Source organism: Spermophilus citellus (assembly GCF_964194105.1).
Source record: "Spermophilus citellus genome assembly, contig: SCAFFOLD_58, whole genome shotgun sequence".
Taxonomy (NCBI): domain Eukaryota; kingdom Metazoa; phylum Chordata; class Mammalia; order Rodentia; family Sciuridae; genus Spermophilus; species Spermophilus citellus.
Genome location: NW_027672891.1, coordinates 1,148,258 through 1,216,724, shown reverse-complemented (window position 1 = coordinate 1,216,724; position 68,467 = coordinate 1,148,258).

Genomic DNA, 68,467 nt, shown 5'->3' with positions numbered 1-68,467 from the left:
AGCAGGCGGGGGAGGTGAGAGGGACAGCTCAGGCTCACCTCCACCTCTGCGTGCTAGAGCAGCCGGGGCGGGGGTGGTGAGAGAGACTGCTCAGCCTCACCTCCACCTCTGTGTCCTGAGAGCAGCCTGGGGGAAGTGAGTGGGACTGCTCAGCCTCACCTCCACCTCTGTGTCCTGAGAGCAGCTGGGGGAAGTGAGTGGGACTGCTCAGCCTCACCTCCAACTCTGTGTCCTGAGAGCAGCTGGGGGAGGTGAGAGGGACTGCTCAGCCTCACCTCCACCTCTGTGTCCTTAGCAGCCTGAAGGAGGTGAGAGGGCCTGCTCAGCCTCACCTCCACCTCTGTGTCCTGAGAGCAGCTGGGGGAGGTGAGAGGGACTGCTCAGCCTCACCTCCACCTCTGTGTCCTGAGAGCAGCTGGGAGAAGTGAGTGGGACTGCTCTGCCTCACCTTCACCTCTGTGTCCTGAGAGCAGCTGCGAAAGGTGAGTGAGGGACTGCTCAGCTTCATCTCCACCTCTGTGTCCTGAGAGCAGCCTGGGGGAGGTGAGAGGGACTGCTCAGCATCACCTCCATCTCTGTGTCCTGAGAGCAGCTGGGGGAAGTGAGTGGGACTGCTCAGCCTCACCTCCACCTCAGTGTCCTGAGAGTAGCTGGGGGAGGTGAGTGAGGGACTGCTCAGCTTCACCTCCACCTCTGCATCCTGAGAGCAGCCTGGGGGAGGTGAGAGGGACTGCTCAGCCTCACCTCCACCTCTGCGTCCTGAGAGCACATGGGGGAGGTGATAGGGACTGCTCAGCCTCACCTCGACCTCTGTGTCCTGAGAGCAGCTGGGGCAGGTGAGAGGGGCTGCTCAGCCTCACGTCCACCTCTATGTCCTGAGAGCAGCTGTGGGAGGTGAGTGGGACTGCTCAGCCTCACCTCCACCTCTGTGTCCTGAGAGCACTGGGGGAAGTGAGTGGGACTGCTAAGCCTCACCTCCACCTCTGTGTCCTGAGAGCAGCTGGGGGAGGTGAGTGGGACTGCTCAGCCTCACCTCCACCTCTGTGTCCTGAGAAGAGCTGGGGGAGGTGGGTGGGACTGCTCAGCCTCACCTCCACCTCTGTGTCCTGAGAGGAGCTGGGGAAGGTGGGTGGAAGTGCTCAGCCTCACCTCCACCTCTGTGTCCTGAGAGCAGCTGGGGGAGGTGGGTGGAACTGCTCAGCCTCTCCTCCACCTCTGTGTCCTGAGAGCAGCCTGGGGGAGGTGAGAGGGACTGCTCAGCCTCACCTCCAAATCTGTGTCCTGAGAGCAGCTGGGGGAGGTGAGTGGGACTGCTCAGCCTCACCTCCACCTCTGTGTCCTGAGAGCAGCTGGGGCAGGTGAGAGGGGCTGCTCAGCCTCACCTCCACCTCTGTGTCCTGAGAGCAGCTGGGGGAGGTGAGTGGGTCTGCTCAGCCTCACATCCACCTCTGTGTCCTGAGAGCACTGGGGGAAGTGTGTGGAACTGCTCAGCCTCACCTCCACCACTGTGTCCTGAGAGCAGCCTGGGGGAGGTGAGAGGGACTGCTCAGCCTCACCTCCACCTCTGTGTAATGAGAGCAGCTGGGGGAAGTGAGTGGGACTGCTCAGCCTCACCTCCAACTCTGTGTCCTGAGAGCAGCTGGGGGAGGTGAGAGGGACTGCTCAGCCTCACCTCCACCTCTGTGTCCTGAGCAGCCTGAAGGAGGTGAGAGGGCCTGCTCAGCCTCACCTCCACCTCTGTGTCCTGAGAGCAGCTGGGGGAGGTGAGAGGGACTGCTCAGCCTCACCTCCACCTCTGTGTCCTGAGAGCAGCTGGGAGAAGTGAGTGGGACTGCTCTGCCTCACCTTCACCTCTGTGTCCTGAGAGCAGCTGCGAAAGGTGAGTGAGGGACTGCTCAGCTTCATCTCCACCTCTGTGTCCTGAGAGCAGCCTGGGGGAGGTGAGAGGGACTGCTCAGCATCACCTCCATCTCTGTGTCCTGAGAGCAGCTGGGGGAAGTGAGTGGGACTGCTCAGCCTCACCTCCACCTCAGTGTCCTGAGAGTAGCTGGGGGAGGTGAGTGAGGGACTGCTCAGCTTCACCTCCACCTCTGCATCCTGAGAGCAGCCTGGGGGAGGTGAGAGGGACTGCTCAGCCTCACCTCCACCTCTGCGTCCTGAGAGCACATGGGGGAGGTGATAGGGACTGCTCAGCCTCACCTCGACATCTGTGTCCTGAGAGCAGCTGGGGCAGGTGAGAGGGGCTGCTCAGCCTCACGTCCACCTCTATGTCCTGAGAGCAGCTGTGAGAGGTGAGTGGGACTGCTCAGCCTCACCTCCACCTCTGTGTCCTGAGAGCACTGGGGGAAGTGAGTGGGACTGCTAAGCCTCACCTCCACCTCTGTGTCCTGAGAGCAGCTGGGGGTGGTGAGTGGGACTGCTCAGCCTCACCTCCACCTCTGTGTCCTGAGAAGAGCTGGGGGAGGTGGGTGGGACTGCTCAGCCTCACCTCCACCTCTGTGTCCTGAGAGGAGCTGGGGAAGGTGGGTGGAAGTGCTCAGCCTCACCTCCACCTCTGTGTCCTGAGAGCAGCTGGGGGAGGTGGGTGGAACTGCTCAGCCTCTCCTCCACCTCTGTGTCCTGAGAGCAGCCTGGGGGAGGTGAGAGGGACTGCTCAGCCTCACCTCCAAATCTGTGTCCTGAGAGCAGCTGGGGGAGGTGAGTGGGACTGCTAAGCCTCACCTCCACCTCTGTGTCCTGAGAGCAGCTGGGGCAGGTGAGAGGGGCTGCTCAGCCTCACCTCCACCTCTGTGTCCTGAGAGCAGCTGGGGGAGGTGAGTGGGTCTGCTCAGCCTCACCTCCACCTCTGTGTCCTGAGAGCACTGGGGGAAGTGTGTGGAACTGCTCAGCCTCACCTCCACCACTGTGTCCTGAGAGCAGCCTGGGGGAGGTGAGAGGGACTGCTCAGCCTCACCTCCACCTCTGTGTAATGAGAGCAGCTGGGGGAAGTGAGTGGGACTGCTCAGACTCACCTCCACCTCTGTGTCCTGAGAGCAGCTGGGGGAGGTGAGTGACGGACTGCTCAGCTTCATCTCCACCTGTGCGTCCTGAGAGCAGCCTGGGGGAGGTGAGAGGGATGGCTAAGCCTCACCTTCACCTCTGTGTCCTGAGAGCAGCTGGGGGATGTGAGTGGAACTGCTCAGCCTCGTCTCCACTTCTGTGTCCTGAGAGCAGCTGGGGGAGTTGAGAGGGACTGCTCAGCCTCACCTCCACCTCTGTGTCCCGAGAGAGCTGGGGGAATTGAGAGGGACTGCTCAGCCTCACCTCCACCTCTGTGTCCTGAGAGCAGCTGGGGGAGGTGAGAGGACTGCTCAGCCTCACCTCCACCTCTGTGTCCTGAGAGCAGTTGGGGGAGGTGAGTGAGGGACTGCTCAGCCTCACCTCCACCTCTGCATCCTGAAAGCAGCTGGGGGAAGTGAGTGGGACTGCTCAGCCTCACCTCCACCTCTGTGTCCTGAGAGCAGCTGGGGGAGGTGAGAGGGACTGCTCAGCCTCACCTCCACCTCTGTGTCCTGAGAGCAGCTGGGGCAGGTGAGAGGGGCTGCTCAGGCTCACCTCCACCTCTGTGTCCTGAGAGCAGCTGGGGCAGGTGAGAGGGGTTGCTCAGCCTCACCTCCACCTCTGTGTCCTGAGGGCAGCTGGGGGAGGTGAGTGGGACTGCTCAGTCTCACCTCCACCTCTGTGTCCTGAGAGCACTGGGGGAAGTGAGTGGGACTGCTCAGCCTCACCTCCACGTCTGTGTCCTGAGAGCAGCCTGGAGTAGGTGAGAGGGACTGCTCAGCCTCACCACCACCTCTGTGTCCTGAGAGCAGCTGGGGGAAGTGAGTGGGACTGCTCAGCCTCACCTCCCCCTCTGTGTCCTGAGAGCAGCTCGGGGAGGTGAGTGAGGGACTGCTCAGCTTCATCTCCACCTCTGCATCCTGAGTGCAGCCTGGGGGAGGTGAGAGGGACTGCTCAGCCTCACCTCCACCTCTGTGTCCTGAGAGCAGCTGGGGGAAGTGAGTGGGACTGCTCAGCCTCACCTCTTCTTCTGTGTCCTGAAAGCAGCTGGGGGAGGTGAGTGGGACTGCTCAGCCTCACCTCCACCTCTGTGTCCTGAGAAGAGCTGGGGGAGGTGGGTAGGACTGCTCAGCCTCACCTCCAACTCTGTGTCCTGAGAGCAGCTGGGGAAGGTGGGTGGAAGTGCTCAGCCTCACCTCCACCTCTGTGTCCTGAGAGCAGCTGGGGGAGGTGGGTGGAACTGCTCAGCCTCTCCTCCACCTCTGTGTCCTGAGAGCAGCCTGGGGGAGGTGAGAAGGACTGCTCAGCCTCACCTCCAAATCTGTGTCCTGAGAGCAGCTGGGGGAGGTGAGTGGGACTGCTCAGCCTCACCTCCACCTCTGTGTCCTGAGAGCAGCTGGGGCAGGTGAGAGGGGCTGCTCAGCCTCACCTCCACCTCTGTGTCCTGAGAGCAGCTGGGGGAGGTGAGTGGGTCTGCTCAGCCTCACCTCCACCTCTGTGTCCTGAGAGCACTGGGGGAAGTGTGTGGAACTGCTCAGCCTCACCTCCACCACTGTGTCCTGAGAGCAGCCTGGGGGAGGTGAGAGGGACTGCTCAGCCTCACCTTCACCTCTGTGTAATGAGAGCAGCTGGGGGAAGTGAGTGGGACTGCTCAGACTCACCTCCACCTCTGGGTCCTGAGAGCAGCTGGGGGAGGTGCGAGGGACTGCTCAGCCTCACCATCACCTCTGTGTCCTGAGAGAAGGTGGGGGAGGTGAGAGGGACTGCTCAGCCTCATCTCCACCTTTGCGTATTGAGAGCTTCTGGGGGAGGTGAGTGGGACTGCTCAGCCTCACCTCCACCTCTGTGTCCTGAGAGCAACTGGGGGAAGTGAGTGGGACTGCTCAGCCTCACCTCCACCTCTGTGTCCTGAGAGCAGCTGGGGGAGTTGAGAGGGACTGCTCAGCCTCCCCTCCACCTCTGTGTCCTGAGAGCAGCTGGGGGAGTTGAGTTATACTGCTCAGCCTCACCTCCACCTCTGTGTCCTGAGAGCAGCTCGGGGAGGTGAGAGGGACTGCTCAGCCTCACCTCCACCTTTGTGTCCTGACAGCTGCTGGGGGAGGTGAGAGGGACTGCTCAGCCTCACCTCCACCTCTGTGTCCTGAGAGCAGCTGGGGGAGGTGAGTGAGGGACTGCTCAGCTTCATCGACACCTCTGAAACCTGAGAGCAGCCTGGGGGAGGTGAGAGGGACTGCTCAGCCTCACCTCCGCCTGTGTGTCCTGAGAGAGGCTGGGGGAATTGAGTGGGACTACTCAGCCTCACATCCACCTCTGTGTCTTAAGAGCAGCTGGGGGAGGTGAGTGAGGGACTGCTCAGCTTCACCTCCACCTCTGCGTCCTGAGAGCAGAAGGGGGAGTTGATAGGGACTGCTCAGTCTCACCTCCACCTCTGTGTCCTGAGAGCAGCTGGGGGATGTGAGTGGGACTGCTCAGCCTCACCTCCACCTCTGTGTCCTGAAAGCAGCTGGGGAGGTGAGAGGCACTGCTCAGCCTCACCTCCACCTCTGTGTAGTGAGAGCAGCTGGGGGAGGTGAGAGGGACTGCTCAGCCTCACCTCCTACTCTGTGTCCTGAGAGCAGCTGGGGGCAGTGAGTGGGACTGCTCAGCCTCACCTCCACCTCTGTGTCCTGAAAGCAGCTCGGGGAGGTGAGAGGGACTACTCAGCCTCACCTCCACCTTTGTGTCCTGACACCTGCTGGGGGAGGTGAGAGGGATTGCTGAGCCTCACTTCCACCTCTGCATCCTGAGAGCAGCTGGGGGAGGTGAGTGAGGGACTGCTCAGCCTCACCTCCACCTCTGCATCCTGAAAGCAGCTGGTGGAGGTGAGAGGGACTGCTCTGCCTCACCTCCAAATCTGTGTCCTCAGAGCAGCTGGAGGAGGTGAGTGGGACTGCTCAGCCTCACCTCCACCTCTGTGTCCTGAGAGCAGCTGGGGCAGGTGAGAGGGGCTGCTCAGCCTCACCTCCACCTCTGTGTCCTGAGAGCACTGGGGGAAGTGTGTGGAACTGCTCAGCCTCACCTCCACCTATGTGTCCTGAAAGCAGCTGGGGGAGGTGAGAGGGACTGCTCAGCCTCACCTCCAAATCTGTGTCCTGAGAGCAGGTGGGGGAGGTGAGAGGGACAGCTCAGCCTCACCTCCACCTCTGCGTGCTAGAGCAGCCGGGGCGGGGGTGGTGAGAGAGACTGCTCAGCCTCACCTCCACCTCTGTGTCCTGAGAGCAGCCTGGGGGAAGTGAGTGGGACTGCTCAGCCTCACCTCCACCTCTGTGTCCTGAGAGCAGCTGGGGGAAGTGAGTGGGACTGCTCAGCCTCACCTCCAACTCTGTGTCCTGAGAGCAGCTGGGGGAGGTGAGAGGGACTGCTCAGCCTCACCTACACCTCTGTGTCCTTAGCAGCCTGAAGGAGGTGAGAGGGCCTGCTCAGCCTCACCTCCACCTCTGTGTCCTGAGAGCAGCTGGGGGAGGTGAGAGGGACTGCTCAGCCTCACCTCCACCTCTGTGTCCTGAGAGCAGCTGGGAGAAGTGAGTGGGACTGCTCTGCCTCACCTTCACCTCTGTGTCCTGAGAGCAGCTGCGAAAGGTGAGTGAGGGACTGCTCAGCTTCATCTCCACCTCTGTGTCCTGAGAGCAGCCTGGGGGAGGTGAGAGGGACTGCTCAGCATCACCTCCATCTCTGTGTCCTGAGAGCAGCTGGGGGAAGTGAGTGGGACTGCTCAGCCTCACCTCCACCTCAGTGTCCTGAGAGTAGCTGGGGGAGGTGAGTGAGGGACTGCTCAGCTTCACCTCCACCTCTGCATCCTGAGAGCAGCCTGGGGGAGGTGAGAGGGACTGCTCAGCCTCACCTCCACCTCTGCGTCCTGAGAGCACATGGGGGAGGTGATAGGGACTGCTCAGCCTCACCTCGACCTCTGTGTCCTGAGAGCAGCTGGGGCAGGTGAGAGGGGCTGCTCAGCCTCACGTCCACCTCTATGTCCTGAGAGCAGCTGTGGGAGGTGAGTGGGACTGCTCAGCCTCACCTCCACCTCTGTGTCCTGAGAGCACTGGGGGAAGTGAGTGGGACTGCTAAGCCTCACCTCCACCTCTGTGTCCTGAGAGCAGCTGGGGGAGGTGAGTGGGACTGCTCAGCCTCACCTCCACCTCTGTGTCCTGAGAAGAGCTGGGGGAGGTGGGTGGGACTGCTCAGCCTCACCTCCACCTCTGTGTCCTGAGAGGAGCTGGGGAAGGTGGGTGGAAGTGCTCAGCCTCACCTCCACCTCTGTGTCCTGAGAGCAGCTGGGGGAGGTGGGTGGAACTGCTCAGCCTCTCCTCCACCTCTGTGTCCTGAGAGCAGCCTGGGGGAGGTGAGAGGGACTGCTCAGCCTCACCTCCAAATCTGTGTCCTGAGAGCAGCTGGGGGAGGTGAGTGGGACTGCTCAGCCTCACCTCCACCTCTGTGTCCTGAGAGCAGCTGGGGCAGGTGAGAGGGGCTGCTCAGCCTCACCTCCACCTCTGTGTCCTGAGAGCAGCTGGGGGAGGTGAGTGGGTCTGCTCAGCCTCACCTCCACCTCTGTGTCCTGAGAGCACTGGGGGAAGTGTGTGGAACTGCTCAGCCTCACCTCCACCACTGTGTCCTGAGAGCAGCCTGGGGGAGGTGAGAGGGACTGCTCAGCCTCACCTCCACCTCTGTGTAATGAGAGCAGCTGGGGGAAGTGAGTGGGACTGCTCAGCCTCACCTCCAACTCTGTGTCCTGAGAGCAGCTGGGGGAGGTGAGAGGGACTGCTCAGCCTCACCTCCACCTCTGTGTCCTGAGCAGCCTGAAGGAGGTGAGAGGGCCTGCTCAGCCTCACCTCCACCTCTGTGTCCTGAGAGCAGCTGGGGGAGGTGAGAGGGACTGCTCAGCCTCACCTCCACCTCTGTGTCCTGAGAGCAGCTGGGAGAAGTGAGTGGGACTGCTCTGCCTCACCTTCACCTCTGTGTCCTGAGAGCAGCTGCGAAAGGTGAGTGAGGGACTGCTCAGCTTCATCTCCACCTCTGTGTCCTGAGAGCAGCCTGGGGGAGGTGAGAGGGACTGCTCAGCATCACCTCCATCTCTGTGTCCTGAGAGCAGCTGGGGGAAGTGAGTGGGACTGCTCAGCCTCACCTCCACCTCAGTGTCCTGAGAGTAGCTGGGGGAGGTGAGTGAGGGACTGCTCAGCTTCACCTCCACCTCTGCATCCTGAGAGCAGCCTGGGGGAGGTGAGAGGGACTGCTCAGCCTCACCTCCACCTCTGCGTCCTGAGAGCACATGGGGGAGGTGATAGGGACTGCTCAGCCTCACCTCGACCTCTGTGTCCTGAGAGCAGCTGGGGCAGGTGAGAGGGGCTGCTCAGCCTCACGTCCACCTCTATGTCCTGAGAGCAGCTGTGAGAGGTGAGTGGGACTGCTCAGCCTCACCTCCACCTCTGTGTCCTGAGAGCACTGGGGGAAGTGAGTGGGACTGCTAAGCCTCACCTCCACCTCTGTGTCCTGAGAGCAGCTGGGGGTGGTGAGTGGGACTGCTCAGCCTCACCTCCACCTCTGTGTCCTGAGAAGAGCTGGGGGAGGTGGGTGGGACTGCTCAGCCTCACCTCCACCTCTGTGTCCTGAGAGGAGCTGGGGAAGGTGGGTGGAAGTGCTCAGCCTCACCTCCACCTCTGTGTCCTGAGAGCAGCTGGGGGAGGTGGGTGGAACTGCTCAGCCTCTCCTCCACCTTTGTGTCCTGAGAGCAGCCTGGGGGAGGTGAGAGGGACTGCTCAGCCTCACCTCCAAATCTGTGTCCTGAGAGCAGCTGGGGGAGGTGAGTGGGACTGCTAAGCCTCACCTCCACCTCTGTGTCCTGAGAGCAGCTGGGGCAGGTGAGAGGGGCTGCTCAGCCTCACCTCCACCTCTGTGTCCTGAGAGCAGCTGGGGGAGGTGAGTGGGTCTGCTCAGCCTCACCTCCACCTCTGTGTCCTGAGAGCACTGGGGGAAGTGTGTGGAACTGCTCAGCCTCACCTCCACCACTGTGTCCTGAGAGCAGCCTGGGGGAGGTGAGAGGGACTGCTCAGCCTCACCTCCACCTCTGTGTAATGAGAGCAGCTGGGGGAAGTGAGTGGGACTGCTCAGACTCACCTCCACCTCTGTGTCCTGAGAGCAGCTGGGGGAGGTGAGTGACGGACTGCTCAGCTTCATCTCCACCTGTGCGTCCTGAGAGCAGCCTGGGGGAGGTGAGAGGGATGGCTAAGCCTCACCTTCACCTCTGTGTCCTGAGAGCAGCTGGGGGATGTGAGTGGAACTGCTCAGCCTCGTCTCCACTTCTGTGTCCTGAGAGCAGCTGGTGGAGTTGAGAGGGACTGCTCAGCCTCACCTCCACCTCTGTGTCCCGAGAGAGCTGGGGGAATTGAGAGGGACTGCTCAGCCTCACCTCCACCTCTGTGTCCTGAGAGCAGCTGGGGGAGGTGAGAGGACTGCTCAGCCTCACCTCCACCTCTGTGTCCTGAGAGCAGTTGGGGGAGGTGAGTGAGGGACTGCTCAGCCTCACCTCCACCTCTGCATCCTGAAAGCAGCTGGGGGAAGTGAGTGGGACTGCTCAGCCTCACCTCCACCTCTGTGTCCTGAGAGCAGCTGGGGGAGGTGAGAGGGACTGCTCAGCCTCACCTCCACCTCTGTGTCCTGAGAGCAGCTGGGGCAGGTGAGAGGGGCTGCTCAGGCTCACCTCCACCTCTGTGTCCTGAGAGCAGCTGGGGCAGGTGAGAGGGGTTGCTCAGCCTCACCTCCACCTCTGTGTCCTGAGAGCAGCTGGGGGAGGTGAGTGGGACTGCTCAGTCTCACCTCCACCTCTGTGTCCTGAGAGCACTGGGGGAAGTGAGTGGGACTGCTCAGCCTCACCTCCACGTCTGTGTCCTGAGAGCAGCCTGGAGTAGGTGAGAGGGACTGCTCAGCCTCACCACCACCTCTGTGTCCTGAGAGCAGCTGGGGGAAGTGAGTGGGACTGCTCAGCCTCACCTCCCCCTCTGTGTCCTGAGAGCAGCTCGGGGAGGTGAGTGAGGGACTGCTCAGCTTCATCTCCACCTCTGCATCCTGAGTGCAGCCTGGGGGAGGTGAGAGGGACTGCTCAGCCTCACCTCCACCTCTGTGTCCTGAGAGCAGCTGGGGGAAGTGAGTGGGACTGCTCAGCCTCACCTCTTCTTCTGTGTCCTGAAAGCAGCTGGGGGAGGTGAGTGGGACTGCTCAGCCTCACCTCCACCTCTGTGTCCTGAGAAGAGCTGGGGGAGGTGGGTAGGACTGCTCAGCCTCACCTCCAACTCTGTGTCCTGAGAGCAGCTGGGGAAGGTGGGTGGAAGTGCTCAGCCTCACCTCCACCTCTGTGTCCTGAGAGCAGCTGGGGGAGGTGGGTGGAACTGCTCAGCCTCTCCTCCACCTCTGTGTCCTGAGAGCAGCCTGGGGGAGGTGAGAAGGACTGCTCAGCCTCACCTCCAAATCTGTGTCCTGAGAGCAGCTGGGGGAGTTGAGTGGGACTGCTCAGCCTCACCTCCACCTCTGTGTCCTGAGAGCAGCTGGGGCAGGTGAGAGGGGCTGCTCAGCCTCACCTCCACCTCTGTGTCCTGAGAGCAGCTGGGGGAGGTGAGTGGGTCTGCTCAGCCTCACCTCCACCTCTGTGTCCTGAGAGCACTGGGGGAAGTGTGTGGAACTGCTCAGCCTCACCTCCACCACTGTGTCCTGAGAGCAGCCTGGGGGAGGTGAGAGGGACTGCTCAGCCTCACCTTCACCTCTGTGTAATGAGAGCAGCTGGGGGAAGTGAGTGGGACTGCTCAGACTCACCTCCACCTCTGGGTCCTGAGAGCAGCTGGGGGAGGTGCGAGGGACTGCTCAGCCTCACCATCACCTCTGTGTCCTGAGAGAAGGTGGGGGAGGTGAGAGGGACTGCTCAGCCTCATCTCCACCTTTGCGTATTGAGAGCTTCTGGGGGAGGTGAGTGGGACTGCTCAGCCTCACCTCCACCTCTGTGTCCTGAGAGCAACTGGGGGAAGTGAGTGGGACTGCTCAGCCTCACCTCCACCTCTGTGTCCTGAGAGCAGCTGGGGGAGTTGAGAGGGACTGCTCAGCCTCCCCTCCACCTCTGTGTCCTGAGAGCAGCTGGGGGAGTTGAGTTATACTGCTCAGCCTCACCTCCACCTCTGTGTCCTGAGAGCAGCTCGGGGAGGTGAGAGGGACTGCTCAGCCTCACCTCCACCTTTGTGTCCTGACAGCTGCTGGGGGAGGTGAGAGGGACTGCTCAGCCTCACCTCCACCTCTGTGTCCTGAGAGCAGCTGGGGGAGGTGAGTGAGGGACTGCTCAGCTTCATCGACACCTCTGAAACCTGAGAGCAGCCTGGGGGAGGTGAGAGGGACTGCTCAGCCTCACCTCCGCCTGTGTGTCCTGAGAGAGGCTGGGGGAATTGAGTGGGACTACTCAGCCTCACATCCACCTCTGTGTCTTAAGAGCAGCTGGGGGAGGTGAGTGAGGGACTGCTCAGCTTCACCTCCACCTCTGCGTCCTGAGAGCAGAAGGGGGAGTTGATAGGGACTGCTCAGTCTCACCTCCACCTCTGTGTCCTGAGAGCAGCTGGGGGATGTGAGTGGGACTGCTCAGCCTCACCTCCACCTCTGTGTCCTGAAAGCAGCTGGGGAGGTGAGAGGCACTGCTCAGCCTCACCTCCACCTCTGTGTAGTGAGAGCAGCTGGGGGAGGTGAGAGGGACTGCTCAGCCTCACCTCCTACTCTGTGTCCTGAGAGCAGCTGGGGGCAGTGAGTGGGACTGCTCAGCCTCACCTCCACCTCTGTGTCCTGAAAGCAGCTCGGGGAGGTGAGAGGGACTACTCAGCCTCACCTCCACCTTTGTGTCCTGACACCTGCTGGGGGAGGTGAGAGGGATTGCTGAGCCTCACTTCCACCTCTGCATCCTGAGAGCAGCTGGGGGAGGTGAGTGAGGGACTGCTCAGCCTCACCTCCACCTCTGCATCCTGAAAGCAGCTGGTGGAGGTGAGAGGGACTGCTCTGCCTCACCTCCAAATCTGTGTCCTCAGAGCAGCTGGAGGAGGTGAGTGGGACTGCTCAGCCTCACCTCCACCTCTGTGTCCTGAGAGCAGCTGGGGCAGGTGAGAGGGGCTGCTCAGCCTCACCTCCACCTCTGTGTCCTGAGAGCACTGGGGGAAGTGTGTGGAACTGCTCAGCCTCACCTCCACCTATGTGTCCTGAAAGCAGCTGGGGGAGGTGAGAGGGACTGCTCAGCCTCACCTCCACCTCTGTGTCCTGAGAGCAGGTGGGGGAGGTGAGAGGGACAGCTCAGCCTCACCTCCACCTCTGCGTGCTAGAGCAGCCGGGGCGGGGGTGGTGAGAGAGACTGCTCAGCCTCACCTCCACCTCTGTGTCCTGAGAGCAGCCTGGGGGAAGTGAGTGGGACTGCTCAGCCTCACCTCCACCTCTGTGTCCTGAGAGCAGCTGGGGGAAGTGAGTGGGACTGCTCAGCCTCACCTCCAACTCTGTGTCCTGAGAGCAGCTGGGGGAGGTGAGAGGGACTGCTCAGCCTCACCTCCACCTCTGTGTCCTTAGCAGCCTGAAGGAGGTGAGAGGGCCTGCTCAGCCTCACCTCCACCTCTGTGTCCTGAGAGCAGCTGGGGGAGGTGAGAGGGACTGCTCAGCCTCACCTCCACCTCTGTGTCCTGAGAGCAGCTGGGAGAAGTGAGTGGGACTGCTCTGCCTCACCTTCACCTCTGTGTCCTGAGAGCAGCTGCGAAAGGTGAGTGAGGGACTGCTCAGCTTCATCTCCACCTCTGTGTCCTGAGAGCAGCCTGGGGGAGGTGAGAGGGACTGCTCAGCATCACCTCCATCTCTGTGTCCTGAGAGCAGCTGGGGGAAGTGAGTGGGACTGCTCAGCCTCACCTCCACCTCAGTGTCCTGAGAGTAGCTGGGGGAGGTGAGTGAGGGACTGCTCAGCTTCACCTCCACCTCTGCATCCTGAGAGCAGCCTGGGGGAGGTGAGAGGGACTGCTCAGCCTCACCTCCACCTCTGCGTCCTGAGAGCACATGGGGGAGGTGATAGGGACTGCTCAGCCTCACCTCGACCTCTGTGTCCTGAGAGCAGCTGGGGCAGGTGAGAGGGGCTGCTCAGCCTCACGTCCACCTCTATGTCCTGAGAGCAGCTGTGGGAGGTGAGTGGGACTGCTCAGCCTCACCTCCACCTCTGTGTCCTGAGAGCACTGGGGGAAGTGAGTGGGACTGCTAAGCCTCACCTCCACCTCTGTGTCCTGAGAGCAGCTGGGGGAGGTGAGTGGGACTGCTCAGCCTCACCTCCACCTCTGTGTCCTGAGAAGAGCTGGGGGAGGTGGGTGGGACTGCTCAGCCTCACCTCCACCTCTGTGTCCTGAGAGGAGCTGGGGAAGGTGGGTGGAAGTGCTCAGCCTCACCTCCACCTCTGTGTCCTGAGAGCAGCTGGGGGAGGTGGGTGGAACTGCTCAGCCTCTCCTCCACCTCTGTGTCCTGAGAGCAGCCTGGGGGAGGTGAGAGGGACTGCTCAGCCTCACCTCCAAATCTGTGTCCTGAGAGCAGCTGGGGGAGGTGAGTGGGACTGCTCAGCCTCACCTCCACCTCTGTGTCCTGAGAGCAGCTGGGGCAGGTGAGAGGGGCTGCTCAGCCTCACCTCCACCTCTGTGTCCTGAGAGCAGCTGGGGGAGGTGAGTGGGTCTGCTCAGCCTCACCTCCACCTCTGTGTCCTGAGAGCACTGGGGGAAGTGTGTGGAACTGCTCAGCCTCACCTCCACCACTGTGTCCTGAGAGCAGCCTGGGGGAGGTGAGAGGGACTGCTCAGCCTCACCTCCACCTCTGTGTAATGAGAGCAGCTGGGGGAAGTGAGTGGGACTGCTCAGCCTCACCTCCAACTCTGTGTCCTGAGAGCAGCTGGGGGAGGTGAGAGGGACTGCTCAGCCTCACCTCCACCTCTGTGTCCTGAGCAGCCTGAAGGAGGTGAGAGGGCCTGCTCAGCCTCACCTCCACCTCTGTGTCCTGAGAGCAGCTGGGGGAGGTGAGAGGGACTGCTCAGCCTCACCTCCACCTCTGTGTCCTGAGAGCAGCTGGGAGAAGTGAGTGGGACTGCTCTGCCTCACCTTCACCTCTGTGTCCTGAGAGCAGCTGCGAAAGGTGAGTGAGGGACTGCTCAGCTTCATCTCCACCTCTGTGTCCTGAGAGCAGCCTGGGGGAGGTGAGAGGGACTGCTCAGCATCACCTCCATCTCTGTGTCCTGAGAGCAGCTGGGGGAAGTGAGTGGGACTGCTCAGCCTCACCTCCACCTCAGTGTCCTGAGAGTAGCTGGGGGAGGTGAGTGAGGGACTGCTCAGCTTCACCTCCACCTCTGCATCCTGAGAGCAGCCTGGGGGAGGTGAGAGGGACTGCTCAGCCTCACCTCCACCTCTGCGTCCTGAGAGCACATGGGGGAGGTGATAGGGACTGCTCAGCCTCACCTCGACCTCTGTGTCCTGAGAGCAGCTGGGGCAGGTGAGAGGGGCTGCTCAGCCTCACGTCCACCTCTATGTCCTGAGAGCAGCTGTGAGAGGTGAGTGGGACTGCTCAGCCTCACCTCCACCTCTGTGTCCTGAGAGCACTGGGGGAAGTGAGTGGGACTGCTAAGCCTCACCTCCACCTCTGTGTCCTGAGAGCAGCTGGGGGTGGTGAGTGGGACTGCTCAGCCTCACCTCCACCTCTGTGTCCTGAGAAGAGCTGGGGGAGGTGGGTGGGACTGCTCAGCCTCACCTCCACCTCTGTGTCCTGAGAGGAGCTGGGGAAGGTGGGTGGAAGTGCTCAGCCTCACCTCCACCTCTGTGTCCTGAGAGCAGCTGGGGGAGGTGGGTGGAACTGCTCAGCCTCTCCTCCACCTCTGTGTCCTGAGAGCAGCCTGGGGGAGGTGAGAGGGACTGCTCAGCCTCACCTCCAAATCTGTGTCCTGAGAGCAGCTGGGGGAGGTGAGTGGGACTGCTAAGCCTCACCTCCACCTCTGTGTCCTGAGAGCAGCTGGGGCAGGTGAGAGGGGCTGCTCAGCCTCACCTCCACCTCTGTGTCCTGAGAGCAGCTGGGGGAGGTGAGTGGGTCTGCTCAGCCTCACCTCCACCTCTGTGTCCTGAGAGCACTGGGGGAAGTGTGTGGAACTGCTCAGCCTCACCTCCACCACTGTGTCCTGAGAGCAGCCTGGGGGAGGTGAAAGGGACTGCTCAGCCTCACCTCCACCTCTGTGTAATGAGAGCAGCTGGGGGAAGTGAGTTTTACTGCTCAGACTCACCTCCACCTCTGTGTCCTGAGAGCAGCTGGGGGAGGTGAGTGACGGACTGCTCAGCTTCATCTCCACCTGTGCGTCCTGAGAGCAGCCTGGGGGAGGTGAGAGGGATGGCTAAGCCTCACCTTCACCTCTGTGTAATGAGAGCAGCTGGGGGATGTGAGTGGAACTGCTCAGCCTCGTCTCCACTTCTGTGTCCTGAGAGCAGCTGGGGGAGTTGAGAGGGACTGCTCAGCCTCACCTCCACCTCTGTGTCCCGAGAGAGCTGGGGGAATTGAGAGGGACTGCTCAGCCTCACCTCCACCTCTGTGTCCTGAGAGCAGCTGGGGGAGGTGAGAGGACTGCTCAGCCTCACCTCCACCTCTGTGTCCTGAGAGCAGCTGGGGGAGGTGAGTGAGGGACTGCTCAGCCTCACCTCCACCTCTGCATCCTGAAAGCAGCTGGGGGAAGTGAGTGGGACTGCTCAGCCTCACCTCCACCTCTGTGTCCTGAGAGCAGCTGGGGGAGGTGAGAGGGACTGCTCAGCCTCACCTCCACCTCTGTGTCCTGAGAGCAGCTGGGGCAGGTGAGAGGGGCTGCTCAGGCTCACCTCCACCTCTGTGTCCTGAGAGCAGCTGGGGCAGGTGAGAGGGGTTGCTCAGCCTCACCTCCACCTCTGTGTCCTGAGAGCAGCTGGGGGAGGTGAGTGGGACTGCTCAGTCTCACCTCCACCTCTGTGTCCTGAGAGCACTGGGGGAAGTGAGTGGGACTGCTCAGCCTCACCTCCACGTCTGTGTCCTGAGAGCAGCCTGGAGTAGGTGAGAGGGACTGCTCAGCCTCACCACCACCACTGTGTCCTGAGAGCAGCTGGGGGAAGTGAGTGGGACTGCTCAGCCTCACCTCCCCCTCTGTGTCCTGAGAGCAGCTCGGGGAGGTGAGTGAGGGACTGCTCAGCTTCATCTCCACCTCTGCATCCTGAGTGCAGCCTGGGGGAGGAGAGAGGGACTGCTCAGCCTCACCTCCACCTCTGTGTCCTGAGAGCAGCTGGGGGAATTGAGTGGGACTGCTCAGCCTCACCTCTTCTTCTGTGTCCTGAAAGCAGCTGGGGGAGGTGAGTGGGACTGCTCAGCCTCACCTCCACCTCTGTGTCCTGAGAAGAGCTGGGGGAGGTGGGTAGGACTGCTCAGCCTCACCTCCAACTCTGTGTCCTGAGAGCAGCTGGGGAAGGTGGGTGGAAGTGCTCAGCCTCACCTCCACCTCTGTGTCCTGAGAGCAGCTGGGGGAGGTCGGTGGAACTGCTCAGCCTCTCCTCCACCTCTGTGTCCTGAGAGCAGCCTGGGGGAGGTGAGAAGGACTGCTCAGCCTCACCTCCAAATCTGTGTCCTGAGAGCAGCTGGGGGAGGTGAGTGGGACTGCTCAGCCTCACCTCCACCTCTGTGTCCTGAGAGCAGCTGGGGCAGGTGCGAGGGGCTGCTCAGCCTCACCTCCACCTCTGTGTCCTGAGAGCAGCTGGGGGAGGTGAGTGGGTCTGCTCAGCCTCACCTCCACCTCTGTGTCCTGAGAGCACTGGGGGAAGTGTGTGGAACTGCTCAGCCTCACCTCCACCACTGTGTCCTGAGAGCAGCCTGGGGGATGTGAGAGGGACTGCTCAGCCTCACCTTCACCTCTGTGTAATGAGAGCAGCTGGGGGAAGTGAGTGGGACTGCTCAGACTCACCTCCACCTCTGGGTCCTGAGAGCAGCTGGGGGAGGTGAGTGACGGACTGCTCAGCTTCATCTCCACCTGTGCGTCCTGAGAGCAGCCTGGGGGAGGTGAGAGGGACGGACTGCTCAGCTTCATCTCCACCTGTGCGTCCTGAGAGCAGCCTGGGGGAGGTGAGAGGGACGGCTAAGCCTCACCTTCACCTCTGTGTCCTGAGAGCAGCTGGGGGATGTGAGTGGAACTGCTCAGACTCGTCTCCACCTCTGTGTCCTGAGAGCAGCTGGGGGAGTTGAGAGGGACTGCTCAGCCTCACCTCCACCTCTGTGTCCCGAGAGAGCTGGGGGAGGTGAGAGGGACTGCTCAGCCTCACTTCCACCTCTGCATCCTGAGAGCAGCTGGGGGAGGTGAGTGAGGGACTGCTCAGCCTCACCTCCACCTCTGCATCCTGAAAGCAGCTGGTGGAGGTGAGAGGGACTGCTCAGCCTCACCTCCACCTCTGTGTCCGGAGAGCAGCTGGGGGAGTTGAGAGGGACTGCTCAGCCTCACCTCCACCTCTGTGTCCCGAGAGAGCTGGGGGAGGTGAGTGGGACTGCTCAGGCTCACCTCCACGTCTGTGTCCTGAGAGCAGCTGGGGGAGGTGAGTGGAACTGCTCAGCCTCACCTCTACCTCTGTGTCCTGAGAGCACCTGGGGGAGGTGAGAGGGACTGCTCAGCCTCATCTCCACCTTTGCGTATTGAGAGCTGCTGGGGGAGGTGAGTGGGACTGCTCAGACTCACCTCCACCTCTGTGTCCTGAGAGCAGCTGGGAGAAGTGAGTGGGACTGCTCAGCCTCACCTCCACCTCTGTGTCCTGAGAGCAGCTGGGGGAGGTGAGAGGGACTGCTCAGCCTCACCTCCACCTCTGTGTCCTGAGAGCAGCTGGGGCAGGTGCGAGGGGCTGCTCAGCCTCACCTCCACCTCTGTGTCCTGAGAGCAGCTGGGGCAGGTGAGAGGGGTTGCTCAGCCTCACCTCCACCTCTGTGTCCTGAGAGCAGCTGGGGGAGGTGAGTGGGACTGCTCAGTCTCACCTCCACCTCTGTGTCCTGAGAGCACTGGGTGAAGTGAGTGGGACTGCTCAGCCTCACCTCCACCTCTGTGTCCTGAGAGCAGCCTGGGGTAGGTGAGAGGGACTGTTCAGCCTGACCACCACATCTGTGTCCTGAGAGCAGCTGGGGGAAGTGAGTGGGACTGCTCAGCCTCACCTCCACCTCTATGTCCTGAGAGCAGCTGGGGGAGGTGAGTGAGGGACTGCTCAGCTTCATCTCCACCTGTGCGTCCTGAGAGCAGCCTGGGGGAGGTGAGAGGGACTGCTAAGCCTCACCTTCACCGCTGTGTCCTGAGAGCAGCTGGGGGATGTGAGTGGAACTGCTCAGCCTCACCTCCACCTATGTGTCCTGAAAGCAGCTGGGGGAGGTTTGAGGGACTGCTCAGACTCACCTCCACCTCTGTGTCCTGAGAGCAGCTGGGCTAGGTGAGTGAGGGACTGCTCAGCTTCACCTCCACCTCTGCATCGTGAGTGCAGCCTGGGGGAGGTGAGAGGGACTGCTCAGCCTCACCTCCACCTCTGTGTCCTGAGAGCAGCCTGGGGGAGGTGAGAGGGACTGCTCAGCCTCACCTTCACCTCTGTGTCCTGAGAGCACCTGGGGGATGTGAGTGGAACTGCTCAGCCGCACCTTCACCTATGTGTCCTGAAAGCAGCTGGGGGAGGTGAGAGGGACTGCTCAGCCTCACCATCACCTCTGTGTCCTGAGAGAAGGTGGGGGAGGTGAGAGGGACTGCTCAGCCTCATCTCCACCTTTGCGTATTGAGAGCTGCTGGGGGAGGTGAGTGGGACTGCTCAGCCTCACCTCCACCTCTGTGTCCTGAGAGCACCTGGGGGAAGTGAGTGGGACTGCTCAGCCTCACCTCCACCTCTGTGTCCTGAGAGCACTGGGGGAAGTGAGTGGGACTGCTCAGCCTCACCTCCACCTCTGTGTCCTGAGAGCAGCTGGGGGAGGTGAGTGCGACTGCTCAGCCTCACCTCCACCTCTGCGTCCTGAGATCAGCCTGGGGGAGGTGAGAGGGACTGCTCAGCCTCACCTCCACCTCTGTGTCCTGAGAGCAGCTGGGGGAGTTGAGAGGGACTGCTCAGCCTCCCCTCCACCTCTGTGTCCTGAGAGCAGCTGGGGGAGTTGAGTTATACTGCTCAGCCTCACCTCCACCTCTGTGTCCTGAGAGCAGCTCGGGGAGGTGAGAGGGACTGCTCAGCCTCACCTCCACCTTTGTGTCCTGACAGCTGCTGGGGGAGGTGAGAGGGACTGCTCAGCCTCACCTCCACCTCTGTGTCCTGAGAGCAGCTGGGGGAGGTGAGTGAGGGACTGCTCAGCTTCATCTACACCTCTGAAACCTGAGAGCAGCCTGGGGGAGGTGAGAGGGACTGCTCAGCCTCACCTCCGCCTCTGTGTCCTGAGAGAGGCTGGGGGAATTGATTGGGACTACTCAGCCTCACCTCCACCTCTGTGTCTTAAGAGCAGCTGGGGGAGGTGAGTGAGGGACTGCTCAGCTTCACCTCCACCTCTGTGTCCTGAGAGCAGAAGGGGGAGTTGATAGGGACTGCTCAGTCTCACCTCCACCTCTGTGTCCTGAGAGCAGCTGGGGGATGTGAGTGGGACTGCTCAGCCTCACCTCCACCTCTGTGTCCTGAATGCAGCTGGGGAGGTGAGAGGGACTGCTCAGCCTCACCTCCACCTCTGTGTAGTGAGAGCAGCTGGGGGAGGTGAGAGGGACTGCTCAGCCTCACCTCCTACTCTGTGTCCTGAGAGGAGCTGGGGGCAGTGAGTGGGACTGCTCAGCCTCACCTCCACCTCTGTGTCCTGAAAGCAGCTCGGGGAGGTGAGAGGGACTACTCAGCCTCACCTCCACCTTTGTGTCCTGACACCTGCTGGGGGAGGTGAGAGGGATTGCTCAGCCTCACTTCCACCTCTGCATCCTGAGAGCAGCTGGGGGAGGTGAGTGAGGGACTGCTCAGCCTCACCTCCACCTCTGCATCCTGAAAGCAGCTGGTGGAGGTGAGAGGGACTGCTCAGCCTCACCTCCACCTCTGTGTCCTGAGAGCAGCTGGGGGATGTGAGTGGAACTGCTCAGCCTCGTCTCCACCTCTGTGTCCTGAGAGCAGCTGGGGGAGTTGAGAGGGACTGCTCAGCCTCACCTCCACCTCTGTGTCCCGAGAGAGCTGGGGGAGGTGAGTGGGACTGCTCAGCCTCACCTCCACTTCTGTGTCCTGATAGCAGCTGGGGGAGGTGAGTGGAACTGCTCAGCCTCACCTCTACCTCTGTGTCCTGAGAGCACCTGGGGGAGGTGAGAGGGACTGCTCAGCCTCATCTCCACCTTTGCGTATTGAGAGCTGCTGGGGGAGGTGAGTGGGACTGCTCAGCCTCACCTCCACCTCTGTGTCCTGAGAGCAGCTGGGGGAAGTGAGTGGGACTGCTCAGCCTCACCTCCACCTCTGTGTCCTGAGAGCAGCCTGGGGTAGGTTAGAGGGACTGCTCAGCCTCACCACCACATCTGTGTCCTGAGAGCAGCTGGGGGAAGTGAGTGGGACTGCTCAGCCTCACCTCCACCTCTATGTCCTGAGAGCAGCTGGGGGAGGTGAGTGAGGGACTGCTCAGCTTCATCTCCACCTGTGCGTCCTGAGAGCAGCCTGGGGGAGGTGAGAGGGACTGCTAAGCCTCACCTTCACCGCTGTGTCCTGAGAGCAGCTGGGGGATGTGAGTGGAACTGCTCAGCCTCACCTCCACCTATGTGTCCTTAAAGCAGCTGGGGGAGGTTTTAGGGACTGCTCAGCCTCACCTCCACCTCTGTTTCCTGAGAGCAGCTGGGCTAGCTGAGTGAGGGACTGCTCAGCTTCACCTCCACCTCTGCATCGTGAGTGCAGCCTGGGGGAGGTGAGAGGGACTGCTCAGCCTCACCTCCACCTCTGTGTCCTGAGAGCAGCCTGGGGGAGGTGAGAGGGACTGCTCATCCTCACCTTCACCTCTGTGTCCTGAGAGCACCTAGGGGATGTGAGTGGAACTGCTCAGCCTCACCTTCACCTATGTGTCCTGAAAGCAGCTGGGGGAGGTGAGAGGGAATGCTCAGCCTCACCATCACCTCTGTGTCCTGAGAGAAGGTGGGGGAGGTGAGAGGGACTTCTCAGCCTCATCTCCACCTTTGCGTATTGAGAGCTGATGGGGGAGGTGAGTGGGACTGCTCAGCCTCACCTCCACCTCTGTGTCCTGAGAGCAACTGGGGGAAGTGAGTGGGACTGCTCAGCCTCACCTCCACCTCTGTGTCCTGAGAGCACTGGGGGAAGTGAGTGGGACTGCTCAGCCTCACCTCCACCTCTGTGTCCTGAGAGCAGCTGGGGGAGGTGAGTGCGACTGCTCAGCCTCACCTCCACCTCTGCGTCCTGAGAGCAGCCTGGGGGAGGTGAGAGGGACTGCTCAACCTCACCTCCACCTCTGTGTCCTGAGAGCAGCTGGGGGAGTTGAGAGGGACTGCTCAGCCTCCCCTCCACCTCTGTGTCCTGAGAGCAGCTGGGGGAGTTGAGTTATACTGCTCAGCCTCACCTCCACCTCTGTGTCCTGAGAGCAGCTCTGGGAGGTGAGAGGGACTGCTCAGCCTCACCTCCACCTTTGTGTCCTGACAGCTGCTGGGGGAGGTGAGAGGGACTGCTCAGCCTCACCTCCACCTCTGTGTCCTGAGAGCAGCTGGGGGAGGTGAGTGAGGGACTGCTCAGCTTCACCTCCACCTCTGCATCCTGAGAGCAGCCTGGGGGAGGTGAGAGGGACTGCTCAGCCTCACCTCCACCTCTGCGTCCTGAGAGCACATGGGGGAGGTGATAGGGACTGCTCAGCCTCACCTCGACCTCTGTGTCCTGAGAGCAGCTGGGGCAGGTGAGAGGGGCTGCTCAGCCTCACGTCCACCTCTATGTCCTGAGAGCAGCTGTGAGAGGTGAGTGGGACTGCTCAGCCTCACCTCCACCTCTGTGTCCTGAGAGCACTGGGGGAAGTGAGTGGGACTGCTAAGCCTCACCTCCACCTCTGTGTCCTGAGAGCAGCTGGGGGTGGTGAGTGGGACTGCTCAGCCTCACCTCCACCTCTGTGTCCTGAGAAGAGCTGGGGGAGGTGGGTGGGACTGCTCAGCCTCACCTCCACCTCTGTGTCCTGAGAGGAGCTGGGGAAGGTGGGTGGAAGTGCTCAGCCTCACCTCCACCTCTGTGTCCTGAGAGCAGCTGGGGGAGGTGGGTGGAACTGCTCAGCCTCTCCTCCACCTCTGTGTCCTGAGAGCAGCCTGGGGGAGGTGAGAGGGACTGCTCAGCCTCACCTCCAAATCTGTGTCCTGAGAGCAGCTGGGGGAGGTGAGTGGGACTGCTAAGCCTCACCTCCACCTCTGTGTCCTGAGAGCAGCTGGGGCAGGTGAGAGGGGCTGCTCAGCCTCACCTCCACCTCTGTGTCCTGAGAGCAGCTGGGGGAGGTGAGTGGGTCTGCTCAGCCTCACCTCCACCTCTGTGTCCTGAGAGCACTGGGGGAAGTGTGTGGAACTGCTCAGCCTCACCTCCACCACTGTGTCCTGAGAGCAGCCTGGGGGAGGTGAAAGGGACTGCTCAGCCTCACCTCCACCTCTGTGTAATGAGAGCAGCTGGGGGAAGTGAGTTTTACTGCTCAGACTCACCTCCACCTCTGTGTCCTGAGAGCAGCTGGGGGAGGTGAGTGACGGACTGCTCAGCTTCATCTCCACCTGTGCGTCCTGAGAGCAGCCTGGGGGAGGTGAGAGGGATGGCTAAGCCTCACCTTCACCTCTGTGTAATGAGAGCAGCTGGGGGATGTGAGTGGAACTGCTCAGCCTCGTCTCCACTTCTGTGTCCTGAGAGCAGCTGGGGGAGTTGAGAGGGACTGCTCAGCCTCACCTCCACCTCTGTGTCCCGAGAGAGCTGGGGGAATTGAGAGGGACTGCTCAGCCTCACCTCCACCTCTGTGTCCTGAGAGCAGCTGGGGGAGGTGAGAGGACTGCTCAGCCTCACCTCCACCTCTGTGTCCTGAGAGCAGCTGGGGGAGGTGAGTGAGGGACTGCTCAGCCTCACCTCCACCTCTGCATCCTGAAAGCAGCTGGGGGAAGTGAGTGGGACTGCTCAGCCTCACCTCCACCTCTGTGTCCTGAGAGCAGCTGGGGGAGGTGAGAGGGACTGCTCAGCCTCACCTCCACCTCTGTGTCCTGAGAGCAGCTGGGGCAGGTGAGAGGGGCTGCTCAGGCTCACCTCCACCTCTGTGTCCTGAGAGCAGCTGGGGCAGGTGAGAGGGGTTGCTCAGCCTCACCTCCACCTCTGTGTCCTGAGAGCAGCTGGGGGAGGTGAGTGGGACTGCTCAGTCTCACCTCCACCTCTGTGTCCTGAGAGCACTGGGGGAAGTGAGTGGGACTGCTCAGCCTCACCTCCACGTCTGTGTCCTGAGAGCAGCCTGGAGTAGGTGAGAGGGACTGCTCAGCCTCACCACCACCACTGTGTCCTGAGAGCAGCTGGGGGAAGTGAGTGGGACTGCTCAGCCTCACCTCCCCCTCTGTGTCCTGAGAGCAGCTCGGGGAGGTGAGTGAGGGACTGCTCAGCTTCATCTCCACCTCTGCATCCTGAGTGCAGCCTGGGGGAGGAGAGAGGGACTGCTCAGCCTCACCTCCACCTCTGTGTCCTGAGAGCAGCTGGGGGAATTGAGTGGGACTGCTCAGCCTCACCTCTTCTTCTGTGTCCTGAAAGCAGCTGGGGGAGGTGAGTGGGACTGCTCAGCCTCACCTCCACCTCTGTGTCCTGAGAAGAGCTGGGGGAGGTGGGTAGGACTGCTCAGCCTCACCTCCAACTCTGTGTCCTGAGAGCAGCTGGGGAAGGTGGGTGGAAGTGCTCAGCCTCACCTCCACCTCTGTGTCCTGAGAGCAGCTGGGGGAGGTCGGTGGAACTGCTCAGCCTCTCCTCCACCTCTGTGTCCTGAGAGCAGCCTGGGGGAGGTGAGAAGGACTGCTCAGCCTCACCTCCAAATCTGTGTCCTGAGAGCAGCTGGGGGAGGTGAGTGGGACTGCTCAGCCTCACCTCCACCTCTGTGTCCTGAGAGCAGCTGGGGCAGGTGCGAGGGGCTGCTCAGCCTCACCTCCACCTCTGTGTCCTGAGAGCAGCTGGGGGAGGTGAGTGGGTCTGCTCAGCCTCACCTCCACCTCTGTGTCCTGAGAGCACTGGGGGAAGTGTGTGGAACTGCTCAGCCTCACCTCCACCACTGTGTCCTGAGAGCAGCCTGGGGGATGTGAGAGGGACTGCTCAGCCTCACCTTCACCTCTGTGTAATGAGAGCAGCTGGGGGAAGTGAGTGGGACTGCTCAGACTCACCTCCACCTCTGGGTCCTGAGAGCAGCTGGGGGAGGTGAGTGACGGACTGCTCAGCTTCATCTCCACCTGTGCGTCCTGAGAGCAGCCTGGGGGAGGTGAGAGGGACGGACTGCTCAGCTTCATCTCCACCTGTGCGTCCTGAGAGCAGCCTGGGGGAGGTGAGAGGGACGGCTAAGCCTCACCTTCACCTCTGTGTCCTGAGAGCAGCTGGGGGATGTGAGTGGAACTGCTCAGACTCGTCTCCACCTCTGTGTCCTGAGAGCAGCTGGGGGAGTTGAGAGGGACTGCTCAGCCTCACCTCCACCTCTGTGTCCCGAGAGAGCTGGGGGAGGTGAGAGGGACTGCTCAGCCTCACTTCCACCTCTGCATCCTGAGAGCAGCTGGGGGAGGTGAGTGAGGGACTGCTCAGCCTCACCTCCACCTCTGCATCCTGAAAGCAGCTGGTGGAGGTGAGAGGGACTGCTCAGCCTCACCTCCACCTCTGTGTCCGGAGAGCAGCTGGGGGAGTTGAGAGGGACTGCTCAGCCTCACCTCCACCTCTGTGTCCCGAGAGAGCTGGGGGAGGTGAGTGGGACTGCTCAGGCTCACCTCCACGTCTGTGTCCTGAGAGCAGCTGGGGGAGGTGAGTGGAACTGCTCAGCCTCACCTCTACCTCTGTGTCCTGAGAGCACCTGGGGGAGGTGAGAGGGACTGCTCAGCCTCATCTCCACCTTTGCGTATTGAGAGCTGCTGGGGGAGGTGAGTGGGACTGCTCAGACTCACCTCCACCTCTGTGTCCTGAGAGCAGCTGGGAGAAGTGAGTGGGACTGCTCAGCCTCACCTCCACCTCTGTGTCCTGAGAGCAGCTGGGGGAGGTGAGAGGGACTGCTCAGCCTCACCTCCACCTCTGTGTCCTGAGAGCAGCTGGGGCAGGTGCGAGGGGCTGCTCAGCCTCACCTCCACCTCTGTGTCCTGAGAGCAGCTGGGGCAGGTGAGAGGGGTTGCTCAGCCTCACCTCCACCTCTGTGTCCTGAGAGCAGCTGGGGGAGGTGAGTGGGACTGCTCAGTCTCACCTCCACCTCTGTGTCCTGAGAGCACTGGGTGAAGTGAGTGGGACTGCTCAGCCTCACCTCCACCTCTGTGTCCTGAGAGCAGCCTGGGGTAGGTGAGAGGGACTGTTCAGCCTGACCACCACATCTGTGTCCTGAGAGCAGCTGGGGGAAGTGAGTGGGACTGCTCAGCCTCACCTCCACCTCTATGTCCTGAGAGCAGCTGGGGGAGGTGAGTGAGGGACTGCTCAGCTTCATCTCCACCTGTGCGTCCTGAGAGCAGCCTGGGGGAGGTGAGAGGGACTGCTAAGCCTCACCTTCACCGCTGTGTCCTGAGAGCAGCTGGGGGATGTGAGTGGAACTGCTCAGCCTCACCTCCACCTATGTGTCCTGAAAGCAGCTGGGGGAGGTTTGAGGGACTGCTCAGACTCACCTCCACCTCTGTGTCCTGAGAGCAGCTGGGCTAGGTGAGTGAGGGACTGCTCAGCTTCACCTCCACCTCTGCATCGTGAGTGCAGCCTGGGGGAGGTGAGAGGGACTGCTCAGCCTCACCTCCACCTCTGTGTCCTGAGAGCAGCCTGGGGGAGGTGAGAGGGACTGCTCAGCCTCACCTTCACCTCTGTGTCCTGAGAGCACCTGGGGGATGTGAGTGGAACTGCTCAGCCGCACCTTCACCTATGTGTCCTGAAAGCAGCTGGGGGAGGTGAGAGGGACTGCTCAGCCTCACCATCACCTCTGTGTCCTGAGAGAAGGTGGGGGAGGTGAGAGGGACTGCTCAGCCTCATCTCCACCTTTGCGTATTGAGAGCTGCTGGGGGAGGTGAGTGGGACTGCTCAGCCTCACCTCCACCTCTGTGTCCTGAGAGCACCTGGGGGAAGTGAGTGGGACTGCTCAGCCTCACCTCCACCTCTGTGTCCTGAGAGCACTGGGGGAAGTGAGTGGGACTGCTCAGCCTCACCTCCACCTCTGTGTCCTGAGAGCAGCTGGGGGAGGTGAGTGCGACTGCTCAGCCTCACCTCCACCTCTGCGTCCTGAGATCAGCCTGGGGGAGGTGAGAGGGACTGCTCAGCCTCACCTCCACCTCTGTGTCCTGAGAGCAGCTGGGGGAGTTGAGAGGGACTGCTCAGCCTCCCCTCCACCTCTGTGTCCTGAGAGCAGCTGGGGGAGTTGAGTTATACTGCTCAGCCTCACCTCCACCTCTGTGTCCTGAGAGCAGCTCGGGGAGGTGAGAGGGACTGCTCAGCCTCACCTCCACCTTTGTGTCCTGACAGCTGCTGGGGGAGGTGAGAGGGACTGCTCAGCCTCACCTCCACCTCTGTGTCCTGAGAGCAGCTGGGGGAGGTGAGTGAGGGACTGCTCAGCTTCATCTACACCTCTGAAACCTGAGAGCAGCCTGGGGGAGGTGAGAGGGACTGCTCAGCCTCACCTCCGCCTCTGTGTCCTGAGAGAGGCTGGGGGAATTGATTGGGACTACTCAGCCTCACCTCCACCTCTGTGTCTTAAGAGCAGCTGGGGGAGGTGAGTGAGGGACTGCTCAGCTTCACCTCCACCTCTGTGTCCTGAGAGCAGAAGGGGGAGTTGATAGGGACTGCTCAGTCTCACCTCCACCTCTGTGTCCTGAGAGCAGCTGGGGGATGTGAGTGGGACTGCTCAGCCTCACCTCCACCTCTGTGTCCTGAATGCAGCTGGGGAGGTGAGAGGGACTGCTCAGCCTCACCTCCACCTCTGTGTAGTGAGAGCAGCTGGGGGAGGTGAGAGGGACTGCTCAGCCTCACCTCCTACTCTGTGTCCTGAGAGGAGCTGGGGGCAGTGAGTGGGACTGCTCAGCCTCACCTCCACCTCTGTGTCCTGAAAGCAGCTCGGGGAGGTGAGAGGGACTACTCAGCCTCACCTCCACCTTTGTGTCCTGACACCTGCTGGGGGAGGTGAGAGGGATTGCTCAGCCTCACTTCCACCTCTGCATCCTGAGAGCAGCTGGGGGAGGTGAGTGAGGGACTGCTCAGCCTCACCTCCACCTCTGCATCCTGAAAGCAGCTGGTGGAGGTGAGAGGGACTGCTCAGCCTCACCTCCACCTCTGTGTCCTGAGAGCAGCTGGGGGATGTGAGTGGAACTGCTCAGCCTCGTCTCCACCTCTGTGTCCTGAGAGCAGCTGGGGGAGTTGAGAGGGACTGCTCAGCCTCACCTCCACCTCTGTGTCCCGAGAGAGCTGGGGGAGGTGAGTGGGACTGCTCAGCCTCACCTCCACTTCTGTGTCCTGATAGCAGCTGGGGGAGGTGAGTGGAACTGCTCAGCCTCACCTCTACCTCTGTGTCCTGAGAGCACCTGGGGGAGGTGAGAGGGACTGCTCAGCCTCATCTCCACCTTTGCGTATTGAGAGCTGCTGGGGGAGGTGAGTGGGACTGCTCAGCCTCACCTCCACCTCTGTGTCCTGAGAGCAGCTGGGGGAAGTGAGTGGGACTGCTCAGCCTCACCTCCACCTCTGTGTCCTGAGAGCAGCCTGGGGTAGGTTAGAGGGACTGCTCAGCCTCACCACCACATCTGTGTCCTGAGAGCAGCTGGGGGAAGTGAGTGGGACTGCTCAGCCTCACCTCCACCTCTATGTCCTGAGAGCAGCTGGGGGAGGTGAGTGAGGGACTGCTCAGCTTCATCTCCACCTGTGCGTCCTGAGAGCAGCCTGGGGGAGGTGAGAGGGACTGCTAAGCCTCACCTTCACCGCTGTGTCCTGAGAGCAGCTGGGGGATGTGAGTGGAACTGCTCAGCCTCACCTCCACCTATGTGTCCTTAAAGCAGCTGGGGGAGGTTTTAGGGACTGCTCAGCCTCACCTCCACCTCTGTTTCCTGAGAGCAGCTGGGCTAGCTGAGTGAGGGACTGCTCAGCTTCACCTCCACCTCTGCATCGTGAGTGCAGCCTGGGGGAGGTGAGAGGGACTGCTCAGCCTCACCTCCACCTCTGTGTCCTGAGAGCAGCCTGGGGGAGGTGAGAGGGACTGCTCATCCTCACCTTCACCTCTGTGTCCTGAGAGCACCTAGGGGATGTGAGTGGAACTGCTCAGCCTCACCTTCACCTATGTGTCCTGAAAGCAGCTGGGGGAGGTGAGAGGGAATGCTCAGCCTCACCATCACCTCTGTGTCCTGAGAGAAGGTGGGGGAGGTGAGAGGGACTTCTCAGCCTCATCTCCACCTTTGCGTATTGAGAGCTGATGGGGGAGGTGAGTGGGACTGCTCAGCCTCACCTCCACCTCTGTGTCCTGAGAGCAACTGGGGGAAGTGAGTGGGACTGCTCAGCCTCACCTCCACCTCTGTGTCCTGAGAGCACTGGGGGAAGTGAGTGGGACTGCTCAGCCTCACCTCCACCTCTGTGTCCTGAGAGCAGCTGGGGGAGGTGAGTGCGACTGCTCAGCCTCACCTCCACCTCTGCGTCCTGAGAGCAGCCTGGGGGAGGTGAGAGGGACTGCTCAACCTCACCTCCACCTCTGTGTCCTGAGAGCAGCTGGGGGAGTTGAGAGGGACTGCTCAGCCTCCCCTCCACCTCTGTGTCCTGAGAGCAGCTGGGGGAGTTGAGTTATACTGCTCAGCCTCACCTCCACCTCTGTGTCCTGAGAGCAGCTCTGGGAGGTGAGAGGGACTGCTCAGCCTCACCTCCACCTTTGTGTCCTGACAGCTGCTGGGGGAGGTGAGAGGGACTGCTCAGCCTCACCTCCACCTCTGTGTCCTGAGAGCAGCTGGGGGAGGTGAGTGAGGGACTGCTCAGCTTCATCTACACCTCAGAAACCTGAGAGCAGCCTGGGGGAGGTGAGAGGGACTGCTCAGCCTCACCTCCGCCTCTGTGTCCTGAGAGAGGCTGGGGGAATTGAGTGGGACTACTCAGCCTCACCTCCACCTCTGTGTCTTAAGAGCAGCTGGGGGAGGAGAGTGAGGGACTGCTCAGCTTCACCTCCACCTCTGTGTCCTGAGAGCAGGAGGGGGAGTTGATAGGGACTGCTCAGTCTCACCTCCACCTCTGTGTCCTGAGAGCAGCTGGGGGATGTGAGTGGAACTGCTCAGCCTCACCTCCACCTCTGTGTCCTGAAAGCAGCAGGGGAGGTGAGAGGGACTGCTCAGCCTCACCTCCACCTCTGTGTAGTGAGAGCAGCTGGGGGAGGTGAGAGGGACTGCTCAGCCTCACCTCCTACCCTGTGTCCTGAGAGCAGCTGGGGGCAGTGAGTGGGACTGCTCAGCCTCACCTCCACCTCTGTGTCCTGAGAGCAGCTCGGGGAGGTGAGAGGGACTACTCAGCCTCACCTCCACCTTTGTGTCCTGACACCTGCTGGGGGATGTGAGAGGGACTGCTCAGCCTCACCTCCACCTCTGTGTCCTGAGAGCAGCCTGGGCGAGGTGAGTGGGACTGCTCAGCCTCACCTCCACTTCTGTTTCCTGAGAGCAGCTGGGGGAAGTGAGTGGGACTGCTCAGCCTCACCTCCACCTCTGTGTCCTGAGAGCAGCTGGGGGAAGTGAGAGGGACTGCTCAGATTCACCTCCACCTGTGTGTCCTGAGAGCAGCTGGGGAAAGTGAGTGTGACTGCTCAGCCTCTCCTCCACCTCTGTGTTTGAGAGCAGCTGTGGGAGGTGAGAGGGACTGCTCAGCCTCACCTCCACCTCTGTGTCCTGAGAGCAGCTGGGGGAGGTGGGAGGGACTGTTCATCCTCACCTCCACATCTGTGTCCTGAGAGCACTGGGGGAAGTGAGAGGGACTGCTCAGCCTCACCTCCACATCTGTGTCCTGAGAGCAGCTTGGGCAGGTGAGAGGGGCTGCTCATCCTCACCTCCACCTCTGTGTCCTGAGAGCACTGGGGAAATGAGTGGGACTGCTCAGCCTCACCTCCACTTCTGTGTCCTGAAAGCAGCCTGGGGTAGGTGAGAGGGACTGCTCAGCCAGACCTCCACCTCTGTGTCCTGAGAGCAGCTGGGGGAAGTGAGTGGGACTGCTCAGCCTCACCTCCACCTCTGTGTCCTGAGAGCAGCTGGGGGAGGTGAGTGAGGGACTGCTCAGCTTCATCTCAACCTGTGCGTCCTGAGAGCAACCAGGGGGAGGTGAGAGGGACTGCTAATCCTCACCTTCACCGCTGTGTCCTGAGAGCAGCTGGGGGATGTGAGTGGAACTGCTCAGCCTCACCTCCACCTATGTGTCCTGAAAGCAGCTGGGGTAGGTGAGAGGGACTGCTCAGCCTAACCTCCACCTCTGTGTCCTGAGAGTAGCTGGGGGAGGTGAGTGAGGGACTGCTCAGCTTCACCTCCACCTCTGCATCCTGAGTGCAGACTGGGGGAGGTGAGTTGGACTGCTCAGCCTCACCTCCACCTCTGTGTCCTGAGAGCAGCTGGGGGATGTGAATGGGACTTCTCAGCCTCACCTCCACCTTTGTGTTCTGAAAGCAGCTGGGGGAGGTGAGAGGGACTTCTCAGCCTCACCTCCACCTCTGTGTCCTGAGAGCAGCTGGGGGAGGAGAGAGGGACTGCTCAGCCTAACCTCCTCCTCTGTGTCCTGAGAGCAGCTGGGGGAAGTGAGTTGGACTGCTCTGCCTCACTTTCACCTCTGTGTCCTGAGAGCAGCTGCAGGAGGTGAGTGAGGGACTGCTCAGCTTCATCTCCACCTTTGCATCCTGAGCGCAGCCTGGGGGAGGTAAGAGGGACTGCTAAGCATCACCTCCACCTCTGTGTCCTGAGAGCAGCTGGGGGAAGTGAGTGGGACTGCTCAGCCTCACCTCAACCTCAGTGTCCTGAAAGTAGCTGGGGGAGGTGAGTGAGGGACTGCTCAGCTTCACCTCCACCTCTGCATCCTGAGACAAGCCTGGGGGAGGTGAGAGGGACTGCTCAGCCTCACCTCCACCTCTGCGTCCTGAGAGCAGCTGGGGGAGGTGAGAGGGACTGCTCAGCCTCACCTCCACCTCTGTGTCCTGAGAGAATCTGGGGCAGGTGAGAGGGGCTGCTCAGCCTCACTTCCACCTCTATGTCCTGAGAGCAGCTGTGGGAGGTGAGAGGGACTGCTCAGCCTCACCTCCACCTATGTGTCCTGAGAGCACTAGGGGAAGTGAGTGGGACTGCTCAGCCTCACCTCAACATCTGTGTCCTGAGAGCAGCTGGGGCAGGTGAGTGAGGGACTGCTCAGCTTCATCTACACCTGTGCGTCCTGAGAGCAGCCTGGGGGAGGTGAGAGGGACTGCTCAGCATCACCTCCACCTCTGTGTCCTGCGAATAGCTGGGGGAGGTGATTGGGACTGCTCAGCCTCACCTCATCCTCTGTGTCCTGAGAGCAGCTGGGTAGGTGAGAGGGACTGCTCAGCCTCACCTCCACCTCTGTGTCCAGAGAGCAGCTGGGGGAGGTGAGAGGGAATGCTCAGCCTCACCTCCACCTCTGTGTCCAGAGAGAGCTGGGAGAGGTGACAGGGACTGCTCAGCCTCACTTCCACCTCTGCATGCTGAGAGCAGCTGGGGTAGGTGAGTGAGGGACTGCTCAGCCTCACCTTCACCTCTGCATCCTGAAAGCAGCTGGCATAGGTGAATGGGACTGCTCAGCCTCACCTCCACCTCTGTGTCCTGAGCGCAGCTGGGAGAGGTGAGTGAGGGACAGCTCAGCCTCACCACCACCTCTGTGTCCTGAGAGCAGCTGGGGGAGGTGAGAGGGACTGCTCAACCTCACCTCCACCACTGTGTCCTGAGAGCAGCTTGATGAGGTGAGTAAGGGATTGCTCAGCCTCACCTCCACCTCTGCATCCTGAGAGCAGCTGGGGGAGGTGAGTGAGGGACTGCTCAACCTCACCGCCACCTCCGTGCCCTGAGAGCAGCCTGAGGGAGGTGAGAGGGACTGCTCAGCCTCACCTCCACCTCTGTGTCCTGAGAGCAGCTGGGGGAGGTGAGGGGGACTGCTCAGCCTCACCTCCACCTCTGTGTACTGAGAGCAGCTGGGGGAGGTGACAGGGACTACTCAGCCTCACCTCCACCTCTGTGTCCTGAGAGCAGCTGGGGGAGATGAGAGGGACTGCTCAGCCTCACCTCCACCTCTGTGTCCTGAGAGCAGCTGGGGGAAGTGAGTGGGACTGCTTAGCCTCACCTCCACATCTGTGACCTGAGGGCAGCTGGGGGAGGTGAGAGTGACTGCTCAACCTCACCTCCACCTCTGTGTGCTGAGAGCAGCCTGGGGGAGGTGAGTGAGACTGCTCAGCCTCACCTCCACCTCTGCTTGCAGAGAGCGGCCAGGGCGGGCGTGGTGAGAGAGACTGCTCAGCCTCACCTCCACCTCTGTGTCCTGATAGCAGCCTGGGGGAAATGAGTGGGACTGCTCAGTCTCACCTCCACCTCTGTGTCCTGAGAGCAGCTAGGGGAAGTGAGTGGGACTGCTCAGCCTCACCTCCAACTCTGTGTCCTGAGAGCAGCTGGGGGAGGTGAGAGGGACTGCTCAGCCTCACCTCCAACTCTGTGTCCTGAGAGCAGCCTGGGGCAGGTGAGAGGGACTGCTCAGCCTCACCTCCACCTCTGTGTCCTGAGAGCAGCCTGGGGGAGGTGAGAGGGACTGCTCAGCCTCACCTCCACCTCTGCATCCTGAGAGCAGCTGGGGGAAGTGAGAGGGACTGCTCAGCCTCACCTACACCTCTATGTCCTGAGAGCATCTGTGGGAGGTGAGTGGGACTGCTCAGCCTCACCTCCACCTCTCTGTCCTGAGAGTACTGGGGGAAGTGAGAGGGACTGCTCAGCGTCACCTCCACCTCTGTGTCCTGAGACCAGCTGGGGGAGGTGAGTGAGGGACTGCTCAGCTTCACCTCCACCTCTGCATCCTGAGAGCATCCTGGGGGAGGTGAGAGGGACTGCTCAGCCTCACCTCCACCTCTGTGTCCTGAGAGTAGCTGGGGGAAGTGAGTGGGACTGCTAAGCCTCACTTCCACCTCTGTGTCCTGAGAGCAGCTGGGGGAGGTGAGTGGGACTGCTCAGCCTCACCTCCACCTCTGTGTCCTGAGAAGAGCTGGGGGAGGTGGGTGGGACTGCTCAGCCTCACCTCCACCTCTGTGTCCTGAGAGGAGCTGGGGAAGGTGGGTGGAAGTGCTCAGCCTCACCTCCACCTCTGTGTCCTGAGAGCAGCTGGGGGAGGTGGGTGGAACTGCTCAGCCTCTCCTCCACCTCTGTGTCCTGAGAGCAGCCTGGGGGAGGTGAGAGGGACTGCTCAGCCTCACCTCCAAATCTGTGTCCTGAGAGCAGCTGGGGGAGGTGAGTGGGACTGCTCAGCCTCACCTCCACCTCTGTGTCCTGAGAGCAGCTGGGGGAGGTGAGAGGGGCTGCTCAGCCTCACCTCCACCTCTGTGTCCTGAGAGCAGCTGGGGGAGGTGAGTGGGTCTGCTCAGCCTCACCTCCACCTCTGTGTCCTGAGAGCACTGGGGGAAATGTGTGGAACTGCTCAGCCTCACCTCCACCACTGTGTTCTGAGAGCAGCCTGGGGGAGGTGAGAGGGACTGCTCAGCCTCACCTCCACCTCTGTGTAATGAGAGCAGCTGGGGGAAGTGAGTGGGACTGCTCAGACTCACCTCCACCTCTGTGTCCTGAGAGCAGCTGGGGGAGGTGTGTGACGGACTGCTCAGCTTCATCTCCACCTGTGCGTCCTTAGAGCAGTCTGGGGGAGGTGAGAAGGATGGCTAAGCCTCACCTTCACCTCTGTGTCCTGAGAGCAGCTGGGGGAGGTGAGTGGGACTGCTCAGTCTCACCTCCACCTCTGTGTCCTGAGAGCACTGGGGGAAGTGAGTGGGACTGCTCAGCCTCACCTCCACGTCTGTGTCCTGAGAGCAGCCTGGAGTACGTGAGAGGGACTGCTCAGCCTCACCACCACCTCTGTGTCCTGAGAGCAGCTGGGGGAAGTGAGTGGGACTGCTCAGCCTCACCTCCCCCTCTGTGTCCTGAGAGCAGCTCGGGGAGGTGAGTGAGGGACTGCTCAGCTTCATCTCCACCTCTGCATCCTGAGTGCAGCCTGGGGGAGGAGAGAGGGACTGCTCAGCCTCACCTCCACCTCTGTGTCCTGAGAGCAGCTGGGGGAAGTGAGTGGGACTTCTCAGCCTCACCTCTTCCTCTGTGTCCTGAAAGCAGCTGGGGGAGGTGAGTGGGACTGCTCAGCCTCACCTCCACCTCTGTGTCCTGAGAAGAGCTAGGGGAGGTGGGTAGGACTGCTCAGCCTCACCTCCAACTCTGTGTCCTGAGAGCAGCTGGGGAAGGTGGGTGGAAGTGCTCAGCCTCACCTCCACCTCTGTGTCCTGAGAGCAGCTGGGGGAGGTGGGTGGAACTGCTCAGCCTCTCCTCCACCTCTGTGTCCTGAGAGCAGCCTGGGGGAGGTGAGAGGGACTGCTCAGCCTCACCTCCAAATCTGTGTCCTGAGAGCAGCTGGGGGAGGTGAGTGGGACTGCTCAGCCTCACCTCCACCTCTGTGTCCTGAGAGCAGCTGGGGCAGGTGAGAGGGGCTGCTCAGCCTCACCTCCACCTCTGTGTCCTGAGAGCAGCTGGGGGAGGTGAGTGGGTCTGCTCAGCCTCACCTCCACCTCTGTGTCCTGAGAGCACTGGGGGAAGTGTGTGGAACTGCTCAGCCTCACCTCCACCACTGTGTCCTGAGAGCAGCCTGGGGGAGGTGAGAGGGACTGCTCAGCCTCACCTTCACCTTTGTGTAATGAGAGCAGCTGGGGGAAGTGAGTGGGACTGCTCAGACTCACCTCCACCTCTGGGTCCTGAGAGCAGCTGGGGGAGGTGAGTGACGGACTTCTCAGCTTCATCTCCACCTGTGCGTCCTGAGAGCAGCCTGGGGGAGGTGAGAGGGACGGCTAAGCCTCACCTTCACCTCTGTGTCCTGAGAGCAGCTGGGGGATGTGAGTGGAACTGCTCAGACTCGTCTCCACCTCAGTGTCCTGAGAGCAGCTGGGGGAGTTGAGAGGGACTGCTCAGCCTCACCTCCACCTCTGTGTCCCGAGAGAGCTGGGGGAGGTGAGAGGGACTGCTCAGCCTCACTTCCACCTCTGCATCCTGAGAGCAGCTGGGGGAGGTGAGTGAGGGACTGCTCAGCCTCACCTCCACCTCTGCATCCTGAAAGCAGCTGGTGGAGGTGAGAGGGACTGCTCAGCCTCACCTCCACCTCTGTGTCCGGAGAGGAGCTGGGGGATGTGAGTGGAACTGCTCAGCCTCGTCTCCACCTCTGTGTCCTGAGAGCAGCTGGGGGAGTTGAGAGGGACTGCTCAGCCTCACCTCCACCTCTGTGTCCCGAGAGAGCTGGGGGAGGTGAGTGGGACTGCTCAGCCTCACCTCCACGTCTGTGTCCTGAGAGCAGCTGGGGGAGGTGAGTGGAACTGCTCAGCCTCACCTCTACCTCTGTGTCCTGAGAGCACCTGGGGGAGGTGAGAGGGACTGCTCAGCCTCATCTCCACCTTTGCGTATTGAGAGCTGCTGGGGGAGGTGAGTGGGACTGCTCAGCCTCACTTCCACCTCTGTGTCCTGAGAGCAGCTGGGAGAAGTGAGTGGGACTGCTCAGCCTCACCTCCACCTCTGTGTCCTGAGAGCAGCTGGGGGAGGTGAGAGGGACTGCTCTGCCTCACCTCCACCTCTGTGTCCTGAGAGCAGCTGGGGCAGGTGCGAGGGGCTGCTCATTCTCACCTCCACCTCTGTGTCCTGAGAGCAGCTGGGGCAGGTGAGAGGGGTTGCTCAGCCTCACCTCCACCTCTGTGTCCTGAGAGCAGCTGGGGGAGGTAGTGGGACTGCTCAGTCTCACCTCCACCTCTGTGTCCTGAGAGCACTGGGTGAAGTGAGTGGGACTGCTCAGCCTCACCTCCACCTCTGTGTCCTGAGAGCAGCCTGGGGTAGGTGAGAGGGACTGTTCAGCCTCACCACCACATCTGTGTCCTGAGAGCAGCTGGGGGAAGTGAGTGGGACTGCTCAGCCTCACCTCCACCTCTATGTCCTGAGAGCAGCTGGGAGAGGTGAGTGAGGGACTGCTCAGCTTCATCTCCACCTGTGCGTCCTGAGAGCAGCCTGGGGGAGGTGATAGGGACTGCTAAGCCTCACCTTCACCGCTGTGTCCTGAGAGCAGCTGGGGGATGTGAGTGGAACTGCTCAGCCTCACCTCCACCTATGTGTCCTGAAAGCAGCTGGGGGAGGTTTGAGGGACTGCTCAGCCTCACCTCCACCTCTGTGTCCTGAGAGCAGCTGGGCTAGGTGAGTGAGGGACTGCTCAGCTTCACCTCCACCTCTGCATCGTGAGTGCAGCCTGGGGGAGGTGAGAGGGACTGCTCAGCCACACCTCCACCTCTGTGTCCTGAGAGCAGCCTGGGGGAGGTGAGAGGGACTGCTCAGCCTCACCTTCACCTCTGTGTCCTGAGAGCACCTGGGGGATGTGAGTGGAACTGCTCAGCCTCACCTTCACCTATGTGTCCTGAAAGCAGCTGGGGGAGGTGAGAGGGACTGCTCAGCCTCACCATCACCTCTGTGTCCTGAGAGAAGGTGGGGGAGGTGAGAGGGACTGCTCAGCCTCATCTCCACCTTTGCGTATTGAGAGCTGCTGGGGGAGGTGAGTGGGACTGCTCAGCCTCACCTCCACCTCTGTGTCCTGAGAGCAACTGGGGGAAGTGAGTGGGACTGCTCAGCCTCACCTCCACCTCTGTGTACTGAGAGCACTTGGGGAAGTGAGTGGGTCTGCTCAGCCTCACCTCCACCTCTGTGTCCTGAGAGCAGCTGGGGGAGGTGAGTGCGACTGCTCAGCCTCACCTCCACCTCTGCGTCCTGAGAGCACCCTGGGGGAGGTGAGAGGGACTGCTCAGCCTCACCTCCACCTCTGTGTCCTGAGAGCAGCTGGGGGAGTTGAGAGGGACTGCTCAGCCTCCCCTCCACCTCTGTGTCCTGAGAGCAGCTGGGGGAGTTGAGTTATACTGCTCAGCCTCACCTCCACCTCTGTGTCCTGAGAGCAGCTCGGGGAGGTGAGAGGGACTGCTCAGCCTCACCTCCACCTTTGTGTCCTGACAGCTGCTGGGGGAGGTGAGAGGGACTGCTCAGCCTCACCTCCACCTCTGTGTCCTGAGAGCAGTTGGGGGAGGTGAGTGAGGGACTGCTCAGCTTCATCTACACCTCTGAAACCTGAGAGCAGCCTGGGGGAGGTGAGAGGGACTGCTCAGCCTCACCTCCGCCTCTGTGTCCTGAGAGAGGCTGGGGGAAGTGAGTGGGACTACTCAGCCTCACCTCCACCTCTGTGTCCTAAGAGCAGCTGGGGGAGGTGAGTGAGGGACTGCTCAGCCTCACCTCCACCTCTGTGTCCTGAGAGCAGCTGGGGGAAGTGAGTGGGACTGCTCAGCCTTACCTCCACCTCTGTTTCCTGAGAGCAGCTGGGGGAAGTGAGAGGGACTGCTCAGCCTCACCTCCACCTCTGTGTCCTGAGAGAAGGTGGGGGAGGTGAGTGGGACTGCACACCCTCACCTCCACCTCTGTTTTCTGAGAACATCTGGGGGAAGTGAGTGGGACTGCTCAGCCTCACCTCCACCTCTGCATCCTGAAAGCAGCTGGTGGAGGTGAGAGGGACTGCTCAGCCTCACCTCCACCTCTGTGTCCTGAGAGCAGCTGGGGGATGTGAGTGGGACTGCTCAGCCTCTCCTTTACCTCTGTGTCCTGAGAGCAGCTGTGGGAAGTGAGTGGGACTGCTCAGCCTCACCTCGACCTCTGTGACCTGAGAGCAGCTGGGGGAGGTGAGTGGGACTGCTCAGCCTTACCTCCAACTCTGTGTCCTGAGAGCAGCTGGGGGAGGTGAGAGGGACTGCTCAGCCTCATCTCCACCTTTGCGTATTGAGAGCTGCTGGGGGAGGTGAGTGGGTCTGCTCAGCCTCACCTCCACCTCTGTGTCCTGAGAGCAGCTGGGGGAAGTGAGTGGGACTGCTCAGCCTCACCTCCACCTCTGTGTCCTGAGAGCAGCTGGGGGAGGTGAGAGGGACAGCTCAGCCTCACCTCCACCTCTGTGTCCTGAGAGCAGCTGGGGCAGGTGCGAGGGGCTGCTCAGCCTCACCTCCACCTCTGTGTCCTGAGAGCAGCTGGGGCAGGTGAGAGGGGTTGCTCAGCCTCACCTCCACCTCTGTGTCCTGAGAGCAGCTGCGGGAGGTGAGTGGGACTGCTCAGTCTCACCTCCACCTCTGTGTCCTGAGAGCACTGGGTGAAGTGTGTGGGACTGCTCAGCCTCACCTCCACCTCTGTGTCCTGAGAGCAGCCTGGGGTAGGTGAGAGGGACTGCTCAGCCTCAACACCATATCTGTGTCCTGAGAGCAGCTGGGGGAAGTGAGTGGGACTGCTCAGCCTCACCTCCACCTCTATGTCCTGAGAGCAGCTGGGGGAGGTGTGTGAGGGACTGCTCAGCTTCATCTCCACCTGTGCGTCCTGAGAGCAGCCTGGGGGAGGTGAGAGGGACTGCTAAGCCTCACCTTCACCGCTGTGTCCTGAGAGCAGCTGGGGGATGTGAGTGGAACTGCTCAGCCTCACCTCCACCTATGTTTCCTGAAAGCAGCTGGGGGAGGTTTGAGGGACTGCTCAGCCTCACCTCCACCTCTGTGTCCTGAGAGCAGCTGGGCTAGGTGAGTGAGGGACTGCTCAGCTTCACCTCCACCTCTGCATCGTGAGTGCAGCCTCGGGGAGGTGAGAGGGACTGCTCAGCCTCACCTCCACCTCTGTGTCCTGAGAGCAGCCTGTGGGAGGTGAGAGGGACTGCTCATCCTCACCTTCACCTCTGTGTCCTGAGAGCACCTGGGGGATGTGAGTGGAACTGCTCAGCCTCACCTTCACCTATGTGTCCTGAAAGCAGCTGGGGGAGGTGAGAGGGAATGCTCAGCCTCACCATCACCTCTGTGTCCTGAGAGAAGGTGGGGGAGGTGAGAGGGACTTCTCAGCCTCATCTCCACCTTTGCGTATTGAGAGCTGCTGGGGGAGGTGAGTGGGACTGCTCAGCCTCACCTCCACCTCTGTGTCCTGAGAGCAACTGGGGGAAGTGAGTGGGACTGCTCAGCCTCACCTCCACCTCTGTGTCCTGAGAGCACTGGGGGAAGTGAGTGGGACTGCTCAGCCTCACCTCCACCTCTGTGTCCTGAGAGCAGCTGGGGGAGGTGAGTGCGACTGCTCAGCCTCACCTCCACCTCTGCGTCCTGAGAGCAGCCTGGGGGAGGTGAGAGGGACTGCTCAGCCTCACCTCCACCTCTGTGTCCTGAGAGCAGCTGGGGGAGTTGAGAGGGACTGCTCAGCCTCCCCTCCACCTCTGTGTCCTGAGAGCAGCTGGGGGAGTTGAGTTATACTGCTCAGCCTCACCTCCACCTCTGTGTCCTGAGAGCAGCTCGGGGAGGTGAGAGGGACTGCTCAGCCTCACCTCCACCTTTGTGTCCTGACAGCTGCTGGGGGAGGTGAGAGGGACTGCTCACCCTCACCTCCACCTCTGTGTCCTGAGAGCAGCTGGGGGAGGTGAGTGAGGGACTGCTCAGCTTCATCGACACCTCTGAAACCTGAGAGCAGCCTGGGGGAGGTGAGAGGGACTGCTCAGCCTCACCTCCGCCTCTGTGTCCTGAGAGAGGCTGGGGGAATTGAGTGGGACTACTCAGCCTCACCTCCACCTCTGTGTCTTAAGAGCAGCTGGGGGAGGTGAGTGAGGGACTGCTCAGCTTCACCTCCACTTCTGTGTCCTGAGAGCAGGAGGGGGAGTTGATAGGGACTGCTCAGTCTCACCTCCACCTCTGTGTCCTGAGAGCAGCTGGGGGATGTGAGTGGGACTGCTCAGCCTCACCTCCACCTCTGTGTCCTGAAAGCAGCAGGGGAGGTGAGAGGGACTGCTCAGCCTCACCTCCACCTCTGTGTAGTGAGAGCAGCTGGGGGAGGTGAGAGGGACTGCTCAGCCTCACCTCCTACTCTGTGTCCTGAGAGCAGCTGGGGGCAGTGAGTGGGACTGCTCAGCCTCACCTCCACCTCTGTGTCCTGAGAGCAGCTCGGGGAGGTGAGAGGGACTACTCAGCCTCACCTCCACCTTTGTGTCCTGACACCTGCTGGGGGAGGTGAGAGGGACTGCTCAGCCTCACCTCCACCTCTGTGTCCTGAGAGCAGCCAGGGGGAGGTGAGAGGGACTGCTAATCCTCACCTTCACCGCTGTGTCCTGAGAGCAGCTGGGGGATGTGAGTGGAACTGCTCAGCCTCACCTCCACCTATGTGTCCTGAAAGCAGCTGGGGGAGGTGAGAGGGACTGCTCAGCCTAACCTCCACCTCTGTGTCCTGAGAGTAGCTGGGGGAGGTGAGTGAGGGACTGCTCAGCTTCACCTCCACCTCTGCATCCTGAGTGCAGCCTGGGGGAGGTGAGTTGGACTGCTCAGCCTCACCTCCACCTCTGTGTCCTGAGAGCAGCTGGGGGATGTGAATGGGACTTCTCAGCCTCACCTCCACCTTTGTGTTCTGAAAGCAGCTGGGGGAGGTGAGAGGGACTTCTCAGCCTCACCTCCACCTCTGTGTCCTGAGAGCAGCTGGGGGAGGAGAGAGGGACTGCTCAGCCTAACCTCCTCCTCTGTGTCCTGAGAGCAGCTGGGGGAAGTGAGTTGGACTGCTCTGCCTCACTTTCTCCTCTGTGTCCTGAGAGCAGCTGCGGGAGGTGAGTGAGGGACTGCTCAGCTTCATCTCCACCTTTGCGTCCTGAGCGCAGCCTGGGGGAGGTAAGAGGGACTGCTAAGCATCACCTCCACCTCTGTGTCCTGAGAGCAGCTGGGGGAAGTGAGTGGGACTGCTCAGCCTCACCTCCACCTCAGTGTCCTGAAAGTAGCTGGGGGAGGTGAGTGAGGGACTGCTCAGCTTCACCTCCAACTCTGCATCCTGAGACAAGCCTGGGGGAGGTGAGAGGGACTGCTCAGCCTCACCTCCACCTCTGCGTCCTGAGAGCAGCTGGGGGAGGTGAGAGGGACTGCTCAGCCTCACCTCCACCTCTGTGTCCTGAGAGAATCTGGGGCAGGTGAGAGGGGCTGCTCAGCCTCACTTCCACCTCTATGTCCTGAGAGCAGCTGTGGGAGGTGAGAGGGACTGCTCAGCCTCACCTCCACCTATGTGTCCTGAGAGCACTAGGGGAAGTGAGTGGGACTGCTCAGCCTCACCTCAACATCTGTGTCCTGAGAGCAGCTGGGGCAGGTGAGTGAGGGACTGCTCAGCTTCATCTCCACCTGTGCGTCCTGAGAGCAGCCTGGGGGAGGTGAGAGGGACTACTAAGCCTCACCTTCACCGCTGTGTCCTGAGAGCAGCTGGGGGAGGTGAGTGGAACTGCTCAGCCTCACCTCCACCTATGTGTGCTGAAAGCAGCTGGGGGAGGTGAGAGGGACTGCTCAGCCTCACCTCCACCTCTGTGTCCTGAGAGCAGCTGGGGGAGGTGCGAGGGTCTGCTCAGCCTCACCTCCTCCTCTGTGTCCTGAGAGCAGCTGGGGGAGGTGAGCGAGACTTCTCAGCCTCACCTCCACCTCTGTGTCCTGAGAGCAGCTGGGGGAGGTGAGAGGGACTGCTCAGCATCACCTCCACCTCTGTGTCCTGCGAATAGCTGGGGGAGGTGATTGGGACTGCTCAGCCTCACCTCATCCTCTGTGTCCTGAGAGCAGCTGGGTAGGTGAGAGGGACTGCTCAGCCTCACCTCCACCTCTGTGTCCAGAGAGCAGCTGGGGGAGGTGAGAGGGAATGCTCAGCCTCACCTCCACCTCTGTGTCCAGAGAGAGCTGGGAGAGGTGACAGGGAGTGCTCAGGCTCACTTCCACCTCTGCATGCTGAGAGCAGCTGGGGTAGGTGAGTGAGGGACTGCTCAGCCGCACCTTCACCTCTGCATCCTGAAAGCAGCTGGGATAGGTGAATGGGACTGCTCAGCCTCACCTCCACCTCTGTGTCCTGAGCGCAGCTGGGAGAGGTGAGTGAGGGACAGCTCAGCCTCACCACCACCTCTGTGTCCTGAGAGCAGCTGGGGGAGGTGAGAGGGACTGCTCAACCTCACCTCCACCACTGTGTCCTGAGAGCAGCTTGATGAGGTGAGTAAGGGATTGCTCAGCCTCACCTCCACCTCTGCATCCTGAGAGCAGCTGGGGGAGGTGAGTGAGGGACTGCTCAACCTCACCGCCACCTCCGTGTCCTGAGAGCAGCCTGAGGGAGGTGAGAGGGACTGCTCAGCCTCACCTCCACCTCTGTGTCCTGAGAGCAGCTGGGGGAGGTGAGGGGGACTGCTCAGCCTCACATCCACCTCTGTGTCCTGAGAGCAGCTGGGGGAGATGAGAGGGACTGCTCAGCCTCACCTCCACCTCTGTGTCCTGAGAGCAGCTGGGGGAAGTGAGTGGGACTGCTTAGCCTCACCTCCACATCTGTGACCTGAGGGCAGCTGGGGGAGGTGAGAGTGACTGCTCAACGTCACCTCCACCTCTGTGTGCTGAGAGCAGCCTGGGGGAGGTGAGTGAGACTGCTCAGCCTCACCTCCACTTCTGCGTGCAGAGAGCGGCCAGGGCGGGCGTGGTGAGAGAGACTGCTCAGCCTCACCTCCACCTCTGTGTCTTGATAGCAGCCTGGGGGAAATGAGTGGGACTGCTCAGCCTCACCTCCACCTCTGTGTCCTGAGAGCAGCTAGGGGAAGTGAGTGGGACTGCTCAGCCTCACCTCCAACTCTGTGTCCTGAGAGCAGCTGGGGGATGTGAGAGGGACTGCTCAGCCTCACCTCCACCTCTGTGTCCTGAGAGCAGCCTGGGGGAGGTGAGAGGGACTGCTCAGCCTCACCTCCACCTCTGTGTCCTGAGAGCAGCCTGGGGGAGGTGAGAGGGACTGCTCAGCCTCACCTCCACCTCTGCATGCTGAGAGCAGCTGGGGGAAGTGAGAGGGACTGCTCAGCTTCACCTACACCTCTATGTCCTGAGAGCAGCTGTGGGAGGTGAGTGGGACTGCTCAGCCTCACCTCCACCTCTCTGTCCAGAGAGTACTGGGGGAAGTGAGAGGGACTGCTCAGCGTCACCTCCACCTCTGTGTCCTGAGACCAGCTGGGGGAGGTGAGTGAGGGACTGCTCAGCTTCACCTCCACCTCTGCATCCTGAGAGCATCCTGGGGGAGGTGAGAGGGACTGCTCAGCCTCACCTCCACCTCTGTTTCCTGAGAGTAGCTGGGGGATGTGAGTGGGACTTCTCAGCCTCACCTCCACCTCTGTGTCCTGAAAACAGCTGGGGGAGGTGAGAGGGACTGCTCAGCCTCACCTCCACCTCTGTGTCCTGAGAGCAGCTTGGGGAAGTGAGAGGGACTGCTCAGCCTCACCTCCACCTCTGTGTCCTGAGAGCAGCTGGGGGAAGTGAGTGGGACTGCTCTGCCTCACCTTCACCTCTGTGTCCTGAGAGCAGCTGCGGGAGGTGAGTGAGGGACTTCTCTGCTTCATCTCCATCTCTGCATCCTGAGAGCAGCCTGGGGGAGGTGAGAGGGACTGCTCAGCATCACCTCCACCTCTGTGTCCTGAGAGCAGCTGGGGGACGTGAGTGGGACTGCTCAGCCTCACCTCCACCTCAGTGTCCTGAGAGTAGCTGGGGGAGGTGAGTGAGGGACTGCTAAGCTTCACCTCCACCTCTGCATCCTGATAGCAGCCTGGGGGAGGTGAGAGGGACTGCTCAGCCTCACATCCACCTCTGCGTCCTGAGAGCAGCTGGGTGAGGTGAGAGGGACTGCTCAGCCTCACCTCCACCTCTGTGTCCTGAGAGCAGCTGGGGCAGGAGAGAGGGGCTCCTCAGCCTCACCTCCACCTCTATGTCCTGAGAGCAGCTGTGGGAGGTGAGTGGGACTGCTCATCCTCACCTCCATCTCTGTGTCCTGAGAGCATTGGGTGAAATGAGTGGGACTGCTCAGCCTCACCTCCACCTCTGTGTCCTGAGAGCAGCTGGGGGAGGTGAGTGAAGGACTGCTCAGCTTCACCTCCACCTCTGTGTTTTGAGAGCAGCCTGAGAGAGGTGAGAGGGACTGCTCAGCCTCACCTCCACCTCTGTGTCCTGAAAGCAGCTGGGGGAGGTGAGTTGGACTGCTCAGACTCACCTCCACCTCTGTGTCCTGAGAGCAGCTGGAGGAGGTGAGAGGGGTGCTCAGCCTCACCTCCTCCTCTGTATCCTGAGAGCATCTGGGGGAGGTGAGAGGGACTGCTCAGCCTCACCTCCACCTCTGTGTCCTGAGAACAGCTGGGGGAGGTGAGTGGGACTGCTCAGCCTCACCTTCACCTCTGTGTCCTAAGAGCAGCTGGGGAAGGGGGGTGGAACTGCTCAGCCTGACCTCCACCTCTGTGTCCTGACAGCAGCTGGGGGAGGTGGGTGGAACTGCTCAGCCTCTCCTCCACCTCTGTGTTCTGAGAGCACCCTGGGGGAGGTGAGTGGGACTGCTCAGCCTCACCTCCACATCTGTGTCCTGAGAGCAGCTGGGAAAGGTGAGTGGAACTGCTCAGCCTCACCTCCACCTCTGTGTCCTGAGAGCAGCTGGGGGAGGTGAAAGGGACTGCTCAGCCTCATCTCCACCTTTGCGTCCTGAGAGCTGCTGGGGGAGGTGAGAGGGACTGCTCAGCCTCACTTCCACCTCTGTGTCCTGAGAGCAGCTGGGGGAAGTGAGTGAAACTGCTCAGCCTCACCTCCACCTCTGTGTCCTGAGAGCAATGGGGGAAGTGTGTGGGACTGCTCAGCCTCACCTCCACCTCTGTTTCCTGAGAGCTGCTGGGGGAGGTGAGTGTGACTGCTCAGCCTCACCTCCACCTCTGCGTCTTGAGAGCAGCCTGGGGGTGGTTGAGAGGGACTGCTCAGCCTCACCTCCACCTCTGTGTCCTGAGAGCAGCTGGGGGAGGTGAGAGGGACTGCTCAGCCTCACCTCCACCTCTGTGTCCTGAGAGCAGCTGGGGGATGTGAGTGGGACTGCTCAGCCTCACCTCCACCTCTGTGTCCTGAGAGCACCTCGGGGAGGTGAGAAGGACTGCTCAGCCTCACCTCCACCTTTGTGTCCTGAGAGCTGCTGGGGGAGGTGAGAGGGACTACTCAGCCTCACCTCCACCTCTGTGTCCTGACAGCAGCTGGGGGAGGTGAGTGAGCGACTGCTCAGCTTCACCTACACCTCTGCATCCTGAGAGCAGCCTGGGGGAGGTGAGAGGGACTGCTCAGCCTCACCTCCGCCTCTGTGTCCTGAGAGAGGCTGGGGGAAGTGAGTGGGACTGCTCAGGCTCACCTCCACCTCTGTGTCCTAAGAGCAGCTGGGGGAGGTGAGTGAGGGACTGCTCAGCCTCACCTCCACCTCTGTGTCCTGAGAGCAGCTGGGGGAAGTGAGTGGGACTGCTCAGCCTTACCTCCACCTCTGTGTCCTGAGAGCAGCTGGGGGAAGTGAGAGGGACTGCTCAGCCTCACCTCCACCTCTGTGTCCTGAGAGAAGGTGGGGGAGGTGAGTGGGACTGCACACCCTCACCTCCACCTCTGTTTTCTGAGAACATCTGGGGGAAGTGAGTGGGACTGCTCAGGCTCACCTCCACCTCTGTGTCCTGACAGCTGCTGGGGGAGGTGAGAGGGACTGTTCAGCCTCACCTTCACCTCTGTGTCCTGAGAGCACTGGGGGAAGTGAGAGGGACTGCACAGCCTCACCTCCACATCTTTGTCCTGTGAGCAGCCTGGGGGATTTGAGTGGGACTGCTCAGCCTCTCCTTTACCTCTGTGTCCTGAGAGCAGCTGTGGGAAGTGAGTGGGACTGCTCAGCCTCACCTCGACCTCTGTGACCTGAGAGCAGCTGGGGGAGGTGAGTGGGACTGCTCAGCCTTACCTCCAACTCTGTGTCCTGAGAGCAGCTGGGGGAGGTGAGTGGGACTGCTCAGCCTCACCTCCACCTCTGTGTCCTGAGAGCACTGGGGGAAGTGAGTGGGTCTGCTCAGCCTCACCTCCACCTCTGTGTCCTGAGAGCAGCTGGGGGAAGTGAGTGGGACTGCTCAGCCTCACCTCCACCTCTGTGTCCTGAGAGCAGCTGGGGGAGGTGAGAGGGACAGCTCAGCCTCACCTCCACCTCTGTGTCCTGAGAGCAGCTGGGGCAGGTGCGAGGGGCTGCTCAGCCTCACCTCCACCTCTGTGTCCTGAGAGCAGCTGGGGCAGGTGAGAGGGGTTGCTCAGCCTCACCTCCACCTCTGTGTCCTGAGAGCAGCTGCGGGAGGTGAGTGGGACTGCTCAGTCTCACCTCCACCTCTGTGTCCTGAGAGCACTGGGTGAAGTGAGTGGGACTGCTCAGCCTCACCTCCACCTCTGTGTCCTGAGAGCAGCCTGGGGTAGGTGAGTGGTACTGCTCAGCCTCACCTCCACCACTCTGTCCTGAGAGTACTGGGGGAAGTGAGAGGGACTGCTCAGCGTCACCTCCACCTCTGTGTCCTGAGACCAGCTGGGGGAGGCGAGTGAGGGACTGCTCAGCTTCACCTCTACCTCTGCATCCTGAGAGCAGCCTGGGGGAGGTGAGAGGGACTGCTCAGCCTCACCTCCACCTCTGTGTCCTGAGAGTAGCTGGGGGATAAGAGTGGGACTTCTCAACCTCACCTCCACCTCTATGTCCTGAAAGAAGCTGGGGGAGGTGAGAGGGACTGCTCAGCCTCACCTCCACGTCTGTGTCCTGAGAGCAGCTGGGGGAAGTGAGAGGGACTGTTCAGCCTCACCTCCACCTCTGTTTTCTGAGAGCAGCTGGGGGAAGTGAGTGGGACTGATCAGGCTCACCTCCACCTCTGTGTCCTGAGAGCTGCTAGGGGAGGTGAGAGGGACTGTTCAGACTCACCTCCACCTCTGTGTCCTGAGAGCACTGGAAGAAGTGAGTGGGAATGCTCAGCCTCACCTCCACCTCTGTGTCCTTAGAGCAGCTGGGGGAGGTGAGTGGGACTGCTAATCCTCACCTCCACCTCTGTGTCCTGAGAGCCATGGGGGAAATGAGTGGGACTGCTCAGCCTCACCCCCACCTCTGTGTCGTGAGAGCAGCCTGGGGTAGGTGAGATTGACTGCTCAGCCTGACCTCCACCTCTGTGTCCTGAGAGCAGCTGGGAGATGTGAGTGGGACTGCTCAGCCTCACCTCCACCTCTGTCTTGAGAGCAGCTGGGGGAGGTCAGTGAGGGACTGCTCAGCTTCATCTCCACCAGTGCGTCCTGAGAGCAGCCAGGGGGAGGTGAGAGGGACTGCTAAGCCTCACCTTCACCGCTGTGTCCTGAGAGCAGCTGGGGGATGTGACTGGAACTGCTCAGCCTCACCTCCACCTATGTGTCCTGAAAGCAGCTGGGGGAGGTGAGAGGGACTGCTCAGCCTCACCTCCACCTCTGTGTCCTGAGAGCAGCTGGGGGTGGTGAGAGGGACTGCTCAGCCTCACCTCCACCTCTGTGTCCTGAGAGCAGCTGGGGGAGGTGAGAGGGACTGCTCAGCATCACCTCAACCTCTGTGTCCTGCGAGTAGCTGGGGGAGGTGAGTGGGACTGCTCAGCCTCACCTCAACCTCTGTGTCCTGAGAGCAGCTGGGGAGGTGAGAGGGACTGCTCAGCCTCAGCTCCACTTCTGTGTCCTGAGAGCAGCTGGGGGAGGTGAGAGGGACTGCTCAGCCTCACCTCCACCTCTGTGTCCTGAGAGAGCTGGGGGAGGTGACTGGGACTGCTCAGCCTCACTTCCACCTCTGCATCCTGAGAGCAGCTGGGTCAGGTGAGTGAGGGACTGCTCAGCCTCACCTCCACCTATGCATCCTGAAAGCAGCTGGGATAGGTGACTGGGACTGCTCAGCCTCACCTCCACCTCTGTGTCCTGAGAGTAGCTGGGAGAGGTGAGTGAGGGACAGCTCAGCCTCACCACCACCTCTGTGTCCTGAGAGCAGCTGGGGGAGGTGAGAGGGAATGCTCAACCTCACCTCCACCTCTGTGTCCTCAGAGCAGCTTGGGTAGGTGAGTGAGGGACTGCTCAGCCTCACCTCCACCTCTGCATCCTGAGAGCAGCTGGAGAAGTGAGTGGGACTCCTCAGCCCCACCTCCACCTCTGTGTCCTGATAGCAGCTACCGGAGGTGAGAGGGACTGCTCAAACTCACCTCCACCTCTGTGTCCTGAGAGCAGCTGGGGGAGGTGAGTGAGGGACTGCTCAACCTCACCGCCACCTCTGTGTCCTGAGAGCAGCCTGAGGGAGGTGACAGGGACTGCTCAGCCTCACCTCAACCTCTGTGTCCTGAGAGCAGCTGGGGGAGTTGAGGGGGACTGCTCAGCCTCACCTCCACCTCTGTGTACTGAGAATAGCTGGGGGAGGTGAGAGGGACTGCTCAGCCTCACCTCCATCTCTGTGTCCTGAGAGCAGGGGGGGAGATGAGAGGGACTGCTCAGCCTCACCTCCACCTCTGTGTCCTGAGAGCAGCTGGGGGAAGTGAGTGGGACTGCTTAGCCTCACCTCCACATCTGTGACCAGAGGGCATCTGGGGGAGGTGAGAGTGACTGCTCAACCTCACCTCCACCTCTGTGTCCTGAGAGCAGCCTGGGGGAGGTGAGTGAGACTGCTCAGCCTCACTTCCACCTCTGCGTGCTGAGAGCGGCCGGGGCGGGCGTGGTGAGAGAGACTGGTCAGCCTCACCTCCACCTCTGTGTCCTGATAGCAGCCTGGGGGAATTGAGTGGGACTGCTCAGCCTCACCTCCACCTCTGTGTCCTGAGAGCAGCTAGAAGAAGTGAGTGGGACTGCTCAGCCTCACCTCCAACTCTGTGTCCTGAGAGCAGCTGGGGTAGGTGTGAGGGACTGCTCAGCCTCACCTCCACCTCTGTGTCCTGAGAGCAGCCTTGGGGAGGTGAGAGGGACTGCTCAGCCTCACCTCCAACTCTGTGTCCTGAGAGCAGCCTGGGGGAGGTTAGAGGGACTGCTCAGCCTCCCCTCCACCTCTGTGTCCTGAAAGCAGCTGGGGGAAGTGAGTGGGACTGCTCTGCCTTTCCTTCACCTCTGTGTCCTGAGAGCAGCTGCAGGAGGTGAGTGAGGGACTGCTCAGCTTCATCTCCACCTCTGCGTCCTGAGAGCAGCCTGGGGAAAGTGAGAGGGACTGCTAAGCATCACCTCCACCTCTGTGTCCTGAGAGCAGCTGGGGGAAGTGAGAGGGACTGCTCAGCCTCACCTACACCTCTATGTCCTGAGAGCAGCTGTGGGAGGTGAGTGGTACTGCTCAGCCTCACCTCCACCTCTCTGTCCTGAGAGTACTGGGGGAAGTGAGAGGGACTGCTCAGCGTCAACTCCACCTCTGTGTCCTGAGACCAGCTGGGGGAGGCGAGTGAGGGACTGCTCAGCTTCACCTCCACCTCTGCATCCTGAGAGCAGGCTGGGGGAGGTGAGAGGGACTGCTCAGCCTCACCTCCACCTCTGTGTCCTGAGAGTAGCTGGGGGATATGAGTGGGACTTCTCAGCCTCACCTCCACCTCTGTGTCCTGAAAACAGCTGGGGGAGGTGAGAGGGACTACTCAGCCTCACCTCCACCTCAGTGTCCTGAGAGTAGCTGGGGGAGGTGAGTGAGGGACTGCTCAGCTTCACCTCCACCTCTGCGTCCTGAGAGCAGACAGGGAGAGGTGAGAGGGACTGCTCAGCCTCACCTCCACCTCTGTGTCCTGAAAGCAGCTGGGGGAGGTGAGTGGGACTGCTCAGACTCACCTCCACCTCTGTGTCCTGAGAGCAGCTGGAGGAGGTGAGAGGGGTGCTCAGCCTCACCTCCTCCTCTGTATCCTGAGAGCATCTGGGGGAGGTGAGAGGGACTGCTCAGACTCACCTCCACCTCCACCTCTGTGTCCTGAGAACAGCTGGGGGAGGTGAGTTCGACAGCCCAGCCTCACCTTCACCTCTGTGTCCTGACAGCAGCTGGGATAGGTGGGTGGAACTGCTCAGCCTCTCCTCCACCTATGTGTCCTGAGAGCACCCTGGGGGAGGTGAGTGGGACTGCTCAGCCTCACCTCCACGTCTGTGTCCTGAGAGCAGCTGGGGGAGGTGAGTGGAACAGCTCAGCCTCACCTCCACCTCTGTGTCCTGAGAGCAGCTGGGGGAGGTGAGAGGGACTGCTCAGCCTCATCTCCACCTTTGCGTCCTGAGAGCTGCTGGGGGAGGAGAGAGGGACTGCTCAGCCTCACCTCCACCTCTGTGTCCTGAGAGCAGCTGGGGGAAGTGAGTGAAACTGCTCAGCCTCACCTCCACCTCTGTGTCCTGAGAGCACTGGGGGAAGTAAGCGGGACTGCTCAGCCTCACCTCCACCTCTGTGTCCTGAGAGGAGCTGGGGGAGATGAGTGCGACTGCTCAGCCTCACCTCCACCTCTGCATCCTGAAAGCAGCTGGGGAGGTGAGAGGGACTGCTCTACCTCACCTCAACCTCTATGTAGTGAGAGCAGCTGGGGGAGGTGAGAGGGACTGCTCAGCCTCACCTCCTACTCTGTGTCCTGAGAGCAGCTTGGGGCAGTGAGTGGGACTACTCAGCCTCACCTCCACCTCTGTGTCCTGAGAGCAGCTCGGGGAGGTGAGAGGGACTACTCAGCCTCACCTCCACCTTTGTGTCCTGACAGCTGCTGGGGGAGGTGAGAGGGACTGCTCAGCTTCACCTCCACCTCTGTGTCCTGAGAGCAGCCTGGGGGAGGTGAGTGGGACTGCTCAGCCTCACCTCCACCTCTGTGTCCTGAGAGAAGCTGGGGGAAGTGAGTGGGACTGCTCAGCCTCACCTCCAACTCTGTGTCCTGAGAGCAGCTGGGGGAAGTGAGAGGGACTGCTCAGCCTCACCTCCACCTCTGTGTTTTGAGAGCAGCTGGGGGAGGTGAGAGGGACTGCTCAGCCTCACCTCCACCTCTGTGTCCTGAGAGCAGCTGGGGGAGGTGAGAGGGACTGCTCAGCCTCACCTCCACCTCTGTGTCCTGAGAGAAGGTGGGGGAGGTGAGTGGGACTGCACAGCCTCACCTCCACCTCTGTTTTCTGAGAGCAGCTGGGGGAAGTGAGTGGGACTGCTCAGGCTCACCTCCACCTCTGTGTCCTGAGAGCTGCTATGGGAGGTGAGAGGGACTGTTCAGACTCACCTCCACCTCTGTGTCCTGAGAGCACTGGGGGAAGTGAGAGGGACTGCTCAGCCTCACCTATACATTTGTGTCCTGTGTGCAGCCTGGGGGAGGTGAGTGGGACTGCTCAGCCTCTCCTCCCCCTCTGTGTCCTGAGAGCAGCGGTGGGAAATGAGTGGGACTGCTCAGCCTCACCTCCACCTCTGTGACCTGAGAGCAGCTGGGGGAGGAGAGTGGGACTGCTCAGCCTTACCTCCAACTCTGTGTCCTGAGAGCAGCTGGGGGAGGTGAGAGGGACTGCTCAGCCTCACCTCCACCTCTGTGTCCTGAGAGCACTGGAAGAAGTGAGTGGGACTGCTCAGCCTCACCTCCACCTCTGTGTCCTTAGAGCAGCTGGGGGAGGTGAGTGGGACTGCTAAGCCTCACCTCCACCTCTGTGTGCTGAGAGCCATGGGGGAAGTGAGTGGGACTGCTCAGCCTCACCTCCACCTCTGTGTCGTGAGAGCAGCCTGGGGTAGGTGAGAGTGACTGCTCAGCCTGACCTCCACCTCTGTGTCCTGAGAGCAGCTGGGAGAAGTGAGTGGGACTGCTCAGCCTCACCTCCACCTCTGTGTCCTGAGAGCAGCTGGGGGAGGTCAGTGTGGGACTGCTCACCTTCATCTCCACCTGTGTGTCCTGAGAGCAGCCAGGGGGAGGTGAGAGGGACTGCTAAGCCTCACCTTCACCGCTGTGTCCTGAGAGCAGCTGGGGGATGTGACTGGAACTGCTCAGCCTCACCTCCACCTATGTGTCCTGAAAGCAGCTGGGGGAGGTGAGAGGGACTGCTCAGCCTCACCTCCACCTCTGTGTCCTGAGAGCAGCTGGGGTTGGTGAGAGGCACTGCTCAGCCTCACCTCCACCTCTGTGTTCTGAGAGCAGCTTGGGGAGGTGAGAGGGACTGCTCAGCATCACCTCCACCTCTGTGTCCTGCGAGTAGCTGGGGGAGGTGAGTGGGACTGCTCAGCCTCACCTCAACCTCTGTGTCCTGAGAGCAGCTGGGGACGTGAGAGGGACTGCTCAGCCTCACCTCCACCTCTGTGTCCTGAGAGCAGCTGGGGGATGTGAGAGGGACTGCTCAGCCTCACCTCCACCTCTGTGTCCTGAGAGAGCTGGGGGAGGTGACTGGGACTGCTCAGCCTCACTTCCACCTCTGCATCCTGAGAGCAGCTGGGGCAGGTGAGTGAGGGACTGCTCAGCCTCACCTCCACCTCTGCATCCTGAAAGCAGCTGGGATAGGTGAGTGGGACTGCTCAGCCTCACCTCCACCTCTGTGTCCTGAGAGTAGCTGGGAGAGGTGAGTGAGGGACAGCTCAGCCTCACCACCACCTCTGTGTCCTGAGAGCAGCTGGGGGAGGTGAGAGGGAATGCTCAACCTCACCTCCACCTCTGTGTCCTGAGAGCAGCTTGGGGAGGTGAGTGAGGGACTGCTCAGCCTCACCTAAACCTCTGCATCCTGAGAGCAGCTGGGGAAGTGAGTGGGACTCCTCAGCCCCACCTCCACCTCTGTGTCCTGAGAGCAGCTATGGGAGGTGAGAGGGACTGCTCAAACTCACCTCCACCTCTGTGTCCTGAGAGCAGCTGGGGGAGGTGAGTGAGGGACTGCTCAACCTCACCGCCACCTCCGTGTCCTGAGAGCAGCCTGAGGGAGGTGACAGGGACTGCTCAGCCTCACCTCAACCTCTGTGTCCTGAGAGCAGCTGGGGGACGTGAGGGGGACTGCTCAGCCTCACCTCCACCTCTGTGTACTGAGAGTAGCTGGGAGAGGTGAGAGGGACTGCTCAGCCTCACCTCCACCTCTGTGTCCTGAGAGCAGCTGGGGGAGATGAGAGGGACTGCTCAGCCTCACCTCCACCTCTGTGCCCTGAGAGCAGCTGGGGGAAGTTAGTGGGACTGCTTAGCCTCACCTCCACATCTGTGACCTGAAGGCATCTGGGGGAGGTGAGAGTGACTGCTCAACCTCATCTCCACCTCTGTGTCCTGAGAGCAGCCTGGGGGAGGTGAGTGAGACTGTTCAGCCTCACCTCCACCTCTGCGTGCTGAGAGCGGCCGGGGCGGGTGTGGTGAGAGAGACTGGTCAGCCTCACCTCCAACTCTGTGTCCTGATAGCAGCCTGGGGGAAATGAGTGGGACTGCTCAGCCTCACCTCCACCTCTGTGTCCTGAGAGCAGCTAGGGGAAGTGAGTGGGACTGCTCAACCTCACCTCCAACTCTGTGTCCTGAGAGCAGCTGGGGTAGGTGAGAGGGACTGCTCAGCCTCACCTCCAACTCTGTGTCCTGAGAGCAGCCTGGGGGAGGTGAGAGGGACTGCTCAGCCTCACCTCCAACTCTGTGTCCTGAGAGCAGCCTGGGGAAGGTTAGAGGGACTGCTCAGCCTCACCTACACCTCTGTGTCCTGAAAGCAGCTGGGGGAAGTGAGGGGGACTGCTCTGCCTCCCCTTCACCTCTGTGTCCTGAGAGCAGCTGCGGGAGGTGAGTGAGGGACTGCTCAGCTTCATCTCCACCTCTGCGTCCTGAGAGCAGCCTGGGGAAGGTGAGAGGGACTGCTCAGCCTCACCTCCACCTCTGCGTCCTGAGAGCAGCTGGGGGAAGTGAGAGGGACTGCTCAGCCTCACCTCCACCTCTATGTCCTGAGAGCAGCTGTGAGAGATGAGTGGTACTGCTCAGCCTCACCTCCACCTCTCTGTCCTGAGAGTTCTGGGGAAAGTGAGAGGGACTGCTCAGCGTCACCTACACCTCTGTGTCCTGAGACCAGCTGGGGGAGGCGAGTGAGGGACTGCTCAGCTTCACCTCCACCTCTGAATCCTGAGAGCAGCCTGGGGGAGGTGAGAGGGACTGCTCAGCCTCACCTCCACCTCTGTGTCCTGAGAGTAGCTGGGGGATATGAGTGGGACTTCTCAGCCTCACCTCCACCTCTGTGTCCTGAAAGAAGCTGGGGGAGGTGAGAGGGACTGCTCAGCCTCACCTCCACGTCTGTGTCCTGAGAGCAGCTGGGGGAAGTGAGAGGGACTGCTCAGCCTCACCTCCACCTCTGTGCCCTGAGAGCAGCTGGGGGAAGTGAGTGGGACTGCTCTGCCTCACCTTCACCTCTTTGTCCTGAGAGCAGCTGCGGGAGTTGAGTGAGGGACTTCTCAGCTTCATCTCCACCTCTGCATCCTGAGAGCAGCTTGGGGGAGGTGAGAGGGACTGCTCAGCATCACCTCCACCTCTGTGTCCTGAGAGCATCTGGGGGACGTGAGTGGGACTGCTCAGCCTCACCTCCACCTCAGTGTCCTGAGAGTAGCTGGTGGAGGTGAGTGAGGGACTGCTCAGCTTCACCTCCACCTCTGCGTCCTGAGAGCAGCCTGGGAGAGGTGAGAGGGACTGCTCAGCCTCACCTCCACCTCTGTGTCCTGAAAGCAGCTGGGGGAGGTGAGTGGGACTGCTCAGACTCACCTCCACCTCTGTGTCCTGAGAGCAGCTGGATGAGGTGAGAGGGGTGCTCAGCCTCACCTCCTCCTCTGTATCCTGAGAGCATCTGGGGGAGGTGAGAGGGACTGCTCAGCCTCACCTCCACCTCTGTGTCCTGAGAATAGCTGGGGGAGGTGAGTTCGACTGCCCAGCCTCACCTTCACCTCTGTGTCCTGAAAGCAGCTGGGATAGGTGGGTGGAACTGCTCAGCCTCTCCTCCTCCTCTGTATCCTGAGAGCACCCTGGGGGAGGTGAGTGGGACTGCTCAGCCTCACCTCCACTTCTGTGTCCTGAGAGCAGCTGGGGGAGGTGAGTGGAACTGCTCAGCCTCACCTCCACCTCTGTGTCCTGAGAGCAGCTGGGGGAGGTGAGAGGGACTGCTCAGCCTCATCTCCACCTTTGCGTCCTGAGAGCTCCTGGGGGAGGAGAGAGGGACTGCTCAGCCTCACCTCCACCTCTGTGTCCTGAGAGCAGCTGGGGGAAGTGAGTGAAACTGCTCAGCCTCACCTCCACCTCTGTGTCCTGAGAGCACTGGGGGAAGTAAGTGGGACTGCTCAGCCTCACCTCCACCTCTGTGTCCTGAGAGGAGCTGGGGGAGGTGAGTGCGACTGCTCAGCCTCACCTCCACCTCTGCATCCTGAAAGCAGTTGGGGAGGTGAGAGGGACTGCTCTACCTCACCTCAACCTCTGTGTAGTGAGAGCAGCTGGGGGAGGTGAGAGGGTCTGCTCAGCCTCACCTCCTACTCTGTGTCCTGAGAGCAGGCTTGGGGAGGTGAGTGGGACTGCTCAGCCTCACCTCCACCTCTGTGTCCTGAGAGAAGCTGGGGGAAGTGAGTGGGACTGCTCAGCCTCACCTCCACCTCATTCCTGAGAGCAGCTGGGGGAAGTGAGAGGGACTGCTCAGCCTCACCTCCACCTCTGTGTTTTGAGAGCAGCTGTGCGAGGTGAGAGGGACTGCTCAGCCTCACCTCCACCTCTGTGTCCTGAGAGCAGCTGGGGGAGGTGAGAGGGACTGCTCAGCCTCACCTCCACCTCTGTGTCCTGAGAGAAGATGGGGGAGGTGAGTGGGACTGCACAGCCTCACCTCCACCTCTGTTTTCTGAGAGCAGCTGGGGGAAGTGAGTGGGACTGCTCAGGCTCACCTCCACCTCTGTGTCCTGAGAGCTGCTAGGGGAGGTGAGAGGGACTGTTCAGACTCACCTCCACCTCTGTGTCCTGAGAGCACTGGGGGAAGTGAGAGGGACTGCTCAGACTCACCTCCACATCTGTGTCCTGTGAGCAGCCTGGCGAGGTGAGTGGGACTGCTCAGCCTCTCCTCCCCCTCTGTGTCCTGAGAGCAGCGGAGGGAAATGAGTGGGACTGCTCAGCCTCACCTCCACCTCTGTGACCTGAGAGCAGCTGGGGGAGGAGAGTGGGACTGCTCAGCCTTACCTCCAACTCTGTTTCCTGAGAGCAGCTGGGGGAGGTGAGAGGGACTGCTAAGCCTCACCTTCAATGCTGTGTCCTGAGAGCAGCTGGGGGATGTGACTGGAACTGCTCAGCCTCACCTCCACCTATGTGTCCTGAAAGCAGCTGGGGGAGGTGAGAGGGACTGCTCAGCCTCACCTCCACCTCTGTGTCCTGAGAGCAGTTGGGGGTGGTGAGAGGGACTGCTCAGCCTCACCTCCACCTCTGTGTCCTGAGAGCAGCTTGGGGAGGTGAGAGGGACTGCTCAGCCTCACCTCCACCTCTGTGTCCTGAGAGCACTGGAAGAATTGAGTGGGAATGCTCAGCCTCACTTACACCTCTGTTTCCTTAGAGCAGCTGGGGGAGGTGAGTGGGACTGCTAAGCCTCACCTCCACCTCTGTGTCCTGAGAGCCATGGGGGAAGTGAGTGGGACTGCTCAGCCTCACCTCCACCTCTGTGTCGTGAGAGCAGCCTGGGGTAGGTGAGAGTGACTGCTCAGCCTGACCTCCACCTCTGTGTCCGGAGAGCAGCTGGGGGAGGTCAGTGAGGGACTGCTCAGCTTCATCTCCACCTGTGCGTCCTGAGAGCAGCCAGGGGGAGGTGAGAGGGACTGCTAAGCCTCACCTTCACCGCTGTGTCCTGAGAGCAGCTGGGAGATGTGACTGGAACTGCTCAGCCTCACCTCCACCTATGTGTCCTGAGAGCAGCTGGGGGTGGTGACAGGGACTGCTCAGCCTCACCTCCACCTCTGTGTCCTGAGAGCAGCTTGGGGAGGTGAGAGGGACTGCTCAGCATCACCTCCACCTCTGTGTCCTGAGAGCAGCTGGGGGAGGTGAGAGGGACTGCTCAGCCTCACTTCCACCTCTGTGTCCTGAGAGTAGCTGGGAGAGGTGAGTGAGGGACAGCTCAGCCTCACCACCACCTCTGTGTCCTGAGAGCAGCTGGGGGAGGTGAGAGGGAATGCTCAACCTCACCTCCACCTCTGTGTCCTGAGAGCAGCTTGGGGAGGTGAGTGAGGGACTGCTCAGCCTCACCTAAACCTCTGCATCCTGAGAGCAGCTGGGGAAGTGAGTGGGACTCCTCAGCCCCACATCCACATCTGTGTCCTGAGAGCAGCTACGGGAGGTGAGAGGGACTGCTCAAACTCACCTCCACCTCTGTGTCCTGAGAGCAGCTGGGGGAGGTGAGTGAGGGTCTGCTCAACCTCACCGCCACCTCCGTGTCCTGAGAGCAGCCTGAGGGAGGTGACAGGGACTGCTCAGCCTCACCTCAACCTCTGTGTTCTGAGAGCAGCTGGGGGAGGTGAGGGGGACTGCTCAGCCTCACCTCCACCTCTGTGTACTGAGAGTAGCTGGGGGAGGTGAGAGGGACTGCTCAGCCTCACCTCCACCTCTGTGATCTGAGAGCAGCCTGGAGGAGAGTGGGACTGCTCAGCCTCACCTCCACCTCTGTGTTTTGAGAGCAGCTGGGGGAGGTGAGAGGGACTCCTCAGCCTCACCTCCACCTCTGTGTACTGAGAGTAGCTGGGGGCAGTGAGTGGGACTGATCAGCCTCACCTCCACCTCTGTGTCCTGAGAGCAGCTGGGGGAAGTGAGAGGGACTGCTCAGCCTCACCTCCACCTCTGTGTTTTGAGAGCAGCTGGGGGAGGTGAGAGGGACTCCTCAGCCTCACCTCCACCTCTGTGTCCTGAGAACATCTGGGGGAGGTGAGTCGGACTGCTCAGCCTCACCTTCACCTCTGTGTCCTGAGAGCACCCTGGGGGAGGTGAGTGGGACTGCTCAGCCTCACCTCCACGTCTGTGTCCTGAGCGCAGCTGGGGGAGGTGAGTGGAACTGCTCAGCCTCACCTCCACCTCTGTGTCCTGATAGCAGCTGAGGGAGGTGAGAGGGACTGCTCAGCCTCATCTCCACCTTTGCGTCCTGAGAATTGCTGGGGGATGTGAGAGGGACTGCTCAGCGTCACCTCCACCTCTGTGTCCTGAGAGCACTTGGGGAAGTGAGTGGGACTGCTCAGCCACCCCTCCTGAGAGCACCCTGGGGGAGGTGAGTGGGACTGCTCAGCCTCACCTCCACGTCTGTGTCCTGAGCGCAGCTGGGGGAGGTGAGTGGAACTGCTCAGCCTCACCTCCACCTCTGTGTCCTGAGAGCAGATGGGGGAGGTGAGAGGGACTGCTCAGCCTCATCTCCACCTTTGCGTCCTGAGAGCTGCTGGGGGAGGTGAGAGGGACTGCTCAGCCTCACCTCCACCTCTGTGTCCTGAGAGCACTTGGGGAAGTGAGTGGGACTGCTCAGCCTCACCTCCACCTCTGTGTCCTGAGAGCAGCTGGGGGATGTGAGTGCGAGTGCTCAGCCTAACCTCCACCTCTGCGTCCTGAGAGCAGCCTGGGGGAGGTGAGAGGGACTGCTCAGCCTCACCTCCACCTCTGTGTCCTGAGAGCAGCTGGGGGAGGTGAGAGGGACTGCTCAGCCTCACCTCCACCTCTGTGTCCTGATAGAAGCTGGGGGATGTGAGTGGGACTGCTCAGCCTCACCTCCACCTCTGTGTCCTGAGAGCAGCTCGGGGAGGTGAGAGGGACTGCTCAGCCTCACCTCCACCTTTGTGTCCTGACAGCTGCTGGGGGAGGTGAGAGGGACTGCTCAGCCTCACCTCCACCTCTGTGTCCTGAGAGCAGCTGGGGGAGGTGAGTGAGGGACTGCTCAGCTTTACCTACAGCTCTGCATCCTGAGAGCAGCCTGGGGGAGGTGAGAGGGACTGCTCAGCCTCACCTCCGCCTCTGTGTCCTGAGAGAGGCTGGGGGAAGTGAGTGGGACTGCTCAGGCTCACCTCCACCTCTGTGTCCTAAGAGCACCTGGGGGAGGTGAGTGAGGGACTGCTCAGCTTCACCTCCACCACTGCGTCCTGAGAGCAGCTGGGGGAGGTGAGTGGGACTGCTCAGCCTCACCTTTAACTCTGTGTCCTGAAAGCAGCTGGGGAGGTGAGAGGGACTGCTCAGCCTCACCTCCACCTCTGTGTAGTGAGAGCAGCTGGGGGAGGTGAGAGGGACTGCTCAGCCTCACCTCCTCCTCTGTGTCCTGAGAGCAGCTGGGGGCAGTGAGTGGGACTGATCAGCCTCACCTCCAAATCTGTGTCCTGAGAGAAGCTCGGGGAGGTGAGAGGGACTACTCAGCCTCACCTCCACCTTTGTGTCCTGACAGCTGCTGGGGGAGGTGAGAGGGACTGCTCAGCTTCACCTCCACCTCTGTGTCCTGAGAGCAGCCTGGGGGAGGTGAGTGGGACTGCTCAGCCTCACCTACACCTCTGTGTCCTGAGAGAAGCTGGGGGAAGTGAGTGGGACTGCTCAGCCTCACCTCCACCTCTGTGTCCTGAGAGCAGCTGGGGGAAGTGAGAGGGACTGCTCAGCCTCACCTCCACCTCTGTGTTTTGAGAGCAGCTGGGGGAGGTGAGAGGGACTGCTCAGCCTCACCTTCACCTCTGTGGCCTGTGAGCAGCTGGGGAAGGTGGGTGGAACTGCTCAGCCTGACTTCCACCTCTGTGTCCTGAGAGCAGCTGGGGGAGGTGGGTGGAACTGCTCAGCCTCTCCTCCACCTCTGTGTCCTGAGAGAAACCTGGGGGTGGTGAGTGGGACTGCTCAGCCTCACCTCCACGTCTGTGTCCTGAGAGCACTTGGGGAAGTGAGTGGGACTGCTCAGCCTCACCTCCTGAGAGCACCCTGGGGGAGTTGAGTGGGACTGCTCAGCCTCACCTCCATGTCTGTGTCCTGAGCGCAGCTGGGGGAGGTGAGTGGAACTGCTCAGCCTCACCTCCACCTCTGTGTCCTGAGAGCAGCTGGGGGAGGTGAGAGGGACTGCTCAGCCTCATCTCCACCTTTGCGTCCTGAGAGCTGCTGGGGGAGGTGAGAGGGACTGCTCAGGCTCACCTCCACCTCTGTGTCCTGAGAGCACATGGGGAAGTCAGTGGGACTGCTCAGCCTCACCTCCACCTCTGTGTCCTGAGAGCAGCTGGGGGATGTGAGTGCGAGTGCTCAGCCTAACCTCCACATCTGCGTCCTGAGAGCAGCCTGGGGGAGGTGAGAGGGACTGCTCAGCCTCACCTCCACCTCTGTGTCCTGAGAGCAGCTGGGGGAGGTGAGAGGGACTGCTCAGCCTCACCTCCACCTCTGTGTCCTGAGAGAAGCTGGGGGATGTGAGTGGGACTGCTCAGCCTCACCTCCACCTCTGTGTCCTGAGAGCAGCTCGGGGAGGTGAGAGGGACTGCTCAGCCACACCTCCACCTTTGTGTCCTGACAGCTGCTGGGGGAGGTGAGAGGGACTGCTCAGCCTCACCTCCACCTCTGTGTCCTGAGAGCAGCTCGGGGAGGTGAGTGAGGGACTGCTCAGCTTCACCTACTGCTCTGCATCCTGAGAGCAGCCTGGGGGAGGTGAGAGGGACTGCTCAGCCTCACCTCCGCCTCTGTGTCCTGAGAGAGGCTGGGGGAAGTGAGTGGGACTGCTCAGGCTCACCTCCACCTCTGTGTCCTAAGAGCACCTGGTGGAGGGGAGTGAGGGACTGCTCAGATTCACCTCCACCTCTGCGTCCTGAGAGCAGCTCGGGGAGGTGAGAGTGACTACTCAGCCTCACCTCCACCTTTGTGTCCTGACAGCTGCTGGGGGAAGTGAGAGGGACTGCTCAGCTTCACCTCCACCTATGTGTCCTGAGAGCAGCCTGGGGGAGGTGAGTGGGACTGCTCAGCCTCACCTCCACCTCTGTGTCCTGAGAGCAGCTGGGGGAAGTGAGTGGGACTGCTCAGCCTCACCTCCACCTCTGTGTCCTGAGAGCAGCTGGGGGAAGTGAGAGGGACTGCTCAGCCTCACCTCCACCTGTGTGTCCTGAGAGCAGCTGGGGGAAGTGAGTGGGACTGCTCAGCCTCACCTCCACCTCTGTGTTTTGAGAGCAGCTGGGGGAGGTGAGAGGGACTGCTCAGCCTCACCTCCACCTCTGTGTCCTGAGAGCAGCTCGGGGAGGTTAGAGGGACTGCTCAGCCTCACCTCCACCTCTGTGTCCTGAGAGCAGCTGGGGGAGGTGAGTGAGGGACTGCTCAGCTTCACCTCCACTTCTGCATCCTGAGTGCAACCTGGGGGAGGTGAGAGGGACTGCTCAGCCTCACCTCCACCTCGGTGTCCTGAGAGCAGCTGGGGGATGTGAGTGGGACTTCTCAGCCTCACCTTCACCTCTGTGTCCTGAAAGCACCTGGGGGAGGTGAGAGGGACTGCTCAGCCTCACCTCCACCTCTGTGTCCTGAGAGCAGCTGGGGGAGGAGAGAGGGACTGCTCAGCCTCACCTCCTCCTCTGTGTCCTGAGAGCAGCTGGGGGAGGTGAGAGGGACTTCTCAGCGTCACCTCCACCTCTGTGTCCTGTGAGCAGCTGGGGGAAGTGAGTGGGACTGCTCTGCCTCACCTTCACCTCTGTGTCCTGAGAGCAGCTGCGGGAGGTGAGTGAGGGACTGCTCAGCTTCATCTCCACCTCTGCGTACTGAGCGCAGCCTGGGGGAGGTGAGAGGGACTGCTCAGCATCACCTCCACCTCTGTGTCCTGGGAGCAGCTTGGGGAAGTGAGTGGGACTGCTCAGCCTCACCTCCAACTCTGTGTCCTGAAAGCAGCTGGGGAGGTGAGAGGGACTGCTCAGCCTCACCTCCACCTCTGTGTAGTGAGAGCAGCTGGAGGAGGTGAGAGGGACTGCTCAGCCTCACCTCCTCCTCTGTGTCCTGAGATCAGCTGGGGGCAGTGAGTGGGACTGATCAGCCTCACCTCCACCTCTGTGTCCTGAGAGCAGCTCGGGGAGGTGAGAGGTACTACTCAGCCTCACCTCCACCTTTGTGTCCTGACAGCTGCTGGGGGAGGTGAGAGGGACTGCTCAGCTTCACCTCCACCTCTGTGTTTTGAGAGCAGCTGGGGGAGGTGAGGGGACTGCACAGCCTCACCTTCACCTCTGTGGCCTGTGAGCAGCTGGGGAAGGTGGGTGGAACTGCTCAGCCTGACTTCCACCTCTGTGTCCTGAGAGCAGCTGGGTGAGGTGGGTGGAACTGCTCAGCCTCTCCTCCACCTCTGTGTCCTGAGAGCACCCTGGGGGAGGTGAGTGGGACAGCTCAGCCTCACCTCCACGTCTATGTCCTGAGCGCAGCTGGGGGAGGTGAGTGGAACTGCTCAGCGTCACCTCCACCTCTGGGTCCTGACAGCAGCTGGGGGAGGTGAGAGGGACTGCTCAGCCTCATCTCCACCTTTGCGTCCTGAGAACTGCTTGGGGAGGTGAGAGGGACTGCTCAGCCTCACCTCCACCTCTGTGTCCTGAGAGCACTTGGGGAAGTGAGTGGGACTGCTCAGCCTCACCTCCTGAGAGCACCCTGGGGGAGGTGAGTGCCACTGCTCAGCCTCACCTCCACGTCTGTGTCCTGAGCGCAGCTGGGGGAGGTGAGTGGAACTGCTCAGCCTCACCTCCACCTCTGTGTCCTGAGAGCAGCTGGGGGAGGTGAGAGAGACTGCTCAGCCTCATCTCCACATTTGCGTCCTGAGAGCTGCTGGGGGAGGTGAGAGGGACTGCTCAGCCTCACCTCCACCTCTGTGTCCTGAGAGCACTTGGGGAAGTGAGTGGGACTGCTCAGCCTCACCTCAACCTCTGTGTCCTGAGAGCAGCTGGGGGATGTGAGTGCCTATGCTCAGCCTAACCTCCACCTCTGCGTCCTGAGAGCAGCCTGGGGGAGATGAGAGGGACTGCTCAGCCTCACCTCCACCTCTGTGTCCTGAGAGCAGCTGGGGGAGGTGAGAGGGACTGCTCAGCCTCACCTCCACCTCTGTGTCCTGAGAGAAGCTGGGGGATGTGAGTGGGACTGCTCAGCCTCACCTCCACCTCTGTGTCCTGAGAGCAGCTCGGGGAGGTGAGAGGGACTGCTCAGCCTCACCTCCACCTTTGTGTCCTGACAGCTGCTGGGGGAGGTGAGAGGGACTGCTCAGCCTCACCTCCACCTCTGTTTCCTGAGAGCAGCTGGGGGAGTTGAGTGAGGGACTGCTCAGCTTCACCTACGGCTCTGCATCCTGAGAGCAGCCTGGGGGAGGTGAGAGGGACTGCTCAGCCTCACCTCCGCCTCTGTGTCCTGAGAGAGGCTGGGGGAAGTGAGTGGGACTGCTCAGGCTCACCTCCACCTCTGTGTCCTAAGAGCACCTGGGGGAGGTGAGTGAGGGACTGCTCAGCTTCACCTCCACCTCTGCGTCCCGAGAGAAGCTGGGGGAGGTGAGTGGGAATGCTCAGCCTCACCTCCAACTCTGTGTCCTGAAAGCAGCTGGGGAGGTGAGAGGGACTGCTCAGCCTCACCTCCACCTCTGTGTAGTGAGAGCAGCTGGGGGAGGTGAGACGGACTGCTCAGCCTCACCTCCTCCTCTGTGTCCTGAGAGCAGCTGGGGGCAGTGAGTGGGACTGATCAGCCTCACCTCCACCTCTGTGTCCTGAGAGCAGCTCGGGGAGGTGAGAGGGACTACTCAGCCTCACCTCCACCTCTGTGTCCTGAGAGGAGCTGGGGGAAGTGAGTGGGACTGCTCAGCTTCACCTCCACCTCTGTGTTCTGAGAGCAGCCTGGGGGAGGTGAGTGGGACTGCTCAGCCTCACCTCCACCTCTGTGTCCTGAGAGGAGCTGGGGGAAGTGAGTGGGACTGCTCAGCCTCACCTCCACCTCTGTGTCCTGAGAGCAAGTGGGGGAAGTGAGAGGGACTGCTCAGCCTCACCTCCACCTGTGTGTACTGAGAGCAGCTGGGGGAAGTGAGAGGGACTGCTCAGCCTCACCTCCACCTCTGTGTTTTGAGAGCAGCTGGGGGAGGTGAGAGGGACTCCTCAGCCTCACCTCCACCTCTGTGTCCTGAGAGCAGCTGGGGGAGGTTAGAGGGACTGCTCAGCCTCACCTCCACCTCTGTGTCCTGAGAGCAGCTGGGGGAGGTGCATGAGGGACTGCTCAGCTTCACCTCCACCTCTGCATCCTGAGTGCAGCCTGGCGGAGGTGAGAGGGACTGCTCAACCTCACCTCAACCTCGGTGTCCTGAGAGCAGCTGGGGGATGTGAGTGGGACTTCTCAGCCTCACCTTCACCTCTGTGTCCTGAAAGCAGCTGGGGGAGGTGAGAGGGACTGCTCAGCCTCACCTCCACCTCTGTGTCCTGAGAGCAGCTGGGGGAGGAGAGAGGGACTGCTCAGCCTCACCTCCTCCTCTGTGTCCTGAGAGCAGCTGGGGGAGGTGAGAGGGACTACTCAGCCTCACCTCCCCCTCTGCCTCCTGAGAGCAGCTGGGGGAAGTGAGTGGGACTGCTCTGGCTCACCTTCACCTCTGTGTCCTGAGAGCAGCTGTGGGAGGTGAGTGAGGGACTGCTCAGCTTCATCTCCACCTCTGCGTCCTGAGCGCAGCCTGGGGGAGGTGAGAGGGACTGCTCAGCATCACCTCCACCTCTGTGTCCTGGGAGCAGCTGGGGGAAGTGATTGGGACTGCTCAGCCTCACCTCCAACTCTGTGTCCTGAAAGCAGCTGGGGAGGTGAGAGGGACTGCTCAGCCTCACCTCCACCTCTGTGTAGTGAGAGCAGCTGGGGGAGGTGAGAGGGACTGCTCAGCCTCACCTCCTCCTCTGGGTCCTGAGAGCAGCTGGGGGCAGTGAGTGGGACTGATCAGCCTCACCTCCACCTGTGTGTCCTGAGAGCAGCTCGGGGATGTAAGAGGGACTACTCAGCCTCACCTCCACCTTTGTGTCCTGAGAGAAGCTGGGGGAGGTGAGAGGGACTGCTCAGCTTCACCTCCACCTCTGTGTCCTGAGAGCAGCCTGGGGGAGGTGAGTGGGACTACTCAGCCTCACCTCCACCTTTGTGTCCTGACAGCTGCTGGGGGAGGTGAGAGGGACTGCTCAACCTCACCTCCACCTCTGTGTCCTGAGAGCAGCTGGGGGAGGTGAGTGAGGGACTGCTCAGCTTTACCTACAGCTCTGCATCCTGAGAGCAGCCTGGGGGAGGTGAGAGGGACTGCTCAGCCTCACCTCCGCCTCTGTGTCCTGAGAGAGGCTGGGGGAAGTGAGTGGGACTGCTCAGGCTCACCTCCACCTCTGTGTCCTAAGAGCACCTGGGGGAGGTGAGTGAGGGACTGCTCAGCTTCACCTCCACCACTGCGTCCTGAGAGCAGCTGGGGGAGGTGAGTGGGACTGCTCAGCCTCACCTTTAACTCTGTGTCCTGAAAGCAGCTGGGGAGGTGAGAGGGACTGCTCAGCCTCACCTCCACCTCTGTGTAGTGAGAGCAGCTGGGGGAGGTGAGAGGGACTGCTCAGCCTCACCTCCTCCTCTGTGTCCTGAGAGCAGCTGGGGGCAGTGAGTGGGACTGATCAGCCTCACCTCCACCTCTGTGTCCTGAGAGAAGCTCGGGGAGGTGAGAGGGACTACTCAGCCTCACCTCCACCTTTGTGTCCTGACAGCTGCTGGGGGAGGTGAGAGGGACTGCTCAGCTTCACCTCCACCTCTGTGTCCTGAGAGCAGCCTGGGGGAGGTGAGTGGGACTGCTCAGCCTCACCTCCACCTCTGTGTCCTGAGAGCAGCTGGGGGAAGTGAGAGGGACTGCTCAGCCTCACCTCCACCTGTGTGTCCTGAGAGCAGCTGGGGGAAGTGAGTGGGACTGCTCAGCCTCACCTCCACCTCTGTGTTTTGAGAGCAGCTGGGGGAGGTGAGAGGGACTGCTCAGCCTCACCTTCACCTCTGTGGCCTGTGAGCAGCTGGGGAAGGTGGGTGGAACTGCTCACCCTGACTTCCACCTCTGTGTCCTGAGAGCAGCTGGGGGAGGTGGGTGGAACTGCTCAGCCTCTCCTCCACCTCTGTGTCCTGAGAGAAACCTGGGGGTGGTGAGTGGGACTGCTCAGCCTCACCTCCACGTCTGTGTCCTGAGCGCAGCTGGGGGAGGTGAGTGGAACTGCTCAGCCTCACCTCCACCTCTGTGTCCTGATAGCAGCTGGGGGAGGTGAGAGGGACTGCTCAGCCTCATCTCCACCTTTGCGTCCTGAGAACTGCTGGGGGAGGTGAGAGGGACTGCTCAGCCTCACCTCCACCTCTGTGTCCTGAGAGCACTTGGGGAAGTGAGTGGGACTGCTCAGCCTCACCTCCTGAGAGCACCCTGGGGGAGGTGAGTGGGACTGCTCAGCCTCACCTCCATGTCTGTGTCCTGAGCGCAGCTGGGGGAGGTGAGTGGAACTGCTCAGCCTCACCTCCACCTCTGTGTCCTGAGAGCAGCTGGGGGAGGTGAGAGGGACTGCTCAGCCTCATCTCCACCTTTGCGTCCTGAGAGCTGCTGGGGGAGGTGAGAGGGACTGCTCAGCCTCACCTCCACCTCTGTGTCCTGAGAGCTCATGGGGAATTGAGTGGGACTGCTCAGGCTCACCTCCACCTCTGTGTCCTGAGAGCAGCTGGGGGATGTGAGTGCGAGTGCTCAGCCTAACCTCCACCTCTGCGTCCTGAGAGCAGCCTGGGGGAGGTGAGATGGACTGCTCAGCCTCACCTCCACCTCTGTGTCCTGAGAGCAGCTGGGGGAGGTGAGAGGGACTGCTCAGCCTCACCTCCACCTCTGTGTCCTGAGAGAAGCTGGGGGATGTGAGAGGGACTGCTCAGCCTCACCTCCACCTCTGTGTCCTGAGAGCAGCTCGGGGAGGTGAGAGGGACTGCTCAGCCACAACTCCACCTTTGTGTCCTGACAGCTGCTGGGGGAGGTGAGTGGGACTGCTCAGCCTCACCTCCACCTATGTGTCCTGAGAGCAGCTGGGGGAGGTGAGTGAGGGACTGCTCAGCTTCACCTACAGCTCTGCATCCTGAGAGCAGCCTGGGGGAGGTGAGAGGGACTGCTCATCCTCACCTCCGCCTCTGTGTCCTGAGAGAGGCTGGGGGAAGTGAGTTGGACTGCTCAGGCTCACCTCCACCTCTGTGTCCTAAGAGCACCTGGGGGAGGTGAGTGAGGGACTGCTCAGATTCACCTCCACCTCTGCGTCCTGAGAGCAGCTGGGGGAGGTGAGTGGGACTGCTCAGCCTCACCTCCAACTCTGTGTCCTGAGAGCAGCTCGGGGAGGTGAGATGGACTGCTCAGCCACACCTCCACCTTTGTGTCCTGACAGCTGCTGGGGGAGGTGAGAGGGACTGCTCAGCCTCACCTCCACCTCTGTGTCCTGAGAGCAGCTGGGGGAGGTGAGTGAGGGACTGCTCAGCTTCACCTACTGCTCTGCATCCTGAGAGCAGCCTGGGGGAGGTGAGAGGGACTGCTCAGCCTCACCTCCGCCTCTGTGTCCTGAGAGAGGCTGGGGGAAGCGAGTGGGACTGCTCAGGCTCACCTCCACCTCTGTGTCCTAAGAGCACCTGGGGGAGGGGAGTGAGGGACTGCTCAGATTCACCTCCACCTCTGCGTCCTGAGAGCAGCTCGGGGAGGTGTGAGTGACTACTCAGCCTCACCTCCACCTTTGTGTCCTGACAGCTGCTGGGGGAGGTGAGAGGGACTGCTCAGCTTCACCTCCACCTCTGTGTCCTGAGAGCAGCCTGGGGGAGGTGAGTGGGACTGCTCAGCCTCACCTCCACCTCTGTGTCCTGAGAGCAGCTGGGGGAAGTGAGTGGGACTGCTCAGCCTCACCTCCACCTCTGTGTCCTGAGAGCAGCTGGGGGAAGTGAGAGGGACTGCTCAGCCTCACCTCCACCTGTGTGTCCTGAGAGCAGCTGGGGGAAGTGAGTGGGACTGCTCAGCCTCACCTCCACCTCTGTGTTTTGAGAGCAGCTGGGGGAGGTGAGAGGGACTGCTCAGCCTCACCTCCACCTCTGTGTCCTGAGAGCAGCTCGGGGAGGTTAGAGGGACTGCTCAGCCTCACCTCCACCTCTGTGTCCTGAGAGCAGCTGGGGGAGGTGAGTGAGGGACTGCTCAGCTTCACCTCCACTTCTGCATCCTGAGTGCAACCTGGGGGAGGTGAGAGGGACTGCTCAGCCTCACCTCCACCTCGGTGTCCTGAGAGCAG